Raw genomic sequence first — 72089 nt, 5'->3', positions numbered from 1 at the left:
GGACCAGCTGGTGAACCAGGATGGGTTCTTTTCATGATGATGGCGGATGCACAAGAGAGCAAGCAAAAACACCCCTGGGTCCTTATATAACTGTAGGACCAGCCCAAGTTGGCCCTATCCTGTTTCTAACAAGATGCTGAGTTGTTTTTCAGAGACAACAGAACGAAACCACAAGTCACGACATCAATAATCCCCACAGGGACTTCCCTGGTGGTTCAGCTACTATGACTCCACGCTCCTAATGCAGGGGATTCGAGTTGGATCCCTGGTCAGGGTAACAGATCCCACATGTCACAACTAAAGATTCCGCATGCCACAACAAAGATCGAAGATCTCAAGTGCCTCAACAAAGACCTGGTGCAGCCAGATAAGTAAATAAATTTTAAAAATATCCCCAGAACCAAAATTTCTCCCCCTTCTGGAACCAAAGAACTGGGACATGGGCTAAACCTGAATACCAGAGCCCAATCGGAAGCGCTGTCCAGGAAGGTCTGGTGCTGAAATCCCTTTACCACATCTTACCATAAATGACTGCATTCCAAAGCCCTCCAAGAACAACTTGCCCCACTGTACACTGACCCTCTTCCCTTTACTCATAAAAGCTTGACCAAACCACAGATCATGTAGACAGGTTTGAGCTGTGCCTCCTGTCTCCTTGCCAGTCGACCTCACACTAAAGCCTTTTCTTTCTCTAAAGCTGGTGCCATAGTATTGGCTTCTGTGCACGTCGGGCAGTGAGCCCTTGTTCAGCAACCCTGACAGCACAATATGAAGTGGTCCACGTCTGCCTGTACTGCCTTGGGCTAAAACAAGTCATCCAACTGAGCCTCAACCCAGAGGGCAGGGACCTGCATCTGCCTTTAGGGGAGCAACTGCACAACTGCTTGGCAAAGAACATGACAACAGGAAGGGGAAAGGAATTAGGGCCAGAAACTCCTCATACACACACTGTGTGTGGGAATGTTCTAGGGTAGACTTGGTCTAGGGAGAAAGGGACTTTACCTGGGGAACAATTTCAAATGTGAGATCACCTTTGACTGGAATTTACCAATAAGGAAGCAGTTGACACCTTATTAATGATAGAAGATAAAGGAAAAAAGCCAACATTCACTGGACACTTACTCTCCACTAGGTATCATTTTAGATGCTTTAACATGAATAAATCCATTTTAATCATAAAAACCTTTGAAGTGGGTTCAATGATTATCTCCATTTTGCAGATGAACCAGCAGAGGCACAAGGAGAGAAGGAAACTTGTTCAAGGTCACAGAGCTAGTCAGCAACCGAGCCAGACTGGGACCCAGGCAGTCAGGCGCTGGAACACACCCTCCCAAGCTCATGTACTGCTGCCTTCACCATAGACAACACGGCCTGAGTGTGCATGTCCCCAGTCTGTCCTGCACCCACCCATAGTCTCAGTGGATGCTCAAGCATGGAAGAGGCCTTAGATGTGGGGAGGTCAGGTGGAAGCTTAGGCATGGGACCCAGCTTGATTAGAGAAGCTGTTGGCTTTGGGGGTGGCAAGCAGGAGCCAAGGCCAGGGCAGTTAAGCTTGGACCAAGGTAGCAAGGGGAGGAGGAGTAAAATGGAATTCAGGCCTCTCAGGGATTCAGGAAGGGATAACGTGGGCAGGAGGAAGGCCAAATGGGCTCCGGTACCTAAAAGAGACTGAAGAAAGACTTGATTTTGAGACTTTATACAAAACTCATCTCTGCATCTCTTGCCCTCCTGAATGGTCGGCCCTGGGGCTCCCTGTCAAAGCCATACTAAGAGTGAGGGCAGAGGGGCAGGATGGAGCTGGGGGAGAAGATCCCAGAGATGTCCTGGGGATCATATCTCAGGCAGCCCAGGACTTGAGCAGTGATGGAGAGAGAGACAGGGGAACGCGGATTCCCCTCAGGCACATATCTGGTTTATGTTCAACTTGTCACTCACTTCAGTCACTCCTCTTATTTTCTGTTATGATAAACACCAATAACAGCTTACTCAGGGAGCATTTTCAGAGACAAGCATTTTCAGACACACGATTACATTTGACACTCACAACCATCTCACATGGGAAGCAGCACATTTTAAAAATAAGGATACGGGGGCTCAGAGAGGATAAATGTCATATACAGGATCACAGCTAATTAGAGGAAGGAGAATCAGCACCATCACCTGTTAGCCCTGCACCATCCTCACATCTTTCCTTGTAAGGAGGGCGAGTGAAAATGAAGTCAGGTTTGATCACTTGAGGGAAGGCTGTACTTTGCCTGTATCAATCATTCACACTTCAGTATGATGTATTTCCAGTCTGGTCCTGAGAGTAAAAGAACAACAGGACAGGCTCACTGGAAAGTTGCAACAAAGGCTCCACCAAGGGGTAGCTGGGAAGGAGTGCAGTGAACATCAAAAGACAATGGCGCCCAGTCTCAGTGGCTCCCTCCTGGGGGGCTCAGTTGTTGGAACCAAGCTAACAGGCTCAGGACAAGGCAGAAGGGGTCTGATGAAGACAGTTGACTAAGAGTAATAATTACTGAGACACTCTGAGTGCAGGGTGCTGTGCCGAGCTCCTGGGAGGCTAGAGTAAAGAAGGTAGGGGTGCTTCCCTTCCAGAATGGAGAGAGGCAGTAAATAAGCACATGAATAAGAACAGGAAGCGTTCAAAAGCAGAGACATTACTTTGCCAACTAAGGTCTGTCTAGTCAAGGCTATGGTTTTTCCTGTGGTCATGTATGGATGTGAGAGTTGGACTGTGAAGAAGGCTGAGCACCGAAGAATTGATGCTTTTGAACTGTGGTGTTGGAGAAGACTCTTGAGAGTCCCTTGGACTGCAAGGAGATCCAACCAGTCCATTCTGAAGGAGATCAGCCCTGGGATTTCTTTGGAAGGAACGATGCTAAAGCTGAAACTCCAGGATTTTGGCCACCTCATGCGAAGAGTTGACTCATTGGAAAAGACTTTGATGCTGGGAAGGATTGGGGGCAGGAGGAGAAGGGGACAACCGAGGATGAGATGGCTGGATGGCATCACAGACTCGATGGGCATGAGTCTGAGTGAACTCCGGGAGTTGGTGATGGACAGGGAGGCCTGGCGTGCTGCGATTCATGGGGCCACAAAGAGTCGGACATGACTGAGCAACTGAACTGAACTGAATTGAAGAACATGAAGCAGGACCGTGTATAAAGATGGTGCGTCATGACGGGATGGAGGGCTTTGAGAGTGGCCAGGCAGGATTACTGTTTTCGATCTGGTGTCAAGAAGGCTTCTCCAAGAAGGCGACACTGGGGTAAAACTTAAACAAAGGGAAGGTACCATGCTGGCCAAGATCTGGTTGATTTCAAGGACAAGGTCAGGACCCAGTGTAAAAATAAAAGTTTAAATGACAACAGCAATAATGATAGTGGAATAGTAGCTAACTAATGCCACTAACAGTGGCATTGCTAACCCTCATGGAGCATGGATTATGTGATAGACAGGGCTCTAAGTAATCTCCATGTGTTACATCAGGTCCTACTTACCACAGTGCTGTGTGGTAGGTATGATCACAGCCCCCACTTGACAGATAAGAAAAATGAGGCAGGAAGAGGTTAAGTGAGTTAACCAAAAAGAGCTAAAAACCAGGAGAGAAACTTGCTGAGTGGTCAGATCTCTACCGTCCCAGCACTGAGTCCCAAGAGTTACGATGGCGCCAGGGGCGGTTGGTGGCTTTTTCTAGGCTCTGCGCAGGACCCCAACTTCCATCACCAAGCTCAAGGCTGAACGACTAATGAGCTGCAGCACCGAAGCGATCACGTCATCAGACGAGCGGCGCAGCACTCAGTCCCTGCCCACCGCCCGCCCCCCCCCCCCTCAGATCCCCCACTCGGAAAGCGCCTGCAGCAGAGGACTGAGTGGGAGGCCAGCTGCACACCGCCCACTGTTCCGCTCGTTCCCACTATAAATAGCACAGTTAAGAAAAAGAAACCCACACACAGGGACACTTTTATCGCTACACCCACTTGGGTCTGCTCGCTCCGTACAAGGGATGTGATGATCTGAATTCAAAAGTCAGGCATGGAGAACTGCAGTGTGTCGGGAAATCAAGCAGCTGGGGTCAAGAGATCCAGGTGGAAGGGCTCACCTCACCAAAACCAGGTGCTGGATCTCTTAAAAGACTTCATGCTCCTCTGCCTGCAAGACCTGATTTCAGGCAAAAAAAAAAAAAAAGTCCTTCTCCAAGTCAGAGGCCACCTCCTGTCCTCTCAGTCTCTCTTTCTTGTTCTGATAATGAATAGAGCATGTGTCACATTATAGTATCACAGGAGGTGGATAGATTTGGGGACAGGAAGAGGAAGAAAGGTGGGGGATAGATCCAGGATGAAGGAAAGAAAAAGAAAATTGCCAAGCTTGCTCCCAAAGAACTCACGGCCGATGGTACAAATGGGCACATAAACGTGGTTGTCAGCACAACCCACTTCGGCACACAATTTAGCAAAGATCTGACCAAAATGTGGTAGCAGCGTGAGTCAGCAACGACATCTACAGAGAAGTCCTTTGATCTGAGGAGGATATTTCCAGTAGAAACAAGCAGGGAAGGGATTGCAGGCAGAGGAAAGAAATGTGCACAAGCAAGATACATAAACGAGCCCATCAGGGCTTCCCTGGTGGCTCAGTGGTAAAGAACCCACCTGCCAGTGCAGGCGGCACAGGTTCGATCCCTGTCCTGGGTTGGGAAGATTCCACACAGAGCACCTAAGCCCAGGAGCCACAGCTGCTGAGCCTGTGCTTTAGAGCCTGGGAACTGCAGCTACTGACGCCCATGCCCCTGGAGCCTGTGCTACGAGAGAGTAGGCCCTGCTCGCCTCGACCAGAGAAAAGGCAGAGCAGCGATGGAGACCCGGGACAGCCACAAACAAATAAAATTACATAGAAAAGAGCCCATCACACGCCTGGAGATAAGAGTGGGATGCCCATTAAGGCTGTAGATATCACCACACTGTATTCTTCCAAAATCGACATCTTAGAGCAACTTACAGCATCCTACACCCATCCAGACACCAGGCCCAGCCATTTCCGCTTAGAAAATGTTTAACTTTGTTGCTGATTTTGGTCCCCAGTGCCACTATGAGCACTGAGGGTCACCCATCCATGGCCTCTTTGGCAGGCCCTTCTTAGGACAACAGCCCAGTCTCCTTGCTTCCTGATTCTCCTTACCCCCAACTTGTCCATTCTCAACAACCCCATTTCTAATCCAGGTTTGGAGCAGTTTTAGAGTCTACCTAGATAACAGTGATAATACACACAAGCAGGATGATGTCACTTACTTCAGCTAGAGCCCAGAGAGCCCACTAAAGATGAGCTAGAAAGGAAGTTGGCCTACAAAGACCAGAGAACCAAGGAGCAGTATCATATCGAGGTTAATGATCCATCCAACAATACAGTAGACTCAGACTCTGAGCTTCACCCCTCTGGGTACCTGGCATAAGACACTACACAAAGAAGACAGAGCGCTCGCAGTCCCCACCCTTTTGGAGAATGGAGAAGATGGCCAATGATACAAGGGCTACACAAATACATGCAAAAGCCCACATTGTGATAAATAGGATAAAGGATATTTTAAAGGAGTTCTGTGTGCCTACGTGGTGGTGACGGCAGTCAGGGAAGACTCCCAAGTGTAGGACATTCGAGCTGAGATTTGAAGAGTCGGTTGACTAGGTAAGGGACGGAGAGAAGGAGCAGTTCCTACTAGCTAAGAAAGTTGTTATTGTTGCTTAATCGCTAAGGTATGTCTGACTCTTGTAACCCCAGGGACTATAGCCTAACAGGTTCCTCTGTCCACGGGATTTCCCAGACACGAATACTGGAATGGGTGGCCATTTCCTCCTCCTAGCTAAGAAAGTTAGCACAGGAGTAATATTATCTGGATTTCAATCATATCCCCATCAATGGTTAATTTGGGGCAAATTATTTCACACTTGCATATCTTGTTTCCCTTGTCTGTGAAATGAAGATAGTAATTGTGTTTACCTTAGAGATTCATTATAAAGATTTAATAAGACAAGGCATTTATAGCAGGTACTACAGAACAGAGTAAGGATATAGTAACTGGTGAAAGTGAAATCGCTCAGTCGTGTCCGACTCTTTACAACCCCACGGACTGACTGCAGCCTACCAGGCTCCTCCGTCCATGGGATTTTTCAGGCAAGAGTACTGGAGTGGGTTTCCATTTCCTTCTCCAGGGGATCTTCCCAACCCAGGGATTGAACCCAGGTCTCCCGCACTGTAGGCAGACGCTTTACTGTCTGAGCCACCAGGGAAGTCCCTTAGTAACTGGTGAGGCTACCACTAACAGTCACTGCAGTTGTAGCGATGATAATTTAAATGATGCTGTTAGATTGATGGTGATGGTGACGGTGTTGACAATGGTCATTATGAGAATGATGATGGTGATGGCGCTGGTGAGGATAATGATGAATTCTGGACATACTGCAATAGGAACAGCATATGCAAATACCCTCAGACTGAAGGAGGCATGAGGATAGGCGGTGCTAAGGAGAGGAGACAGTTACATCTCCCAAGGCAGACACAGGCAGACTCTGCAAATGCCAATTTTAGACTCTAGACCCAAAGCTTCCACAAAATGTAATCAAAGACCTTTAAAAGTGCTCAGATTCAGTTGAAGTTTCTTGAGCTCCCTGCCTTGAAAGGTCTTGCCTTGATGCCAACAGTACCACCAGGGAAGCCAGAGTTATGTGAGTCCCTACTATTTGCTGGACAATTACTCATGTGTTACTCTATTTGGTCCTCATGACATTTACTAGGTGGCTGGCACCATGCTGAGCACTGAGAATATGTTGAGAAGCAGGATACAGATATGATGTTCATTTTACACAAAGGCATAGAAACAAGGCATAGAAATTTTAATTAATTATCCAGGTCACACAGCTAATAAATGATAAATGCTGTGTTTCAACCCAGGCTCAAATGTCTCCTAGTTTAAACCCTTTCTTCTCTTTGCCTTTTGGGGCTTAGTCAGAGGACATGTTGACTCATAGAGGCAGAGTTGCAGCACCCAGGTCCCAGTTGACAAAGCCACTCTCTCATGCTTCGTCACTGCTGGGGGCAACTCCCCTGATGCCAGCACAGTTCACAGTAAGTCCCACGATCCACAATTTGTTAAGTCACTATTTATAAGGGATGACAAGAGGGAAAGGGTGAGCCCATGTTCACTGAGCCCCTAGAAGACGGTAGGTGCTTTATATTCATTATTTCATGGAGGCCAATCCTATTCCTTACTCAAATATTACTGCCTCCTACCTGTAAGACAAAGGAACTAAGACTCAGAGTGGTTGCAAAACTTATCCAAGGTCATGAAATGGAGGGCGTTATTTTAAATTCAGTTCAGTTCAGTCACTCAGCCATGTCTGACACTTTGTGACCCCATGGACTGCAGAATGCCAGGCTCCAACTCCCGGAGCTTACTCAAGCTCATGTCCATCGAGTTGGTAATGCCATCCAATCCTCTCATCCTCTGTCAGCCCCTTCTCCTCCTGCCCTCAATCTTTCCCTGCATCAGGGCCTTTTCCAATGAGTCAGTTCTTCACATCAGGTGGCCGAAGCACTGGAGCTTCAGCTTCAGTATCAGTCCTTCCAATGAATATTCAGGACTGATTTCCTTTAGGATGGACTGATTGGATCTCCTTGCAGTCCAAGGGACTCTCAAGAGTCTTCTCCAACATCACAGTTCAAGAACATGAATTCTTCCGCACTCAGCTTTCTTTATGGTCCAACTCTCACATCCATACATGACTACTGGAAAAACCATAGCTTTGACTAGATGGACCTTTGTCAGCAAAGTAATATCTCTGCTTTTTAATATGCTACTAGGTTGGTCACAGCTTTTCTTCCAAGGAGCAAATGTCTTTTAATTTCATGGCTGCAGTCACCATCTTCAGTAATTTTAGAGCCCAAGAAAATAAAATTTTAAATTCAGGACTCACTGATTCCAAAGTCCCATCTCTTTAGCCACTTTCCTCCCAATTGTTCTTTTGTGGTACAACACACACACACAGAGCCAAACACAGCCACGGACACAAATAGATTTTACCCCACTTCTGAATGCATCAGAATGTGTATAAATGCACAGTGCTTTTAAAGAAGCCCTACTTCTGCAAGGAGAGGAGGAAGAATGAAGGAGGTTGCTGCCTGCTTCCCTTATGTGTTTAAGCCGCAGCACAGTGTGCGTGTATTTCCAAGCACCTGGTCACCTCCTCTGTGTTCGGGGAAGGATAATGGATGATCCAGCTAAGGTTTCAAGGTTGAAGCTTTAGACACTGGAAAACAGGATTTCAGTGGCTATTTATCTCACCTATACTGTCCTTGGCTTCTCCGGGAACTGAAATTAACACAGACGCCCAGGCAGGAGCTGAGCAGGGATGCTGGATATACATTTGGGTTTGTGACTGATGCATTCGTGTATGTTACTTTCCAGAGACGATAGTTAAAAGTGAGTTACAGTGCAGACTCTGTTCCTTCTTAGCTACGCCCTGAGCAGTTCATCTGATCTTCTTATGCTTTGTCTTACCATCTGGGAAATGGGAATAACAGCATCATCACCAATCTTGTCTTAGTCAACTATTGCTGTGATGATGCAGGGTATCAAAAAATCTCCAAATCTCAGAGGTTTACCTTGACAAGTATTTATTTCTCACTCACAGCCCTGTGGGTCACCTGGGGCAGCTCTGCTTTAGATGACGGCTGAGTTCAGGTCTTTTTTATTTTAGGACAGAAGGAAGCAGGTATCTGGGGCATGATTTTCCCATGATCAGTTACAAAAGTGCAAGAGAACTAGCCAAATCACATGAGCACACTTCATATTTTTGGTTGGTTGTGGAGTATGTCACATTCACTCACATCCCAACAGCCAAAATCAATCACGAGGCCAGGGCTAAAGTTAGTCTGGGGCATGGAAAGAGAGGGGAGGTGCTCCATCCATTTTTATACACCATCAGTATATAAAAATTTATTCCTAAACTTAGCAGCCCAAGTGAAGTGAAAGTCACTCAGTCATGTCCGACTCTTTGCAACCCCATGGAATTCTCCAGGCCAGAATACTGGAGTGGGTAGCCTTTCCCTTCTCCAGGGGATCTTCCCAATCCAGGGATCGAACCCAGGTCTTATGCACTGCAGGTGGGTTCTTTACCAGCTGAGCCACAAGGGAAGACCTAGCAGCCCAAACCAGCCGTTTTGTATCACTTGTGACTTTATTGGTCAAGAGTGGGGGGGAGGGCTTAGCTGGACTCTCTCCAGAAGTTGTAGTCAGGTGGCAGCTGAGGCTGGACTCATCTGAAGGCTCAGCTGGGCTGGACATCCAGGAGGGCTCCCTCACATGGCTGGCACTTAATGCTGGTCAGTCAGCTGGGCTGGACCAAAGTGCCCATGTGCAGCGCCCCCCAGCACGGATGTCTCAGGGTGGTTGGATTCCTCCCCTGATACCTGGCTTCCCCCGGCAACATGTTCCAACAGACAAGGCAGAAGTTGCCTGGCTTAATGTGACTTAGCCTCTAAAGTCATGCAGCATCAATTCTATTGCACTGTACTGGTTACAAATCAGTCACAAAGAACAGCCCAGGTTCAAGGACAGCAGGCATAGCCCACATCCCTCAGTGGGAAGAGTATCAAAGAATTTGTGGGCATGGTTTTAAACCAACACCAGAGGCACAAGAGGAAGAAAAATGAAAAGTAACACTATCCACATGCCCCACCACCACCACCACCACAAAAGTTGTGAGAACAAGTGTAAAGTGTTTAGCACGGTGTGTGGCACAGATCAAGCACTTAGTAAATAAATGGTAACCACACAAATCACACAGTCCCTGGGCAGACATTCAGGATGATAGCCTACCTTGCCTGTTAGCATGGTTGACCTAACTGGACTACCCTGATGAGGCCAAAAGGCTAAAAGATGGCGATGGGGCTACTGTTTGCAGGCATCTACAATGTGCCAGGTACTGTGCTAGGCAGTTTTCATCTAGGATCTTATTTAATCTCCACGAGAAGCTTGTGAGGTTGTGTCATTGCTGTTACCCATTTAGTCTGAGAACGCTCACATCCTCCCATCATCTTTTTAAAATGTTATAAATGTGCCATTGTGGGTATATTTGGAAGAGCAGTCAAGCATCCCTTGTCTCTACCTCCTCCCCTCCCAGTTTAATGGTGCACACAACCAGAAAGCCCATGTGGTTTGCTCATTCCTCTATCTGCAGCACTAATCCTGCTGGATGTCACTGAGAGGCCCTTGGAGATAAGAACGGTGTCTGATCAATTTCTGGACCCTGTGCCCAGGGCAGGACCACCCCCAGAAGAACATAGACAGCTCCCATTTTTCCTCCAAGTCCACTCACCATCCTTCCTCTTCCTGTATGGACCACATTCAACAGGCTCCCTCGACCTTTGGTCAGGCTTGACCAGTGGGGAGTCCTGACAGGGATCAGAGAAAGGAAGAACCATAAAGTCAGGGTGTTGATTCCCCCAGCTCCCTCTCTTCAAGGTTGTCTGGGTCTGGCTCTGTCTCTCAGCCAAGGGACCCGACTTCTGATCCCCAGCTTTCTCTCCATGACTCTCTCCAATGACCTCCAGTTATCTGATCCTTTCTCCTGCCCCCTCCCTTTGTACCTGGGGAAAGGAACACTATTACTGGCCCCAGATACTACCCTGAAAAAAAAGAAAGTGAAAGTGTTAGTTGCTCAGTTGTGTCCAACAGCTTGTGGCCCCATGGACTGTAGCCCACCAGACTCCTCTATCCATGGTATTCTCTAGGCAAGAATACTGCAGTGGGTTGCCATTCCCTTCTCTAGGGGATCTTCCCAATCCAGGGATTGAACCTGTATCTGCTGCATGAGGATTCTTTACCATCTGAGCCACCAGGGAAGCCCAATATTTCCCTACCCCTTATGATTTCCCTGCCCTTTGCCCACACATCTATAAACAGCCCTTTTACTAATCCTGCTTGGAGTTAACCTAGCCAAAGTATACTGTTTGCTTCCCACTGAGCCTGGCTGATACAGACATGCTTGAGGGACAGTTACCAGGCACACATTTCGGCTGTCAGGGCTGTGACTGCTAACTCTCCTGGATGCACAGGCCAGGCCAGAGGACCCAGGATGCCATAGAATTCTGCCTGTTCTGGGATGATGAAACAGCAGGATCACCTTCCACCTGGAGCTGTCAAGCCTCTAGCCAGGGCTTCATTTAGGGACAGAGCTGTCTCTCACCTGACATCTCAGTGACAGAGAGGATTTCAGTTAGAGCCATCAGGGGCCTTGAGTTCCTGATACATCTCAGGGATGAAGGTGAGGTAGGCAGGTCCTGCCGGGCCCTGAGGCTTACCAGCCTGACTCCCACCTTCTCCTCCTTCTACAAGGCTGGACAAGTTCAGTGAGCCCTCTCCAGGCCCGCACCAGCGGAATGCTTCCAATGCCTCACTGGAGGAAAACTCCCAGAGATCCTTTGGCAGGGAGTATTACCAGCATCGCATCTATCAGCACTTAGAATCATCTCCAAACTCCCAGAGTCTCCCATTTTACATCCCAAAACACCTGGACCCTCCTCCCTAGCTTGTATCATACTTGTAATTAATCAGTTACTCATATTGGGTTGGTACAAAAGTAATTGCAGTTTCTGACCATGAATTTGTAATCATTATAATGAAGCTCAAACACATCTTTATTAATCAAAATAGGAACCGTTACAATCAACACATTTTTGCCAACGAAAATAAGTCTGTTTTTTCCTGTAGTGTAAAAATCCTTGCTTCAGGATTCAACAGACTCTTAGAAAGCATTTTCTGCCTCCTGCTGGTTGTGGAAGCATTTTCCCTGCCAAAAGTTGTCAAGATGCTTAAAGAAGTGGTAGTCAGTTGGCGAGAGGTCAGGTGAATATGGTGATGGGACAAAACTTCACAGCCTAATTCGTTCAACTTTTGAAGCACTGGTTGTCTAATATGTGTTGAGCTGTTGTTGTGGAGAAGAATTGTGCCCTTTCTGTTGACCAGTACCGTCTGCAGGTGTTGCAGTTTTGGGTGCATCTTATCAATGTGCTGAACAGTATGAAAAGGCAAAAAGATAGGACACTGAAAGAGGAACTCCCCGTGTCGGTAGGTGCCCAACATGCTACTGGAGATCAGTGGAGTACTCCAGAAAGAATGAAGAGATGGAGCCAAAGCAAAAACAACACCCAGTGTTGGTGTGACTAGTGATGGAAGCAAAGTCTGATGCTGTAAAGAGCAACATGGCATAGGAACCTGGAATGTTAGGTCCATGAATCAAGGCAAATTGGAAGCGGTCAAACAGGAGATGGCAAGAGTGAACATCGACATTCTAGGAATCAGCGAACTAAAATGGACTGGAATGGGTGAATTTAACTTAGATCACCATTATATCTACTACTGTGGGCAGGAATCCCTTAGAAGAAATGGACTAGCCATCATGGTCAACAAAAGAGTCTGAAATGCAGTACTTGGATGCAGTCTCAAAAACTACAGAATGATCTCTACTCATTTCCAAGGCAAACCATTCAATATCACGGTAATCCAAGTCTATGCCCCAACCGATAATAATGAAGAAGCTGAAACTGAATGGTTCTATGATGAACTACAAGACTTTCTAGAACTGACACCCAAAAAAGATGTCCTTTTCATTATAGGGGACTGGAATGCAAAAGTAGGAAGTCAAGAAACACCTGGAGTAACAGGCAAATTTGGCCTTGGAGTACAGAATGAAGCGGGGCAAAGGCTAATAGAGTATTGCCAAGAGCACACACTGGTCATAGCACACACCCTCTTCCAACAACACAAGAGAAGACTCTACACATGGACATCACCACATGGTCAACACTGAAATCAGACTGATTATATTCTTTGCAGCCAAAGATGGAAAAGTTCTATACAGTCAGCAAAAACAAGATTGGGAGTTGACTGTGGCTCAGATCATGAGCTTCTTATTGCAAAATTCAGACTTAAATTGAAGAAAGTAGGGATAACGACTACACCATTCAGGTATAACCTAAATCAAATCCCTTATGATTATACAGTGGAAGTGAGAAATAGATTTAAGGGACTAGATCTGATAGACAGAGTGCCTGATGAACTATGGACAGAGGTTCATGAAATTGTACAGGAGACAGGGATCAAGACCATCCCCAAGAAAAAGAAATGCAAAAAAGCAAAACGGCTGTCTGGGAAGGCCTTACAAATAGCTGTGAAAAGAAGAGAAGTGAAAAGCAAAGGAGAAAAGGAAAGATATACCCATTTGAATGCAGAGTTCCAAAGAATAGCAAAGAGAGATAAGATAGCCTTCCTCAGTGGTCAATGCAAAGAAATAGAGGAAAATAAGAGAATGAAAAAGACTAGAGATCTCTTCAAGAAGATTAGAGATACCAAGGGAACATTTCATGCAAAGATGGGCTCAATAAAGGAGAGAAATGGTAGGGACCTAACGGAAGCAGAAGATATAAAGAAAAGGTGGCAAGAATACACAGAAGAACTGTACAAAAAATGATTTTCATGACCCAGGTAATCATGATGGTGTGATCACTCACCTAGAGCCAGACATCCTGGAATGTGAGGTCAAGTGGGCCTTAGGAAGCATCATTATGAACAAAGCTAGTGGAGGTGATGGAATTGCAGTTGAGCTATTTCAAATCCCAAAAGATGATGCTGTGAAAGTGCTGCACTCAGTATGCCAGCAAATTTGGAAAACTCAGCAGTGGCCACAGGACTTGAAAAGGTCAGTTTTCATTCCAATGCCAAAGAAAAGCAATGCCAAGGAATGCTCAAACTACTGCAAAATTGCACTCATCTCACATGCTAGCAAAGTAATGTTCAAAATTCTCCAAGCCAGGCTTCAACAATATGTGAACCATGAACTTTCAAATGTTCAAGCTGGATTTAGAAAAGGCAGAGGAACCAGAGATCAAATTGCCAATTGTAATGTATCAGACCAGCAGCAGAATACCAAATAGTGACCAGGACCTTCTGGGTGCAAGCTTGGCTTTGGGAAGTGCTTTGGAGCTTCTTCTCAGTCCAACCACTGAGCTGGTCATCGGTGGTTGTCACACAAGATCCACTTTTTGTCATGTATCACAGTCTGATGGAGAAATGATTTATCATTGTTGCGTGGGATAAGAGAAGATGACAATTGAAAACGATGGTTTTTTTTTTTTTCAGTCAGCTCATGAGGCGCACACTTATTGAGCTTTACCTTTCCTATTTGCTTCAAATGCACAATGATTGTAGTTTAGTCAACGTTGAATTCTTCAGCAACTTCTTGTGTAATTGTAAGAGGATCAGGGAGGATGGTTGCTCTCAGTTTGTCACTGCCAACTTCCCATGGCTGGCCACTGCACTCCTTATCCTCAAAGCTCTCATTTCCTTTGAAAAACTTCTTGAGCCATCACTGCACTGTCCATTTGTTAGTAGTTCCTGGGCCAAATGTGGTGTTGATGTTGTGAGTTGTCTCCGCTGCTTTATGATCCATTTTCAACTTGAATAAGAAAATCACTTGGACTTGCTCTTTTTCTAACATCATTTCCCTAGTCTGAAATAAATATAAAATAAACAGCAAGTAGTAAGTCATTAGCAAAAAGAACATAAAGCTAGAAATGTGCATTAAAATGATGTACAACATAAACACATTTAAGAATGTATTCCAATACCAAACAGCAAATTTCAACAATGCAAAACTGCAATTACTTTTGCACCAACCTAATATAATCATCTACATTCTATTCTCTGTCACAAAAGTCCTGTTAAAAATAAAGTGAGATTACGAAGTCACATCACATCACTCTTCAGTTCAATCCCTGGGCCGGTTTTCCTTTCCACTAAGTAAACACTGGTCTCCACAGTGGCCCACGAGGCCCTGTTGGATCAGGCTACCGTGATCCTTCCCTCTTCCTCTGCTGCAGCCACCGTGGCCTCCCTTCGGTACCTCCAATACACCAAAAATACCCCTGCCTCAGGGTCTTCGTATGTGCTACGGTTCCTTTGCCTAGAATAGGGCTGTCCAGATAGCTTAATGAGATTTACCCGGTGGCTCAGACGGTAAAGTGTCTGTCTACAACGTGGGAGACCTGGGCTCAGTCCCTGGGTTGGGAAGATGGTTTCCTCCAACTCCAGCTCCTTTTCAACTCCCTTAAAAGATTTGGGACTTCCCCGGTCGTCTAGTGGCTAAGACTCCATGCTTCCAATGCAGGGAGCCCAGGTTCAGTCCCTGGTCAGAGAACTGGATCCCACATGCTGCAATAAAGATAGAAGATCCCAAGTGCCACAACTAAGGCCCAGTGCGGCCAAGTAAATTTAATCAATGTATTTATCAAATATTTATTTAATTAATAAATATTTTTTTAAAAAGATTCACTATGGCCAGGGCATAGACGAAAATGCAGGATACGTGAGCATTCTTCTTTTTTTTTTTTTTCGAAGTAAATATATAGTGATTTCATATCAGGAAACAGCAGGCTGAAGCTAAGACCACCGTGAGAACTAGTTTTCTGCTGCCAGGTTACTTCAGGTGTGCTGCCCATTTTCTGGTTCTTTCCTGGTTCATGTGACCAGTGTTCTAGAACTGAGGAATTCAAGGTTAGAATCAGTCCAGTGTATGAGGGTCCTTTTTAATGCAACCACACACTGCATTTTGTGCTTGGTTGCTTTCTAAGAATAATTGATTGGGGTAAAATGCACGTAATAATTTTGTTCTTTCTGTATTTATTTTTGGTGGAACCACTTGGCATGTGTGATCTTGGTTCCTTGGCCAGGGATGGATTCTCATCCCCTGCAGGAAGTGAGGAATCTTAACCACTGGACCACCAGGAAAGTCCCAACCACTTTAAAATGGACAATCCAGTGGCATTTAGAATATTCACTACATTGTGCAACTATTACCCTCTACCTCATTGCAGAGCATTTCCCTCACTCCAGAATAAAAGCTCTTACTCATTAAATGGTTTCCCCTCATTCTCCTCTCTCCCCATTCTTATATTTAGGTCATTGACCCATTGGAATTAATTTTTTTCTATGGTGTGCGTTCGTGGTCCAGCTTCGTTTTTTTGCATGTGAACAACCGCTATCTCAGCACCATTTGTTAAAGATGGTGATTTTCTTCATTGATGGACCTCAGTACCCTTGTCAAAATAAACTGACCATGGATGTATGGGTTTACTGCTGAACCCTCAGCTGTATTCCATTGATTCTTTTGTCTGTCCTTATACCAGTACTGGGCTTCCCTGGCGGCTCAGTGGTAAAACACCTGCTTGCCACTGCAGGAGACTCAGTTTCAATCCCTGGGTCAGAAAGGTCTCCTGGAGGAGAAAACGGCAACCCACTCCAGTCTTCTTGCCTGGGAGATGCCATGGACAGAGGAGCCTGGGGGCCTACAGTCCATGGGGTTATGAAAGAGTTTGACATGACTTAGCAACTAAATGACAACATAAAAATACCAGCACCACACTGTTTTGATTACTTTATCTTTGTAATAAGTTTTGAAATCAGAAAGTCTGAGTCTTCCAGCTCTTTTGGCTTTTGCGGGTGCCTTGCAATTCCATATGAATGTGAGAGTTAGCTTCTTGCAAAAAAAAAGGCCATTAGAATTGTGATAGAGTTTGCAACAAATCTATAGATTGTGTGATGTTTTCCAATCCATGAACACAGAAAGAATGTCCTTCCACTTATTTAGATCTTCTTTTGTTTCTTTCAGCAATATTTTGTATTCAATGCAGAAGTGTTTCACCTCCCTTGTTAAATTTATTGCTAGGATTTTATTCTTTTGGATGCTACTGTAAATGGAATTGTTTTCCTAATTTCCTTTTGCGATTTATATAAGCATTCTTTTTTTAAAAAATTATTATTATTTATTTATTTGGCTGCACCAGGTCTTTGTTGTGGCACATGGGACCTTTGATCTCCATTGTGGCATGCGCTCTTACTTGCAGAATGTGAGATCTAGTTCCCTGACCAGGGGTCAAACCCAGACCCCTGCATTGGGAGCACAGAGTCTTAGCCACTGGACCACCAGGAAGTCCCTACATGAGCATTCTTAAACAGTGTAGGTAGAAGACAATCTGACGTAACCTTTTTGAAGTCTAGTTTGCTGATGTATCTAAAAATACATGTATGACCCTTATGACCCAAACTTTCTAAATTCAGGAATTTATTCTAAAAAGATAACAAGAAATGAAGATATTTATACAAAAATGTTCATTCACTTTGACTGTTTTGATTATTGAATTTGGAAACAACCTAAATGTCTATCAGCAACAGACTGGTTAAATAATGATATATCCATACAACAGAATACTTTATAGCCGTTTCTAAAATGATGATGCAGAATTGTTTTATTAAAACAGAAGGATGTTCACAGAATGTTATTGAGTTATTTTTGGTTTATAAAACAGCATGTGCATCTCACAGAGACAAAATTATGTATTTATATCAATACATATGCCTCCAAAGATCTGATAAGATATCTGGCCAAATGTTAATGGTGTTTATCTTTGGGTGGTTACATTTGAGAATTTCTTAAAAAGACATTTTCAAAACTTGAAAGGAAAGCCATGTTGTGATTTTGAATGAGAGGACTCAATATGGTAAAGATTTATTTATTTTCAAGTCTATAAATTCCATGCACTCTAAATCAGAATAATGATGGTGTCTTTAAAGGTATTTGAGAAATAACTACTGTTTATACAGAAGAACAGATACAGAGTGATAGTCAGGAAGATTATCCAGAGGAAAAAAATAAGAGAAGCTTAGACCTACCATATTCTAAATATAGTGTTGAACTACAATGTGGTACTGACCCCAGAATACGTTCATTTTGTTAGCAACATGGGGCAGGCTGTGGATCAGCATCTGTAAAGTGAATGAACAACACTAGCTATGACTATCAATGGCAAAAACATAATATTTAGTATATCGTATTGCTGCTGCTGCTGCTAAGTCGCTTCAGTTGTGTCCAACTGAAGTGGGTGTAAAAAGATACTAAGCATTGTTGATGGATATATGAGTAGGTAAAACCTTTTTGGTCAGGCAAACTAGTTACACATTTGCACACCACTGTCAGTTACAGTACATCTGAATGCAATACTTTGTCCAGCAACAAGAGATCAGTTAATCACAGTACAGCCATACAATGAAATACTATGATGCCATTAAAAATGATCATGTGGTGACCTAGATGAATGGGATGGCTGCAGGGGTGGGAGGGAGATCCGAGAGGGAGGGGCTATTTGTATACATATGGCTGACTCGCTTCACTCTACAGCAGGAACTAACAACATTGTAAAGCAACTATACCCCCAAGAACAAATAGTAAGAGTAATAATAATAAACTTCATATAGATGGATTAACCAAAAAATGATTATGTAGATGTACATTTCTTGATATGGAAAGATGCTAACAATATACTATTAAGTGATTTCTTTAAAAAAAAAAAAAAACATGCAATATTGTACCTTTCTACTTAACAAGCATTTACAAACGGCTCCCTGATGGCCTGCCACTGATGGGAACTGGAGATGCAAGCTAGTTAGTCCAGGTCCCTATCTTCGTAAGGCTTACTATCTAGCAGTGGGGGAAAGATACTCAAGAGCCCTGGGTATCCTGGCAGGAAAATGCAGGCTGTTGAGGGATGCCTGACACGGGATGTAGAGGCATCCTGAGAAAGGACAGATGTGGCAGAGGTGTCCAGGCACAGTGCGGGGACATGGGGATAGGAGGGAGAATCAGTGAGGCTGGGCAGTGTTCTCAGAAGAGGTGGGGGAAGAAAGGATGCATAGGCAGGTCAGAAAGGCACACTGGGCAGAGAAGATTCAGGGTTCTGCCTCCTTGGACAGGACACATCCTCAGCCCCAAGACAGGGTCCATCTGCTAGAAAGATCTCAGGCGCCGGGGGAGCTGCCTTGTGACTCCAGTCTCCTCCCCTGCCAGGCTGCTTAATGGAACCCCAGTGTTCCTAGAGAGAAGGTCCTCTGCTGGCAGCCTGGCTCCCCCAGGGGACAGAGCAGCCCAGAGAGTCTCCGGAACGAATTAAGGCGCCCTGCAGGGGCCCCCCACCCCTCCCGCACCGCACGGACAGTGCAACTGTGAGCCAGAGGAGGGCTCTCCATGGAGACTGAGCCCAAGTCACAGACCTAAACAGGGAGTTCAGGAGCCCCAGATCTAGAAGAGAGACCTGGACGCCCACCCTCCAAGCCCTTTGGAGAGCCAAGTTCTCGCTCTTAGGCTTACAAATGGAGCCCGGAGGGTGCCTGACAGGTCCAGAGCAAGAAGGCAGCCCGGGGACAGCCCCAGTCCCGTTGGGTGCCTGGCAACCGGAAGCCCCGGGAAACAAAGAGATTCTGTCCAGGTCTGAGCAAAGCTGAATTTTATGCGCATATTTATTGTCCTCCTGGCAATTTCCAAATGCACTGTCAGTAGGAAACAGTTTTCCGGACACTAAGACTAATCAAAAGCCTGTTCAAAAGCGCATTATGCAGGTACATAACATAACCATATACATTAGTTTCTTATGGTTTCCTATTCAAATCAACAAAAATTTATTGAGCACGGGCTCCATGCAAGACACATACCAGGTGCCATGGGGGCACGCGGCAGATGAAACGCCACCCCTATTTGGCCCCAGTCCTCAGCTGCTCGTGTTCTGGGTGGGGGTGGGGAGTGACTCACACACTGCATGACTTTAATAGAAGAACCGCTGTGCTAAGTGCTGTAAGAGAGGTACAGACAGCAAGATAAGAAAATAGTAGGAAGTGATTACTTCTGGCCTGGGGAATCAGGGATGTATGACTATAGATAAAATTTTTCCTGAGTACTACCTCTACTCTCTCGTTTCACCCTCCAAGTGACCATATGGGATAAGCATTATTATTGTCCCCATTTTACAGATGAGAAAACTGAGGCTCAGAGCAGCTCTGTAGATTGCCCAGCATCACACAGGCAGTTGAGGTGGTTTGACTCCATCACTTGGGCCCTACAGATGATACAAGTCGTATGTGTATCATCAAAAATGAGATGCTTTTCCAAAATATACAAGCCCATGCTGCTAAGTCACGTCAGTCGTGTCCAACTCTGTGTGACCCCATAGACGGCAGCCCACCAGGCTACCCCGTCCCTGGGATTCTCCAGGCAAGAACATTGGAGTGGGTTGCCATTTCCTTCTCCAGTGCAAGAAAGTGAAAAGTGAAAGTGAAGTTGCTCAGTCGTGTCCGACGCTTCGCGACCCCATGGACTGTAGCCTACCAGGCTCCTCCATCCATGGGATTTCCCAGGCAAGAGTACTGGAGTGGGTTGCCATTGCCTTCTCCATACAAGCCCATGCTCCATGGCAAATCTATTCAATCAGTTTCTTGGGGCAAGTCCTAGCAAGGTGTGTTTTGAGAAAGCTCTCTGGGTGAATTTGCTATACATTTTGATTTATGCATATTATGATAGCTTGAGTAGGATTTCAGCAGCTGGGGTTAGGGGAGGGAAAAGTATTCCAGGTAGATGAAACTGGGCAATTAAAAGTGCAAGGGAAAGGTAGGGCTTCTCTGGGAAAGAGTTAGTGGCCCCAGTCAGAAGATCAAAGGAACAGAGAGGCGGGTGGACCAATGTGCTTGGGACACCTACCATACCACCAATGCCCTTTCTGACTGCTCCAACCCCATTCAGGGCTCAGCCATGGCCTGTCAGCCTTCAGGGAGGAGGAGTCAGATCCCCTGGCATCAGCAGACAAAAGAATCCAGTCTCTGTTCAGACAGACAGGAAGGCCTGTCAGACATTATTGAGTACCTACTAATTGCCAAGTGCTACACTGAACTCTTTCCATACATTATCTCATTGATTCTTCCTGACAGTTCTGAAAGTGGTTATCATTACCTGCATTGTTTAAAAGATTCATGAGGTCCAGAGAGTAATTTGCCCAAGGTCACATTGTCCATAAGTGACCTAGCCAGGATTTGACCTCACATCTGTCTGACTTCAATGCTTGTGCTCTTAACTCTGGGCTTCCCAGGTGGTGTTAGTGGTAAAGAACTTGCCTGCCAATGCAGGAGACACAAGAGACTCAGCTTTGATCTCTGGGTTGTGAAGATCCCCTGGAGGAGGTAATGGCTACCCACTCCAGCACTCTTGCCTGGAGAATCCCATGGACAGAGGAACCTGGCAGGCTAGCGTCCATAGGGTCACAAAGAGTCAGACACGACTGAAGCGACTTAGCATGCATGCACGCATGCTCTTAACTCTGGGATTCAGTGCTTCTGATAGGTTGTCAAAAGGGACCTCAGATGAAAGGAAGGTGAGGCTGGGTCATATGATAAGCAAGAGAACAATGGAAACTGTTCCAGGGGAAAGACGTAAGGTGGCTGTGTAGCCTAGGGGTTTAGTCGCTGAGTCATGTGATGCCATGACTATAACCCGCCACCCATCCTCTGTTCATGGGATTCTCCAGGCAAGAATACTGGAGTGGGCTGTCATTTCCTTCTCCGGGGGATCTTTCTGACCCAGGGATTGAACTCAGGTCTCCTGCATTGCAGGCAGGTCCTTTACTGACTGACCCACCAGTCAGTAGAGCAGAGCCTGAGACAGGATTTGGGTACAAGAAGTTTATTTGGGAGGTGATCTCAGGAAGAGAAGAAATGGAAACTGATAAAGGGAGTAGATTACTACTGTGGGCAACAGGAGCTCAGTCCCACTGGGGACCCTCCAGGTCCTTGCAAAGGCTTCGAGTCCCACCAGTCAGACTGGCCCTACTGCATGGTGAACTTGTCTCAGCTTGGCATCCTCAAACATCAAGGAATGTCTCCCTTGGACTGAAAGCAGACCCTTCCAGGACATTCTCATGTAAACCTGGCCCCAGAGAGAAAACTCCTATACGGGATTTTAATGTCAGTGTCCTAACCTCAGTTAGTGTGAGTCTTCACGAGGGATGGCCCTGCTCCTCACACTGGAGCAATCTGTATGATCCAAGTGCAGACTCCGAGTCAAGTTTATTCTGAGTGGCCTCACCAGACACCATCACCAGCCTTCCCCAGGTAACACCCCAAATTTGAACAGTTCTAACAGTGCTGGCTCCCCCCTTCCCATTTAGCTTTCTACAGGAAGCTATGTGAGGAGGCTTCATTCAAGGACAAGGTGGGGGCCTCCCTGGTGGTCCAGTGCCTGAGACTACACTCCCAGTGCAGGGGGTCCAGGCTTGACCCCTGGTCAGGGAACTGGATCCCGTATGTGCAACTAAAGATCCCACATGCCGCAATGAAGATCAAAGATCCTGAGTGCCTCAGTTAAGACCCGGCACAGGCAAATAAATAATTCAAAAAAAAAAAAGGTTAAGGGGGCTTGGAATCCAGGCTCTTGTTCTCATTAACAATCATAAGCCTCAGGACTTCCCTTATGGTCCAGTTGTTGAAATTCTGCCTTGCAATGCAGGGGACATGGGTTCAACCCCTGGTCGAGGAACTAAGATACCACATGCTGCAGGGCAACGAGGCCCATGTCACAGCTAAAGAGTCCACGAGCTGCAACTAGAACTTGAGGCAACCAAACAAATAAGTAAAGATAAAATAAATATTTCCAAAAAATCATAAGCCACAGCCATTCATTCTTTCCCAAACATTCTCCTCCCAACTGTACGTGTGTTTGTGTGTGTGTCCATCTGAATGTTTATACATGTGTGTATCTGTATGTGAGTGAATTTGTGTAAATGAATGTTTATGTAAACATGGGTATGGAAACAGCAAACATGAGCTCCATACTCTCGCACCAGGCACTGCCACTTACTGGCTCTGTGATCTTGGGCAAGTCAACGATGACCTACCCAAGGCTCAGCTTCCTCAGTTGTAAAATGATTTTTACAGCTGACTTCACAGGATTATTTGAGGGTTAAAACGAGGTAATGCTCATAAGGCAGTTTAGCATAAGCCTGAGTGAGTATTTAGTCAAGGCTAGCACTTGACATTTGAAGCTACTATTTCAGGTAATTCTTGTGTGTGTGTGAGCACCGAGACCCCTTTAGGATTCTGCTGCTATTGATCTGTTTATGACTTCTGCTCTATATCATGATGTGATCACCAATGGGAATAGCCAAGGCAAAGTTGAGCAAAAGACCACAAGCTAGCACGATGCAATCAGAAGGGAGGTTTGCCAGATGCCAGCAGAAAGATAACATGAGAGGACCCGAAAGCCTGACGGTGGACAGTGGATGACCAAGCCAGAGAGAAGAGTGTCCCTGGACTCAGTACACAGGACAACATGAATCAGAGTGGGATCCCCAGAGAGACCGGAAAGCCTCGGGCCAGCAGGGTTCATGGGCACAAAATCCAAGCCTGTATCTCAGGCAAACACAGATGGATGCTTTTCACCAGATGGCACTTTGAAAGCAACAGGCCTCCCACCTACCCCAGTCCAAACAAAGCTAGGAAGAGAGACTTCAGAAAGATCTCTCTCCCTCTTACCACATTGTGGGGCTCCGGATTCGGCTGTTTATCTCCAGTCTCAGAGCTGAAGATGATTATTCTGATAAACTAGAATGAATCTCACAGCAGAATGGGAACGCGCAATAGCCCTGCTGATTTATCACCCTTTTCAACCCAGTTGGGTTCCTAGAGAATAAATCTTGCTTGCCTCTGGCTAGGTACCCGCAATCACGCCATGGACCATGACTTTCATATCCCATTAACTCTGAATTACTCAGTCTGGGGCTGAGCTGAGAGGTAATTTAAAATGGCAGAAGGGGAAAAATGTTCTGATTTAGATCTGATAGAGACTGGATTAAGTCCTCCCATTTTTCAGGGCTTAAATGTGAGCTTTGTGGAGGGAGTACCTTTGAGTTGGATTGGATTCCTGGGAAGGACCTGGGCCACAGATTAAATAAAATGACTCAAGCCAAACACATGTTCCAAAGGTCCAGAGGCTGCAAACCAGAGTTTCTCGGGGGAATCAGTCCATTAAAAAATCACCATTCCCCAGAGTGGAAATTATTACAGCCCTTTAGGGTAGCAGTTGGGCAGTTCCTATCAAAATGAAAAAGGTTTATACCCTCTGACCCAGACATTTCTCTACAGAAACATTTCGATGTGTTCAAGGGGATGTGTATAAGGATGTTTGCTGTGGCCTTATTTGTATCACTGAAAATCAGAGACAAACAAAATGGTCCATCAATAGTGAAATGCCTCAAGAAGAGCTGACACGCAATTCTATAAGAGAATAAGCATCCATTAAAGAGAATGAGGTGGAAGGAAGTCCATGCTATACTATAGAGTATTAATAGAAAAACAAAGTGCAGAATAGTTTTTCTATAGAGTATGCTCTTGGTTTGTTTTTGTGTGTGTGTGTGTGTTTTTTTTTAGTGGAGATTAAATTAAAACCAGTGTTCGCTCTCTTCAACCCATCCTCCGTGTCTTAGTATGTAAGGCATTCCTCTATCAGTAATCACACAGTCTCTGCAGTTCGAGCCACTTTCTGTATTCCCCACATAAATTTCACTTCCAGCCCGGCTTGATAGTTTTGCCTCTCTGATCGGGCCTTCTTGCGAGGACCACTTCTGGAGCCCAGCTAACATTCCTGGACAAAGACCGCTGGGTCAGGGTAGAAGAAGAGAAAGCTTTTCTCCGCAGGAATCTGCCTGGTTCTCACCTTTAGATGGACCTAGAGAGCTATGCTCTCTTGGCTTGGAATCACCTACAATTGCAGGCGTGAGCTCTCCGGCTTCCCAGCACCTGTGGACCTAAGATGCATGTGTGGGAGGCCTGCTGAGTGTGTAGGCAGCAACAGGCATGGAACGTACTCTTTAAGAGCAGAAAGCCCTTATCCTGAAATTCAAGGCTTCTGGTCAGCTAATCCTACATTAGTCAGGACAGAGTAAGACTTGCCACCGTATCAGATAAACCCCCCAAATCTCAGTGTCTTAATATAAAGATTTATTTGTCCCTCACAAAAAGTCTGGTCCTAGCTAGGTGGCCCTCTTCCAGATAGTGACTCAGGGATCCAGGCTGCCACATCCTGGCTTTGCCATCTTGGCTGGTGGTCTCCACTGCTGCTGAAACAGGAGAAGGGAGAACGGGGGAGGAATATGTGTCCTCACCAGCCTCAGCCCAGAAGTCACTCCCACTAGTCCATGGGTCAGGACTGTCACATGGCACCTACCTAAGCCCAAGGGAGCCTGGAAACCAGAGCCTTCTGCATCCCAGGAAAAAGAAGCCATGTTCCATCACTTTCTCTCCCCTCCAGGTGCTTCCATCCCTTTCCCACTGCGTCTCTCGCACACACTCTCTCATTCACCTGAGATGCCCTGCCCCCTCCACTCTGAGATGCTCACCAGGGACAGGAGACCAGAGTCCAGGCTCCAGAGAGATGGGATACAACACACAGGCCTAATTCCCTGCCTCTGTGCTTTTGCTAGTGCTACTCATTCATTCAACAAACATTTATTGTCTGTTGAGAACACCCTCACAGTCCTGAGGAAACTGTGATGAGGACAGGTTTTCAGTTCAGGGGCCCATTCCTACCACCCCTGCCTTCCAAGCCCTACTGGGCCCTGCTCAGCTGCTAGCCTGCCTCTCCTCACCTCTAGCAGGTGGGGAGGGCTCACTGAGCTAACACAAGGGAAAAGTCATAACCCATGCCTGGCACCAAGGCAAAGACTCAACAAATGTGAGCTGCCAGTCATGGCAGCCACCTTATTTCAACAGGATCACATAGAGAGGCCCTTCATTCCAGAATCTACTCTTACCTTTTTGCCACACCTGTCCCCAAAGGCTGTCCTCAAAGTCCTCTTTCTCACTTACTTGAAGGAGAGGACCTTGTCTGTGTCTGTAAATACGGCACAAGAAAACCAAAAGATTTAACAGGCTGAAACACTTCCTGAAGTTCTTGAAATTTTTCTCTTTGGGGCCTTGAGAGAAAACTTGTCTCTTCTAAAATAGGAAGACCTGAGGGACTTTGAGAGAGTTCAGGGACTTTATATACCAGATCCGTTGACACAGCAAACCAGCAATGAAGAATGAGGATCGTAAGACCTTCTAGAGTCACTTCCTGCCCGTGTCTACTCAGGTGTCAGCCCCCAGAGAGACCTTTTCAGACCACCCTGCATAAAAACATCATCGCCATCATTCTGTAGTTCTTAACCCTGCCTTCTTTTTCCTCGAGCCATTTATCACAGCAATAAACAATAAGCTTGTTCAAGACTTCAGAGCCCATATCAGCCAGGGCACTGACTCAAATTTTGTATTAGGTCCCTGGAGGACAGATAAGGTGTGGCGTTATCCTTTGCACCATCCCCAGCATCTAGTTCAGAGACTGAAAAAGCATACACATTCCCTAAATATGCACGCTGAGTGAACGAATTTTACTAAACAGGGTGCCAGGGAGATCGTTAAGAAAGATGCTTCTGCACCTCAACTTTTTAAATCGTGCTTTACATCAGGATTTCCGTATGTGCTTGTTTATAAATAAAATTAGATTCATCCAAAATTGAGTTATTCTTCATGGTTGGTTAGTTATTATAGGAATTTAAAACTGCTTATTTGAATAATAGCCAGGTCATTTGGAATCAGTATCTTCTAAAAGTTGGACCCATTACAGATAAATACCCATGCTGGGCTCCAGGCACAAAAAGCAGAAATATGGTTCATTTCTTGAAACATTTTGATGAAAGGATTCCATCCCCCATCCCCTAAATATAGCCTTTCTCTAAAAAAATATTCAGTACATAGCATGAGATTGCATTTGTGTCCCAACATGGATTTCTGTTAACATGCCTCATGCTGCTTTTAAAAATCAGATAAATTGGTTAAATCCTTTTAAAAAAATTAGGCAAGCAAAGATGCCTAATCATTAGTTCTAGAAACCCATCACATACATAATAGAAGCATAGTAATTATTTTTAAGGCCATTCTTTTTTTTTTTTTTAAATAATGCTTGTCATTTCTGGGTATTAACTCAAACATCCAGAGCTTGGAAACTCTTTGGGAGATGCTCTTAATATCAAAGATAATATTACTCATCACAAAATTTGCTGGTGGTTTTTAATCTTCCATTCCATTCTATTGTCAGTTATATATAGAATGACTGTATAATTTACCATCCAAAGAAGACACTTTGAGAGTGAAAAAGGTTCTATTAATATGAAAAATGATGCCAGCACAACCAAATGGGCATGCAGTCAACCTAGCTTTATATACGATGAGCTTCCCTTATGAGCAAGGTACTGAATCAGACTCTGTAGTGTAACTGGGCTCAAGTCCTGTGACTGAAGTATAGCGAGAAAAGCTGGGGCTGGATCAGGAATCAGTAGGCTTTTTCTTAAAGGGCCAGATAATACTTAAGCTCTGCATACCAAGAGGCCAAAATGAAGCTATATTTTGGTAGTTATAGAATCATTTAAAATGTGATCATTTAAAAATGTAAAAACTGGGACTTCCCTCGTGGTCCAGTGGCTAAGACTCTGTGCTCCCAATGCCGGGGTCTGGGTTCAATCCAGAGTCAGAAAACTAGATCCCACATCAAGAAACTAAGAGTCCACAAGCCATAATGAAGACTGATGATCCTGTGTGCCACAACTAATACCCAGCACAGCCAAATAAATAAATAAAAATATTTCCAAAATCTTAAAAATATATAAATAAAAAATGTAAAAACTATTCCTAGCGGTCAATTGGATTTGGCCTGTGAGTCCATGTTGGCACTTCTCTGAGCTGGAGCATCACTAATATTAAACCCTGGGCTAAGAAGCTTGAATGTAATTCTGTGGCCAGTAGTTTCCAGGAGCAGTTTTATTTTAGGAATAGAAACAGATCTGCAAATCAAAGTGTACACAGAACTCCAATATATATGCAAAACAAAGAAAAATGAGAACTTTCTATAGTGGAAACAAGGATGAGATGCAGCCAACAACCTCACTCACCCCCAGACAGACCCCGAGGCGGCTGCTGATCATGATTTGAAAACCACAGCCACAGTCAGTGGGGTGGAGACCATTAACGATGTCCAGGGAGAAGGGTGAAGTGGTCACAGATGGGTTTTACAACAATCACTGGGAGGCCAAATGCCCAGGGTAGACAGAAAGGAAACCAGAGACCTGGGATAGCATGGGCTAGGGATGTTTTTGAAGCAGACATCAGGGATGCGGTTCTTGAGGGAGATTCAGGCATCCCTTCAAAAGGCTTTTGTAGGTTCTGTGCTTGAACATTCTGATCCTGTTGTCAAGAGGGATATTTAACTTTTATAACATGTAACATGACCCTCACCAACTGCTGGTGTGTTTGTAAACTAGCAGAGCCATTTTGGAAAACAACATGGAAAAAGTTAAGCATAGAGTTACCACGTGACCTAGCAATTCCATTCCTAGGTGCTTGTGTGTGCCTATATAAATATATATCTCCAAGATAACTGAAAACACAGGCACACACAAAAAATTACACATGAATGTTTAAGGAAGGATTATTTATAATAGCCCTAAAGTGGACACAACCCAAACGTCTAACAACGAATGAATAAACTGTGGTATATCCATATAGTGGATTATTATTTAGCAACAAAGAGGAATAAACTTCTGATACATGCTATAATGGGCTTCCCAGGAGGTGCTAGTGGTAAAGAATCCACCTGCCAATGCGATAGATACAAGAGACTCAGGACTGATCCCTGGATCGGGAAGATCCCCTGGAGTAGAAAATGGCAACCCACTCCAGTATTCGTGCCTGGGAAATCCCATGGGCAGAGGAGCCTGGTGGCTGTAGTCCATGGGACTGCAAAGAATCAGACATGACTGATGACTGAGCACACGCTATAATACGGGTGAAGCTCGAAAATCTCACACGAAATAAAAGAATCTAAAAGACCACATTTTGTAATATGCCATTCATATGAAATGTTCAGAGGAGATTAGTGGTTGCCTAGGGCTGGGGGTGGGCACGGGGAGAGTGGTGAAGGGAATGAAGAGTGACTGATAAAGTCTGCAGGTTTCTTTTCAGGTGAAAACATTTCAAAATTGATTGTGGTAATGGTTCCATAATTTTAAAATCATACTGAGAAACACTGAGTTGTACACTTTCAATACATGAATTGCACATTTTCAATAAGTTAATTGTGTGCTATGTGACTTAGTTCTCAATAAGGCTGTTATTAAAAATATAGTCATGTATGGATGTGAGAGTTGAACCATAAAGAAGGCTGAGCACCAAAGAATTGATGCTTTGAAACTGTGGTGCTAGAAAAGACTCTTGAGAGTCCCTTGGACTGCAAGGAGATCAAGCCAGCCAATCCTAAAGGAAATCAATCCTGAATATTCATTGGAAGGACTGATGCTGAAGCGGAAGCTCCAGTATTTTGGCCATCTGACGTGAAGAGCCAACTCATTGGGAAAGACCCTGATGCTGGGAAAGACTGAAGGCAAGAGGTGTATGGCATCAGCAACTCAATGTATATGAGTTTGAGCAAACTCCTGGAGATAGTGAAGGACAGGAAAGCCTGGCATGCTTCAATCCATGGGTTGCAAAGAATCAGACACAACTGAGAGACTGAACAACAACCAAAATAAAACACAAAATTCTAATATTAATAAACAAATTGACAATCACTGCCCTCCTGGAGTTTTCATTCTAGTGAGGAGGGAGGACAATGAATTGGCAACGTTATAATCAGAATATATGGTATTTTGTTGTGCAGGGTGATCAGTGCAAGAAACAAAGCAGAGTAAGGAGAGAAGACACCTGGGGTGATGGGGAGAGCCACAGTTTTAAATACGGTAGTCAAGGCAGATATCACTGAGAAGGTGGCGTGGTGACACTAGGGCGAAGGCTTGAAGGAGCTGGCCCCAAGGACATCTGGGAAAGAGCGTCCCAGGTTGAGAGCATGCCCAGTGCAGAGGCCTCGAGGCAGGGGTGTGGGGGTGTCACAGCTTCAGTCAAATCGGGGCAGCAGGAGAGAGGAGGGCACAAGGGCAGAGGGAGGGTGATGAGGTCAGAGAGGAAACTGGGGTCGCTGAAGGCTTCTCATACAGCCAAGTAAGTGTGGAGCCTTGGGGCTGCTCAGATCAGATGTGAAGCTTCAAAAAAAAAAAAAAAAAAAAGAGGAGTAACCGGATGGGATAAATTAGAGCTAGCTTCTCCTCCTCTTAATGGCTCACCCAGCTGGAGACCACCGTCCCCTGAGCAGTGGAACCAGGTAGCCCAAGCCCGTCCAGGCAAGGGAGGGGTGTATATAGTGGGGATCTGCACAGCTCCAACCCCGAAAAGCAAAAATGAGAAGTCGGAAAGCAGCAGGCTGACGGGAAACTGCAATTTCACCATCTAATAACCCAGCATGTTTGTGATTTTCAGGTTCCAATTTTTGTATCGTCACGGTCAATTACAGGTCACAAATGATTTCCAAAGTGGGCTGCCCAGGGAAGCGGTTGTGTAAATCCATTTTCCACAGCCTCCCCTCTCCCAGACTGTTCAGAACATTCAGAGCCAAAAAGAATGGAAAGGGACCCCCACCCCCAACCAAGCTGAGGATTGGGGTGGAGTGAAGCAAAACCAGCTTGGGACTCCAGATGGTGTTTCCATCCCCGTTTTGCTATGTATCCTCTGTGTGACCTTGGCCCAGCCACCTCACCTCTCTGAGCGCTGTCCGTATTTACTCCACAGGGATACTGTGAGGCACCCCATTAAAAGGGACAGTGGGAAATACCAGACGCCAAAGCCCACCATGTGCCTGTCCTGAGCAAGGACTTTGATCCCTTTTAACAGCTCTTTTGAGATATAAGTTATATACTATAAAATGCGTTCATTCTAAGCATACAATTTAAAGATTTCTGGTGACTTTAGAGTTGTGCAACCATCACCATGGTCCAATTTTTAAATATTCCCTGGTGGCGCAGAGGTTAAAGCGTCTGCCTGCAATGTGGGAGACCTGGGTTCGAACCCTGGGTCAGGAAGATCCCCTGGAGAAGGAAATGGCAACCCACTCCAGTATTCTTGCCTGGAGAATCCCATGGACGGAGGAGCTTGGTGGGCTACAGTCCACGGGTCGCAAAGAGTCGGACACAACTGAGCGACTTCACTCACTCCGCTCACTCACTCACCCCAAAAAATATACTTCAGAGCTATCTTTTGAGGTTCAAGTTTCATACATAATGCCATTAATGCCATAGAAAAGCAAAAGGGAAAAATAGCGACTTATTAGGTTGAATAACATGAAATTGCCATTTGTATAGGTTAAAGTGTTCAAATATTGGCAAGTTCACATAGTTTAACCTTTTTAAGAAAAGAACATTTACAAACACAGTACTATAAAATTACAGTTTGCATATTAACTCATATCCTGCATGTGATTGCCTATGAATTGTCTATGTTACGAATGTCCACATTAAATTAAAAACAAAAGTATGTATGTTGGACTTTGTGGGTGACTGAAGGGATGTGGGATTTTTCAAGGGAGAAATTTTTACTCAACTCCCTTTTCACCTTAGGTACTGTCTTTAGAAACAAAACTTCACAGAAGTGATTGCTCACTTCTGAGCCAGCTCAATCTAGGATCTTCACAGTTGAGAAAAATGAACTTAGAAAGCTTAGCTCACCTCGTCTTGCACTGCTAACAACACCATACTGTTTTAAGAAATGTGAGTAAAACTTACTTAGTGATTTTTTTCTATGCACAATAATTATGAAAATCATATGCATCCACCTATTTGAGAAAATAGGAAGATTCTGAACTCCCCGTATGTTGCTTCTAATTCAAATCATTGTCATTGCTAATTAACTCCTCCAGGCCTCAGTTTTTTCATCTGTAAAATGCACATAATAATGCTAGTCTCACAGATTTGTGAGCCTCCATGTGAAAACTCACAGCAAACTGCTCCTATGGCATAAAGTAACATAATGATGCCTTCCAGGGAGCATTTCTGGCCTTGTCTAGGAAACTGGCTGATTAAATCAGCTCGCCTGTATTGAAAAATCAACATGGTTATTAGCAAGAACTATTTACTGAAAAACTGAAGCACTTCTATGGACTGTCTACAATGATATTTAAGGAGACCTATGTCATAGTATTCTCAACAACCGGGACACAGCATAGTCCTGCACGGAGTAAGCCCCCCACATACATCCGTTGAATGAGCCCTGATTACATAAGTGGACATATAAGGGAAATTATCAGCATTTTCACAGATGGGAAACTGAGGCCCAAGAGAAGTGGAAAACAGCTTTGCTGACATCAAACATTTTCAACCAACCTCTGCCCTATTTATGTGACTTACAAAGAAGGTAGGGGACTTTCCCAGTAGCCCAGTGGCTAAGACCTCAGCTTACGGTACAGAGGGCGCAAGATGGCTCTCTGGTCAGGGAACTAAGATCCCAGGTGACTTGTGGCCAACGAAGCCAAAACATAAAGCAGAAACAATATCATGACAAATTCAATAGAAGACTTTAAAAACGGTCCACATCAAAAAGAGAGAGAAGGAGGGAGAATAGAAGAAGGATAGCTAGGGAGTGAATAAAGGAAAAGAAGAAGGAACAAGCTACCGGAATGCCAGTGATTCATTTCTATTTGAATTAAGTGGCCAAAATATATATATATTTATATGCCATTTAAGTGGATACACATGTGTGCTGTCTGTTGTCAATAAGTAAGCATTATACACTTTTCTGTTTCTTCATCTGCCATGGCAACCAGAAAGCTTACAATCAGACTTATTGCTCGAGGAACAGGCAGCTCCAGTGTCTAGATGCACTGCCTCCTTCCCGAGAAGCTGCTTTCGGATTTACAGGTCTCTCTGTCCCGTGGAAATGCCCAGTCCCTGCCCTAAACCCGAAACAGCCTGGAGGAGTCTTCACACATGGCAGTAATGGTCTGTTCTCTTCTATTTCACTAGCACTGTACTGATCACGGGAGTCGGGTCTACTGTAATTAGGCATCATAAGGATAACGATTTCATTCAAGCTCCTTTAATGGGCTCGTTCGCTTACAAGGAAAGGTGTTATACAACATAGTCAGACACTTTATCACCTTGTGATAATTGGAGCGGCTGAATTACAGTAACGGAGCAACCGAAGGTAATTTCCTATTTGGCCAAAGCCGGCTGGCCTCCCCCTGGCCTCCAATTATCATATTTCTTCTTAGAATCAGGTCTCCTTTCTCCACTCAGAAGCTGCTGCGAGCTCCAAGCTATTACAGGGGGCTCTAAGCTTGCAGGGTGCTGTGAAGTTCTAATTTTCTCATTACCCAACCTTAGGTGTCAGCTATTTACTGGTGAGCCAGCCTGTTCTTTAGTTCAGGTGATAAATAGGCAGGAACAGCTTAGCGAGCACAGAGGCAAATAAACATTGGAAAATGATCAGGCCCTAAGAATCTTCTACCAGATAGTTATAGGTCATAGAAAAGCCAGAGCAAACCATGGCATGAAATGTGGAGAAGTTAAACCAAATGCTATTCTCTTTCACTCAGAATTGCAACGGCAGCCATAGGAAATTTCTTCTGCTGTACAGAGAGTCTCAGATATTTTTTTCGATGGTGCCATCAAACTCAACAAAATAAGTTGATATCAGGGACTTCCCTAGTGGTCCAGAGGTTAAGAACCCACCTTGCAATGCAGGGGTTGCTGTTGTTTACTTGCTAAGTCGTGTCCAACTCTTACAATGCAGGGGACACAGGTTCAATCCCTGCTTGGAGAATCAGGATTTCACATGCCACAGAGCAACTAACCTACAAGCCACAGCTAAGACTCAATACAGCCAAATAAATACTTTAAAAAATAAGCTGGTATCATAGCAAGGGTTCTGTTTATTGAGCAGGTATGCTACAGTGTGGGAAGGTTTTCAGATCTATTGAGAAGGGTTTATACTGTGCACATTCACTCATATAATGAGATTATAATCATCAGTGTGCTATAAACACATGCTTAGCTACCAGCTTCTACTCATTCACTTGAATGACTTGTGCGCCTACTTTGAACCAAGCACCATGGCAAACATCAAAGGTGCAACTGTGAGTGAAATAGACACAATCATTGCATTGAAGTTGTTTCCTTTAAGGGACTAAATGTGTCTCTGTGTGTGTGTATATGTGTGTGTGTTATTCACTCAGTTGTGCCCCACTCTCTGCAACCCCATAGGCTATAACCCGCCAGACTCTCTGTCCATGGGATTCTCCAGGCTAGAATACTGGCGTGAGTTGCCATTTCCTTCTCCAGGGGATCTTCCTGACCCAGGGATTGAATCCATGTCTCCTGCATTAAAGACAGATTTTTTTTTTTTTTACCATCTGAGCTATAGCTCAGTTCAGTCGCTCAGTCGTGTCCGACTCTTTGTGACCCCATGAATCGCAGCACACCAGCCCTCCCTGTCCATCACCAACTCCCGGAGTTCACTCAGACTCACGGCCATCAAATCAGTGATGCCATCCAGCCATCTCATCCTCTGTCGTCCCCTCCTCCTCCTGCCCTCAATCCTTCCCAGCATCAGAGTCTTTTCCAATAAGTCAACTCTTCGCACGAGGTGGCCAAAGTACTGGAGTTTCAGCTTTAGCATCATTCCTTCCAAAGAAATCCCAGGGCTGATCTCTTTCAGAATGGACTGGTTGGATCTCCTTGCAGTCCAAGGGACTCTCAAGAGTCTTCTCCAACACCACAGTTCAAAAGCATCAATTTTTTGGTGCTCAGCTTTCTCAAGAGGCAGGTCAGGTGGTCTGGTATTCCCATCTCTTTCAGAATTTTCCACAGTTTATTATGATCCACACAGTCTGGTCCTATCACTTCATGGGAAATAGATGGGAAACAGTGTCAGACTTTATTCTGGGGGGCTCCAAAATCACTGCAGATGGTGACTGCAGCCATGAAATTAAAAGACGCTTACCCCTTGGAAGAAAAGTTATGACCAACCTAGATAGCATATTCAAAAGCAGAGGTATTACTTTGCCAACAAAGATCCATCTAGTCAAGGCTATGGTTTTTCCAGTGGTCATGTATGGATGAGAGAGTTGGACTGTGAAGAAAGCTGAGCACCAAAATATTGATGCTTTTGAACTGTGGTATTGAAGAAGACTCTTGAGAGTCCCTTGGCCTGCAAGGAGATCCAACCAGTCCATCCTAAAGGAGATCAGTCCTGGGTGTTCATTGGAGGGACTGATGCTGAGGCTGAAACTCCAATACTTTGGCCACCTCATGCGAAGAGTTGACTCATTGGAAAAGACCCTGATCCTGGGAGGGATCGAGGGCAGGAGGGGACAACAGAGGATGAGATGGTTGGATGGCATCACTGACTCGAAGCACATGAGTTTGGGTGAACTCCGGGAGTTGGTGATGGACAGGGAGGCCTGGTGCATTGCGATTCATGGGGTCACAAAGAGTCGGACACGACTGAGCGACTGAACTGAGCTGAAGGTCATGAAGGTGCAGCTTTCATGAATGGGATTGAGCTCTTGTAAAGACACCAGAGCTCTCTCACACCTTAAGTCATATGAAGACACAACAAGAAAACAGCTGTCTATGACCAGGTAGTGGACTTAGAGTCACAGGCCCATATGGTCAAAGCTATGGCTTTTCCAGTAGTCGTGTATGGATGTGAGAGTTGGACCATAAAAAAAAGCTGAGTGCCAAAGAACTGATGCGTTCAAATTGTGCTGGAGAAGGCTCTTGAGAGTCCCTTGGACTGCAAGGAGATCAAACCAGTCAATCCTAGAGGAAATCAACTCTGAATATTCATTGGAAGGACTGATGCTGAAGCTGAAGCTCCAATACTTTGGCCACCTGATGGGAAGAGCCAACTCACTGGAAAAGACCCTGATGCTGAGAAAGATTGAAGGCAAAAGGAGACGAGGGCAGCAGAGGATGAGTTGGTTACATAGCAGTACCGACTCAATGAACATGAATTTGAGCAAATTCTGGGGGATAGTGGAGAACAGGGAGGCCTGGTGTGCTATAGTCCATGGCATCGCAAAGAGTCGGACATGACTTAGCAACTGAACAACAACAATGATGTGAAAAGCAGGAGAAACCTCCTACTCCTTGCTGAATTATTTTCAAAGAACAGATTGGCCAGAGCATAAAGGTTCAGCAAAGAATAAGTTAGACTTGCAACTTAAAATGCTAAGACGTGCATGCTAAATCGCTTCAGTCATGTCTGACTTCTTGTGACCCTGTGGAATGTAGCCCACCAGGCTCCTCTGTCTACGGGATTCTCCAGGCAAGGATACTGGAGTGGGTTGCCATTTCCTTCTCCAGGGGATCTTCCAAACCCAGGGATCAAACCCATCTCTTAGGTCTCCTGAATTGGCAGGCGGGTTCTTCACCACTAGCACCACCTGGGAACCCAAAGCGCTAAGACAGGGGACCTATTTCTCTGTTAGAAAGGAGAAAAGAAGGGCAGAGGGCAGAGAGAAATTGAACCTTCATTGATTGACTCTCATCTGTCAGGCATGGTGCCTAATATTTTATACACAGATGATCTCATTTGATAATCAAAACTCTCTGAAATTCATTTAATTTAAGCTTCTCTGCTCAATCACTCTCATGTCATCAAACTTTTCTGTTTTCAGTGCAGCGGCAGAGATACTCAAGAAAGTCCCCAAGGGACTTCCCTGATGGTCCAGTGGCTAAGGCTCTGAGGTCCCAATGCAGGGGGCCTGGTTTTGATCCCTGATCAGGGAACTAGACCCTGCATGCCACAACGAGGACCAAAGATTCCAAGTGCTGCAACTAAGACTCAGCACAGTCAAATTATTAAATATTTATTAAAAAAAGAAATTGCCCAAGCTGAGTTCAAGATATCACGCACTGCCTTCCCATCCTCACCTTTTTCTAAGACATTCTAGCCCTGCCTACATCCCTGTTACTATGTAGATAACCCCACCCACACACCTCTCCAGCCACAGTTGGACTCTTGGTCCAGGGGATCCAGTCCTACAGAGAGGATGAGGTGATCAGCTTCACTCAGTTAAGAGATGATAAAAGTTCAAAACCTAAGTCTGGACCATACAAGTAAAAGCCTAAGGTGTGGGGAGGAGAAGAGAATTAAGCAACAGAAAGCCCATGTGCAATACAGGATGGATAAACATCAAGGTCCTGCTGCATAGCACAGGGGACTATATTCAGTAGCCCATGATAAACCGTAATGGAAAAGAATATGAAAAGAATATTTATGTATAATTGTCACTTATTAAACACAACATCAAATACAAATTTAAAATTAAACACAAATCAACTGTACTTCAATAAAATTTTTTTAAAAGATTAAAAAAAAAAAAAACCCATCTGCAGAGAGATGCAGGAGAAGGAGCGCGGGACACAGAGCTACACAGACAAAAGGCAGCGGAGCTTCGTCAGAGACGCAGGGAGTACACTCAATTCTTTAAATTGTTAATGTGGTGAATATTGTACATATTTTACCACTATTTAAAATAAACAAGGAATTTTTTTAATTTTTAAAGAGTAGGAATATTCATCTATTCATTCAAAGACGGATCCCAAGTGCCTAAAACAGTGTCCAGAATTAACAGGCAATACTTATAACAAAGCATTATGTATAATTCTATGCTAATAGACTTGAAATCTTGACAAATTTATTTTGGTAATTTATATTTTCCTAAATATTTGTGAAGTTAGCAAATATTAGCAAACTATTAAATCGTGTAAGAGATTTTAAAAAAAGAAGGAAAGAGCACCTATATTCATGATTAGAGATATCAGAAACTCAATTCAAACTCAACCTTGGTACAAAGGGATTTACTAGGATAATAATGGTGCAACCAATTAACCTTAGGAATAAGAGACACTCCCTAGAGCTGTCAGCAATAGGCAGAACTGGACAGTATCTTCACAATCATTCTCCCTGTTTTTCTCAAAGTGTTGGGTTCATTCTGTCCCTTATATGCCAAGGATCCAGTTCAGCTGTAATTCCTGACAGCTCATTCCAAGGTTCCCCCAGTCAAAAGAGGACTCCTCCTTCCAAATCCCAAAGCCTGGGGAAAACTCAATCGGCTCTTTCTGGGGAAGCAGACTCCCACAGAACTTCCACAGCCAATGCAAGCCCACCAATGTACACTGGAGTCTTTCTGCAAAGGGGAAAGCTATTATACCATTAGAATGCATTATCTCCATGTAAGGAGCAAAGTCCAAGCAGTTTTACAGGCTAGTTCTTTTAAATTTTCAAATAGCAGGTAAATGTGCATAATAAATAAACTCTTCAAGGGTGCAGAAAAATAAAGTAAAAGATTATCTTCCAGATTTTTATGTTAACAGAGCTGCATACCAAAAAATAGAAGAAAAAATGAAAACTTTTGGTAAATGTTGCATATTACTATAGCTACAAAACAACTAATGAATATTATCAAATATATTTTAAATTTAAAAATACAGAAAAATGTGAGAGCTATTTCTATTCAGGAACACAACATAGTGCTTATTATTATTTAACATTACCCTCAAAGTATTAGTAATGCAAGGAAGAAAAGAAAAGGAGAGAGAGATTGGGAAAGAGAGAAGGGGCGAAGGAACAGAAAATAATACTGAAAATTACACGCAAATTTATAATTATTGAAACTGATACAATACTATTTAGAAAGCCCAAGAGAATCAACTTTAAATTATCAGAACCAAGAAAACAGTCCATTAAATTTGGTGGCTAAAAATAAATACAAAAAACTAGTAGCTCCTATATATATATGCAACCTTTAAGAAAAAAGAAAGGAAGTAATCTTATTCACAATTGCAACAAAAATATGAAATACACAAGAAAAATTTTAATTAGGAACAAGTAAGACTTTCCATGGAGAAAACATCAAAACACCATATACCAAAATAAATAAAATGGATTAAAGATTCAAATGTTAAGACCTGAAACCATAAAACTCAGACAAAAGCATAAGCAGTACACTCTCTGACATTGGTCTTAGAAATATTTTTTTGGATCTGTCTCCTCAGGCAAGAGCAACAAAGCAAAAATAAACAAATGGGACCTAACCAATCTAAAAAGATTTTGCACAGCAAAGGAAACCATTAACAAAACAAACAGGCAACCTACTGAATGAGAGCATATATTTCAAATGGTATGTCCAATAACGGATTAATGTCTAAAATACTTTAAGAACTCATAAAATTCAATATCAAAAAATCCAATTAAAAAGTGGGCAGAGGAATGAATAGGCATTTTCCCAAAGATGTACAGGTGACCAACGGGCACATGAAAATATGCCAACATCACTAATTACCAGGCAAATGCAAATCCAAACCACAATGAGATACTACCTCATATCTGTCAGAAAGGCTCTTATCAAGACGACAACAAATAGGCCTTGACAAAGATATGGAGAAAAGGGGGATCTTGTGCATGGTCGGCATCAACGTAATCGGTGCAGCCACTATGGAAAACGGGATGAAGACCCCTCAAAAAATTAAGACCAGAACTACCATATGGCCCAGCAATATTCATGTGATGAAAACAAAAACACTAATTCAAAAAGCTGTATGTAGCCCAATGTTCAACGGAATCTTATTCAGCCATAAAGAAGAATGAAATCTCTCCATTTTCAACAACGTGGTTGAACCTGGAGTCCTAGGGGAACTCTATGCTGGGGGAAATGTCAGACATAGAAAGACAAATGCTATATGTTTTCATTTACATGTGAAATCTAAAAAACAAGTAAACAAATATAACAAAACAGAAACAGACTCACAAATACAAAGAGCAAACTAGTGGTTGCCAGTGGGGGTTGGAGAAAAATGAGTCAAACAGGCAAAGGGGACCAAGAGGTAAAAAATGACTAGTTATAAAATAAATAAGTCACAGGGGTGTAATGTACATCACAGGGAATATAATCAATATAATTGTAGTAGCTTTCTATAATGCATAATATATAAAAATATCAAATCACTGTTGTACACCCAAAACTAATATAATGTTGTCAGTCAACTATATTTCAATTAATTAATTAAAAACAATCTATTTCCCAAGAAAAGGAGAAAGTATTTAAATTTATTCCTGCTCATGATGTTTCCAAACCCACACATAATCAGTACAAGTAAGGTGCTATTTATTTTGTAAAAAATAAATAGACGTACTCCAACTGAAAACAAAAAGTTCATATACTTTTACCTGAAGTTATCCAAAGAAAATAATAAAGGATAATAAAGGTGGTGTATGAAGATTTATGAAAACATTATAGATGATGACAATGATGTGATGATAGTGAAGATAATAAGAGCTTGGGATGAGATGAGGTGCAACTTTTGTTTCAAATACAAGGCGTTTCTTTGACTTCTTACATCCACATAATCTGTGACCCCAAATGACCAGACGGAAAATGCCCAATTAACAGAGGCTCCCAAAATGTCCAAAACTAACATGATTTCAAGTTCTGTTTGCATAATAAAAGCAATAGTTCACAAATTCATCCTCCTTCGAAAGTGAAAGTCACTCAGTGGTGTCCAACTCTTTGTGACCCCAATGGCTATACAGTCCGTGGAATACTCTAGGCCAGAATACTGGAGTGGGTAGCCTTTCCCTTCTCCAGGGGATCTTCCCAACCCAGGGATTGAACCCAGCTCTCCCACACTGCAGGTGGATTCTTTACCAGCTGAGCCACAAGGGAAGCCATCCTCCTTTAATATCTTGGAAATCTTAAAAAGAAAAAAAAGGAGGGGGAGTGGAAATCTCTCCTAAAAGTTAGCATCACGGAGAATCTGAATCTGTTCCTTGGAGAGGATAAGAATGATCTAGTGACCTCTTTCTCATGTACAGCCTTCTACCAAACCCTGTGTCTCGCCCTTTTACAGCTGGGAAATACATAAATAAATATACAAATAAACAATCCATCAACAACCAACCATCAGTGGGACCATCTTGACAAGCTGGAGCCAAGTCCTCAGCTTTTAGTTTTGGTTTGATGTAAGCTGTAGCATTCACCTGTTTACCCAGCATTTACCTGGGTTGTTTTTCATTGAGAAAAATTTTGAGATTAATAGCCTTGAGTGGGGCTTCCCAGGTGGTACTAGTGGTAAAGAGCCCGCCTGCCAATGCAGGGGACATAAGAGACGCTGGTTCCATCCCTGGGCTGGGAAGATCCCCTGGAGGAGGACATGGCAACCCACTCCAGTATTCTTGCCTGGAGAGTCCCATGGACAGGGGAGCCTGGTGGGCTACAGTCCCTAAGGTTGCAAAGAGTCAAACACGACTGAAGCAACTCACACACGCACACACAACAGCCCTGAGTACATGGGCTGATACACAGCAAAGAAAACCTGCTTATTCAAAGTGGCAAATGAAGCTTCTGAAACAGAATGAAAGTTTACCAGCCATAAAATAAAACATGATTGGTTTAGCCAGACCAATGCACAGTGGAAATCTGTGTGTTGAATATCAGATCATGAGAAGGCTTTGTTCTTCTTCTAGGGAAGGTAAGAATTAGAACTTATCTTCTGAGAATGCTTTATGGGAGAAAACCTGTCCTGGAAAAAAAAAATCTACCTTCTCCTGGGGTCCTTTCACCATGGCTCCTATCCAGGAGCTTGGACTGACATTTCTGGGGTGGTCTTTGTGAAACCAAGTCCAGCGCTCTGTAGGGGCTGCCCCGGGGTGTTTATCACAATTTACTCTGCAGCAAAAACTGTATGAGACCGTAGGAGCAACCAAAACTGTGTGAGGCTGTAAAATTAACCCTCTCTGGCCACTTCCAAAGACGGGGAGAAAAAAGTTTCAAGCAGCCCTTGATGGTGCCGTACTGGAGCCACTTTGGATTTTTCCCAAGAATACCTGGAGGGGAATGGCCAGTTAGAAGGAAGAGAGATTTGGTCAGGGAGAGCAAGATTCATCTTTGAATACCTGCCAATCCTGCCCAATAGGCAGAGACACCCTCCATAGTATCACCAGGTCACAACAGCACCAGCCAAGTCAGACATGTCCTGCACCAAACACCTTCTACTCTCCCCTGATCCCAGGCCGGAAGGAGCCAGAGGTGGCTACCGGTGAGGGGGTGGGAAGGAGGAAAGGAAGAAGCCAACCATGGACCATGTTCTTGTCTGTTTCATTCAGGTTTCTAGCCTGAAATGGAATAAGGTGGGAGAAAAAAGAAGTTTACACTTCTCTTTCCACTTCCCGGAACTAGGGAGGATGCTGTATGTGACTGAGTATCAGCTCAGCAGATTCTCTCACCTGGGATTCTGAACCTTGAAGGAGTGATGCAAAGATGCAGATACAGTGGAGAAAATATTCACAGTAACAGGGGTCTCATCAAGAGCCCAAAGCAGCAGGTACCAGCAACCATGTCTGAACTGAAACATAACCATGCTTCCTGCTACCCAGTTGCCTGACTGGTTCTCAGTCTCCCCAAGTCTTTCTATCCCACAAATAATTCCTTTTCTGCTTAAATTAGCTTTCTATTGCCAATGAAACCACCTCCCTTACTGACCCAGCTGGACTCTTTTTACTACTTACTGATTCCTCCCTTCCAGGTCCCACTCTCTTCCCGAAGGAGAGCAACTTGAGACTGTTAAGTCAAGCTTCCATTAGGAAGCAGTAAACACTCAAATTGGGATCATTTCAGGAGGGTTTAATAAATGGACCATTTACACAGATGGTGCTGGGTGAGGCAGGAGTGATGAGCAGATTTGCAGGAAAGCTACAAAGGATAGTGTTGTAGCTGGCACGAGTCTGGGTGTTACCCTTTCTAGGCTTGAAATGATAAGGGAAGTGAACAGATGCCAGAACTTGAAGAAGGGCCACCTTGAGAGTGCAGCCAGACTGTGGCTATTCCTCAGAATAAATAAATACTCTGACTACACTCTCCTGCTTCCCTTTTTCCAATCTCTTGCCAAGAGGTCCTGATTGACCAGGTTGACCTGATTGACACCAAAAGGCACCGGAACCTGCTGATATGACCCTTAAGCGTTGGCCTTCTGGAGAAAGAACAGGAAGGCAAGAGGATGAAGAGGAGCTCTGAGGGGTGGGGAGGCACTTGGAAGACAAATGGCACAGACACCAAACATAAGAAGTGTGCAGTTGATGCTTTTTACCTAATCTTACATATTTACCCAAGTAACTTTCTAACTTGGGTTTCATCATCACAGTCCTCTCCCAGGCAGCTCCAGAACAAGAACACACTCACAAGGCCTTGGGGCACTCTTCTTCCGCTTGCTTCATCTGACCCAGGACTGCTTTATAAACCGCCTGTTTCATGACTTCTGTCTTCTCCAACCATCATGCATCTATTACTCCCATGACAGCATGAAGACTCTTGCACTGAGAAGCCAAGACTTTTTCATTCAAGGTCAAATCCAGATGCTAACTGTTTCTTCCCAAAAGCCAGGGGCCATGAAACCACAGTGGAACTCTGAGGCAGTCAAGAGTCATAAGCCTCAGATTACAGGCCACTCAGAGCCAAGAAACCCATATGAACTGTATGCCATTGCTGTAAGCTATTGTCCATAGGTCATTTTCTGAGACTATTAGAGGAACACAAGGTCACTTTAAAATATAACTCAGTGAAAGCTCTGGGGTTTCCCTGGTGTCTCAGTGGTAAAGAATCTGCCTGCCAATACAGGAGACACAGGTTTGACCTCTGGTCCAAGAGGATCCTGCATACCACAGAGCAACTGAGCTGTGCAAAAGAACTATTAAGCCTACGCTCCAGAGCCTGGGAACTGCAACTATTGAACCCATGTGCTGCACCTGCTGAAGCCTGTGAGCCCAGAGCCTGTGCTCCGCAACAAGAGAAGCCCAAGCAAGAGAAGCCTGCAGCAACGGGACGCCCAAGCACCACAATAAACAGCCCCTGCTCGCTGAAACTAGAGAAAGGCTGCCACAGCAATGAAGACCCGGAACAGCCCAAAATAAATAAATAACTAAGGAAAAGTCTGTACTGAATATGAACACTGTAAGCAACTGCAGATGGAGAGACTTGGAATTCTTTGAAACAACCGATGGACAAAAGATGTTGATATCAGAAACAAATCTTATCATAGAGACCATCATACGCTGCAGAAAGAGACCAGTGAAGAACACTAATCCAGCCATTTATTCACTTTTTCAATTTTCCATATTATTTATTCAAAGATTCATTTATTCAATTTCCCACAATTATTTATCAAGCAATTTCTGTGTTCTAGACACTGAGCTAGGATTATACAACAAGACCAGAAGAACTTTGACAGAGTGGTTGCAGTTAACTATATCTAACTGGGCGTTCACCATGTCCCAAGGGAAGAGGGGTTGGAAAACAATAACCATGATAGCAAGGAGATCAAACAGTCCATCCTAAAGGAACTCAACCCTGAATATTCATTGGAAGGACTGATGCTGAAACTGAAGCTCCAATATTTTGGCCACCTGATGGGGAGAGCTGACTCACTGGAAAAGACCCTGATGCTGGGAAAGATGGAGGGCAAAAGAAGGAGAAGGGGCCGGCAGAGCATGAGATGGTTAGATAGCATCAATGGATCCAAGGACATGAATTTGAACAAACTCTGGGAGACACTGGAGGATAGAGGAACTTAGCATGCTGTAGTCCATGGGGTCACAAAGAGCTGGACACAACTTAGTGACTGAACAACCACAACAACACAGTGCCAGGTGTTATACTAATAATTTTCTGTTAACACCTATGTGCAGATAGATGTTCAGTTCAGTTCAGTCACAGAGTCGGACACCACTGAGCAGCCCATCTGCAGCCGTAACAGGTACCATCCTCATCCCCACTGTACAGATAAGTCACACAAATTCAGTAATTTTCAACAAGTCATACAGGAAGAAATGAGGCAGAAAAATAATACCAGACCAGGATCACAGGGTAAAGAATGTCATCGGATATATAACACTCTACGTAATAAGAGATATGATAGCTCAGTTGGTAAAGAAACCACCTGCAGTGCAGGACACCACAGATTGAATCCTGGGTTGGGAAGATCCCCTGGAGAAGGGATAGGCTATCCACTCCAGTATTCTTGGGCTTCCCTGGTGGCTCAACTGGTAAAGAATCCTCCTGCAATGCAGGAGACCTGGGTTCGATCCCTGGGTTGGGAAGATCCCCTGGAGAAGGGAAAAGCTACCCACTCCAGTATTGTGGCCTGGAGAATTCCATAGACTGTATAGTCCATGGGGTCGCAAAGAGTCCGACACGACTGAGCGACTTTCACTTTCACACTTTCACTTTCATGGGGTCTTATTGGGACGTGATTGAGAAGAGAATACATGCTATTCAGGGACACTTTTTCAAGGGGTTCAATTAAAATATCAGTCTAATCAACTCCCCTGTCTGCTATTATTTTCTCTGGTCCTCTGCCATGAGACAGTGAACTGACAGTGTTTTGTCAGAGAATATTGATGGTGTAGGGGAGCAAAATTTGCCACTCTAAAATATCTCCCTGGCGGGTGGATTATTTTGATCTGAAAACAATCAAGACCCAAAAGACTCAGGAAGAAATTTCACCTTCCCCCTAACTGCTTTTGAACTGTGGTGTTGGAGAAGACTCTTGAGAGTCCCTTGGACTGCAAGGAGCTCCAACCAGTCCATTCTGAAGGAGTTCAGCCCTGGAAGGAATGATGCTAAAGCTGAAACTCCAGTACTTTGGCTACCTCATGCTAAGAGTTGACTCATTGGAAAAGACTGTGATGCTGGGAGGGATTGGGGGCAGGAGGAGAAGGGGACGACTGAGGATGAGATGGCTGGATGGCATCACTGACTTGATGGACGTGAGTCTGAGTGAACTCCAGGAGTTGATGATGGATAGGGAGGCCTGGCGTGCTGCGATTCATGGGGTCGCAAAGAGTTGGACACAACTGAGCGACTGAACTGAACTGAACTGAACTGCCTAAAAGAATGTAGTTAGAGGACCTGTTCAGGCATGGAGCCATCACCAGCGATAACTGTAGTAAGAACCAGGTGTATAGACAGGGAAGAACCTGGCCAAGTCTGTTTGTCAAAATTCTTCTCTGCATTCCATTGTCTCTGCAGGACCCAGCAAACATTTGTTTACCAAACATTTGCTTTTCCATCTTCATATGAATTCCTCCCCTTTGAAGTCCCAAACCACTACCCTCAAGCATCCTCTTTTTGTCTTTAGCTGAAGATGGCATTTAAGGCAAGTGTTTTGGCCATTTTGGTGAGTTACTCAGTCTTTCTGGGTCTCTCCCATGTTATCAGACTTTGCTTGATTTTCTCCTGTTACTCTGTCTCATGTCAATTTAATTCTTCAACCAGCCAGAAGAACCTAGATAGCTAGAGAAAAAATTTCTTCCTCTCAACAACGCTTAGATATATAAAGCTATTAATGCATCCTTTCCAATCGCCTGATCTCTCAGGAACACCAAGTTCTGCCAAAGTACAGATTCAGGGACGGTGCAGGAAGAAGAGAGTATTTGAGGTATTTATAGTTTGTTGAGATAAAATGACTGATTATCTAATTTTTTTTAACCTAAAGTAATAAAAGACAATCAAGGGAGTGCCATAAGGGCTCTGAATCCCAACTGCCTGGGTCTGCATTGTAGCTCCTAGCCATGCAACTTTGAGACAGGTCCCTGTCCAGAGGTGTACAGTGCTCTATAACATACCCATTCACTTCTGCTCTTAATAGTTGAGTTTTTGGCATTGGTTCTAAGCCAGCTTATACCAGTTGTACTTGTTGCTATAATTACAGACTTCATTATATACATCAATGTATCTATGAAAACTGAGTTTGAATACTTTGTATAAGAAAAATCATTTTAAAAAAATTCTATAGAATTAGGAGTTTGAGAAAAATCCAATTCTAAAAGGATTCTGCCCCAAGATTTCTTCACTCCCTAAGCTTTCCCATTCCAAAGAAAGCCAAGTCAGATATCACAAAAGATACGGAAACTTATAGTCAGAAAGAAGAAAGACTGGCACTCAAGGAAAAGACAATGACTCCCACATCAATAGACTGATGAAGGTACATATATTTACATGCTTAAGTCGAAATTAAAGGTTTATAGTATGTGTATTTCGTATGGTTTTCTGCCTTAGTTGACTTTTTCAATTATCTGGTTAGAGAACCCTTCTGTGCTATGCTTAGTCATTCAGTCATGTCTGACTCTGTGCAATCCTGTGGACTGTAGCCTGCCAGGTTCCTCTGTCCACAGGGATTCTCCAGGCAAAAATACTGGAGTGGGTTGCCATGCCCTTCTCCAGAGAAATCATTCTAAGTAAGGGGATTTCTTGTGTATTTACCTCAAAGGGATATGGTGAGAATTAAATGAGAAAATCCAGGAGGCAATTCGGGGACACAGAAAGCCCTCTTTAGAGCATATGAACAGTGAGGCCCAAAGATGGACACAATAGAAGATTAAAATGGTAGAGACCTAGTAGATGCTGAAGAGATCAAGAAGAGATGGGAAGAATACACAGAAGAACTTTGTAAAAAAGACTTAATGAACAGGATTACTATGATGGTGTGGTCAGTCATCTAGAGCCAAGCATTCTGGAGTGCAAAGTCAAGTGGGCCTTAAGAAGAGCTGCTGTTAATAAAGCTAGTGGATGGGATGAAATTCCAGCAGAACTATTCAAATCCCTAAAGGATGATGCCATCAACGTTTTGCATTCATTATGGCAGCAAATCTGGAAGACTCAGCAGCAGCCACAGGACTGGAAAAGGTTGACACTCATCCCAGTCCTCAAGAAGGGTAGCACTAGAGAATGTGCAAACCATCAGACAACCGCACTCATCTCCCACGTTAGTAAAGTCATGCTAAAATCTTGCATGCTAGGCTTCAGCATTATTCAAACCAAGACCTTCCAGATGTCCAAGCCGGATTTAGAAAAGGAAGAGGAACTAGAGATCAAGTTGCCAACATTCGCTGGATTATAGAAAAAGCAAGGGAATTTCAGAAAAACATGTATCTCTCTTTCATCGACTACGCTAAAAGCCTTTGACTGTGTGGATCATGACAAACTGTGGAAAGCTCTTAGAGAGAAGGGAATACCAGACCATCTTACCTGTCTCCAGAGAAACCTATATGCGGGTCAGGAAGCAACAATTAGAACCCTGTATGGAACAACTGATTGGTTCAAGATCAAGAAAGGAGTATGAGAAGGCTATCTGCTGTCACCCTATTTATTTAACCTATACACTGAGCACATCATAAGAAATGCTGGGCTGGATGAGTTACAAGCTGGAGTCAAGATAGGCAGGAGAAACATCAACAGTCTTAGATATGCAGATGTACCTTGGTCCATTCTAATGGCAGAAAGCCAAGAGAAATTAAAGAGCCTCAGATGAGGATGAAGGAGGAAAGTGAAAGAGTTGGCTTAAGACTAAGTATTAAAAAAAATTACGATCACGGCATCTGGCCCCTTTACTGCATGGCAAATAGAAAGGGGAAAGTGGGAGGAGTGACAGGTTTCCTCTTCCTGGGCTCCAAAAATCACTGTGGATGGTGACTGCAGCCATGAGATCAGAAGACGATTGCTTCTTGGCAAGAAAGCGATGACAAACCTAGACAGGGTGTTGAAAAGCAGAGACATTACTCTGCTGACAAAGGTCTGTAAGTCAAGGCTATGGTCTTCCCAGTGGTCACACGTGATTGTGAGAACTTGACCATAAAGAAGGCAGAAAGGTAAAGAATTGATGCTTTTGAACTGTGGTGCTGGAGAAGACTCCTAAAAGTCCCTTGAACAGCAAGGAGATCAAACCAGGCAATCTTAAGGGCAATCAACCCTGAATATCCACTGAAAGGACTGATGCTGAAGCTGAAGCTCCAGTATTTGTGTCATCTGATGTGAACAGACAACTCATTGGAAAAGCCCCTAATGCTGGGAAAGATCAAGGGCAGAAGGAGAAGAGGGGGTCAGTGGATAAGGTGGTTGGACAGCATCACCAATGCAATGAACAGGAACTTGGACAAACTCTGGGAGATGGTGAGGGACAGGGAGGCCTGCTGTGCTGTGATACATGGGGTCGCAAAGAGTCAGACATGACTGGGCAACTGAACAACAAGAGTGAGGCAAGTGATAGCAGCTCCAAAGGAATGACCACAGTAAGCACACAAATGTTGGTTATTAAAATGAGTAGGGATATGAATGTCGATCAATGAGCTTAGAATACACCCAAAACTTTCCTGGTGGCCCAGTGGCTAAGACTTCAGGCTCCCAGTGCAGGGGACCAGGTTTGATCCTGGTCAGGGAACTAGACCCCACAAGCTGCAACTAAGAGTTGGCATGCTGCAACTAAGACCCTGTACAGCCAAACAAATAAATTTTTTTCTAATTTACTTATTTTTAATTGGAGGATAATTGCTTTACAATATTGTGTTGATTTCTGCCAAAGATCAACATGAGAAAACACTCTTACACCACACACAAAACTAAACTCAAAATGATTTAAAGACTTAAAAATAAGACATGACACCATAAAAGTTCTAGAATAAAACATAGGCAAAACATTCTCTGACCAATTGTGTCAATGTTTTCTTAGGTCAGTCTCCCATGGCAATAGAAATAAAAGCAAAAAATAAACAAATGGGACCTAAAAAAAACTTAGAAGCTGTTGCACAGCAAAGGAAACCATAAACCAAACAAAAAGATAACCTTACAAATGGGAGAAAATATTTGCAAATGATGCAACCAACAAGGGCTTAAATTCCAAAACGTGCAAACAGCTCAAGCAATCCAACAACAAAAAGACAACCCAAAATCAGTAAGAATAATGGGTTTCCCAGGTAGTAGAATGGTAAAGAATCCACCCCGAGGATTTCTCATGCAAGACATCTGGGTTGGACTGTTAAAATTTGCACTTTTAAAAATTTATTTTATTGAAGTACAGTTGATTTACAATGTGTTAATTTGTTGTACAGCAAAGTGATTCAGTTATATACACATGTATATAATACAATATAAAATGCATATATATATATGCACAAACATATACTTTCTTTTTCATCAGAATTTGCATTTTCAAAAAAATACTCAGGTGATGCTAACACTATTGAACCAGAGACCACACTTTGAGAATTAATGTCTTAGATGATTTCTAAGTGCTCTCACGAGCTGATACAGACTGAAAATGGAACTCAACCAGTTCAAGCCAACGAAAGCCCTGAAACAGGAGACCAGGCAAGCTCTTGACTTTCCTAAGTACCAGGGGCCGTATGTGGAATCAGAAAGGCAAGGTGACAAATCTCACTCATGACTGTCCCTGTGCCCCTCACTTCACCCCTGAACTATAATTTCCCCTTCAGTCAAATGCAGGTTCTCTTTCCCGCTTTCTTTTCACATGTTCCCCCTTCCTTTCTTATCATCATGAAGCCCACCCGAAAATCTTCTGATGGGGGTGGACCAGAACTTCAGCTCTCCTCCTAGTGCCGTGACAAGCTCCAAGATGCAAACATCACTTAACGTGACAAGCAAACCATAACTGCTGTGCGAAAACACAGTTCGTCAGGTAAGGAGATAATGTGCACAGAACACGCTGAGCAAATAACAGCTCTTTGTGAATCAGCATTAGCATAATTACTGAACATCGGTAATTGCAGAAATTATGTTCACTAGGATCGTTTATAATTCTAAGAGGCTTCTTCCCTGAAACTCTCCCAGCAGGGAGGTGAAGATGGCTCACCCGTTGGCAACAGACACTCAAAGAAAAAAGCACTTGTTATGTCCCCAAAGCATCTCAAGAATCAACTTTGTATGGACTGCCATAACCAGCCAATTCTGCTTGAAACTTCTTGCCTCCACACCTTGCTTTCTGCTGTGTTTTCCCTTCCAGAATCTCATCGCCTCTTAGTTTGATGTGTCTAAAGTTGTTTGGTCAGCAGGACATAGCTATAAAGTAAAATGGAGAAGGAAGTGTTCAGATTATAGCCTAAAAAAGTGCCACAGAAGTTGGATCACCTGTCCAGGTGGGATCTTTTTCAGATCAAATTCAACCTGGAACCTGCCACATCCTATCCCCATAGGCACCTGCCCTTCCCTTGAATATACACAGGAACTGATCAGAACCAACTAGGCCCAAGATGGTGGAAGATTCAATTTCCATAGACTTTGAGCCTTATTATATGCTCATTGTGATATGAGTGAGTAGGTGAGTGAAAGTCACTCAGTCATGTCTGACTCTTTGTGACCCCATGGACTATAAAGTCCATGGAATTCTCCAGGCCAGAATACTGGAGTGGGCATCCTTTCCCTTCTCCAGGGGATCTTCCCAACCCAGGGATTAAACCCAGGTCTCCCACATTGCAGGCAGATTCTTTATGAGCTGAGCCACAAGGGAAGCCCAAGAATGCAGGAGTGGGTAGGCTATCCGTTTCTCCAGGGGATCTTCCCAACCCAGGAATTGAACTGGAGTCTCTCGCATTGCAGGCAGATTCCTTACTGAGTTATCAGAGAAGCCCTCATTGTAATATATTAACATGTTAAGTGACACACCCACCAGCGCCATTACAATTGACGGTTGCCATGACAACAACCGGAACAGCCCATACAAGGACTGAAAAGGAGAGTTGCTTCAGGTCCAAACCACACTCCTGTTCTCAGATAACTCATGAATATTCCTCCTTCTTTTTCCAATTTCCCCCGCCTTTTACCTCAACCCTCCTATGTATTTGGTGTCTCCACCCGAATTGGGTTGAGAATTGATTTGTGAACTAGGCTCCCGCTTCTCTATTCTTTGGCCGTTGAATAAACCTTGTGCTCACCCAGGCTCAGCATCAGTTTCATTACTGGCTGCATGAATCAGATCGGAAAAAGAAGCTTCCTGGCTGAGACAAGAGATCTCGATCCAGGCCTAGGACCCCAGCCCAGTCCAACTGACCAATCTGGCAACAATACAAGGCCTCCTGTGGCTGCAAAGGGGGAATGAGGCAAGCTGGTCTTGAAGGGCATCTTGCAGAGTGTAATAGTGGAGCAGGGGACCTTCTGAAAGTTCCTGGATGTGTGTCGAAGATGGAGCCGTACCAGCTGAGTGGAGAGACAGTCTATAAAGAGTGATTTTTGAGCCCATTAGCACAGACACCAGAAGTCACTTCTATTAGTCCCCCTAGGCCTCGGCATTAGGACATAGACACTGAAACTCAGAAAGCATGAGGCACCTGGAAGAGGCTTCCAAGCCTCTCAAAGGAAAGGAGGAGGCTGTAGTCAAGGCAAGCCAGTGTGTCTTGGCAGTCTGTGACTAAGTTCCCCCAGTTCACATTTGGAAGCAAATAGCTGCACATCATTCCCTGAGGCAGGAAACCTGGGTATCATCCTTCTGGCTTCTCCTTCCCCTGCATCACCTCCCACCAGTGCTTAAGCAGTATAAGCACATTTCTGCTTGTTTTGTATGCTGCTATATCCCTAGAGCCAAGAACACTTGAATTAATGAACTGAATGACTAAATCAGCAAGTCCTGACAGCTCTTCCTCCACAAAGACCTCGCGTCTGTCCACTTTCCTCCGTCGCCAGCGCTAACACCTTGGCCCTGGTTGTCATTTCTCACCTTGCAACTGGATGAGCCCCTGCCTGGTGGCATCCCCGCCCCAGCTCTTGTCCTACATCAGCCACGTTCCCTGCAGAAGCCAGGTAGTTACTGCCCACCCCACTCCCCCATCTGATGATACAGCTTAACTTAATCATCTAGATTCTTTCCAATGTGTAGAAAATCATGCCAGAATTCCCCGTGACTACATCAAGGCCTCTACCAAGCTTCTACTTGTGTTGGCGATAATTTAGGCCAGTGTGTGCCAGTTAGTCTTCGTTGGACTTGACCCTGCAAAACCCAGTTGAGTCCCACCCATCCTGGAAGACCCTTTATGACAATCTCTGCCCCAAATATCTCTGCCGACACTGAACCTTTCTCTGCCCTTCACATGTAGCGTTTACGACTCAATATCACGAAATGACCTTTTCAGGGCTATCAGAAAATCACAAACCCATGCGCTGTGAATTGCTAGTCTCAACTAGAAACATATAACAAGCTTGCTTGTCAATCTCTGGGATGTTTATCCCCATTTTCCAGGCTAAAGTGACTTCTAGGGAAACTGCTCAGAATCATGGAGCTAATGAGTGGCTGAAACTCAAACCCAGGACTTCAGACTCTAGGCTATGTCATCTTTCCGTGGATCGTCTTTCCCCTTTGCCTTGTGTATAATCTTATCTCCACGAACAGGCTGTATTTAAACTCCTCAGTGCCTAGCAAAGTGGCATAGAAATAATAAAAAGTGACTAATATTCATCATAAGCTTACAATATTCTCCACATTTTATAAGTGGTTTACACGGGTTATCATTTAATTCTCACCACCATGTGTGTGACATATATCCAATTATCCTCTAGTGTAAGGTGAGATTTCTGAGGTTCAGGGAACGTAAATAATTTTCCCAATGTCACACAGCTATTAAAGCAGTCTGGTTGCTGACTCTACCCGTTTAGCCACTATGCTATGCCACCTCCCTTTCTAATCGGCCCCCAGAGAATATCTAAGGGCTGATTTGTGGCTTGACACCCCGGACTGTCAGCCGAGAAAAGAGTCCTGGTGAAATCAAACATTTACACCATCCAGAAAATATCTGTCTTGGAGTGACAGTTGGCCGTTGATAAGGTTTGACATTTTCAAATCAATTTCTATCGATTTCTTTCTCCTGAAAAAAGGACACGAGTTTGATGGATAAAGCCAGCAGCACTCTGTGTGCCTGGGAATGGAAAGGAAAGTGAGCCATGAGTTGCTCTGTGGAGGATGCTGGGGAAGGCAGGAGCAGCTGCTTGCTATCTGCAAGAAAACCCTCTCTTGACAGAGTCCAGCTCAGAGGTGTCCCAACACAGCGTTGAATAAATAACACAAACTCCATCACGTGATGTTTTCTGCTGCCGACCTGGCGGGGGCGGGGGGTGGAGGGGCAGAAGCAATGGTATCTGCTGGGGCACAGCCATGAGGCGATGAATACTTATGTGGTCAACACATAAAATTCCATTTTAACAAATACTATTTTGAGGGATTTAACAAGTTAATCTTAGCCTTTTCCACATCCCTGGTTAATGCCTGCAAGCGATGACTGGGTGGTATTTTCTGTATGTTCTGACAAGTGAGGAAACCTCTGAAACAGATGTGTGCATCCGCCTTTGTGTCCTTTGCTACACATACGGCTTTGTGCTTTGGTGCTGTCAACACGTGTGCCCAGCATCGTGCTGTCGCTATTTAGTGCCGAATCCTCTGGGCCACACTGGGTGTCATGTGTCTGGTCTGGGTGACCGCCAGGACCTGAGACGGGGGTGGGCACCCGGACATGGTAGAGCCCAGAAGTGTGTGGGGGGACATGTAATGAAGAGCTTGGCGCCAGACCTGCTGCGGACAGAGAAATTGACACCCCCTGGCCAGTTGGCTGGAGCAGGAGGCAAGCTCTTTCCTTCTTCAGCCATAGTATTCTCACCTTTCCCGCCGAGCTGACCCTGGGGACAGCTGCTCCCATTAGCTTCTTCCTTGACTTGGGCTCTTGACACAGGTCCCACATTTCAGCTACCAAAGTGTTTTAACCTGTCTGATCACAATTTGTCCTCCCAATAAGTAACTGTAATTTTGTCTCCGTTTTGTAACCGTGGAAATGAAGTTCAGAGAGGTTCAGGGGTTTAACCACAAATCCATGGAGAAGCAGTTCCAGCGGGGACTGCATGTGATCTTGTAGGCAATCAGGGGCCATGGAAGGTATGAGAGTGAGGGAGCACTCTGATGGGGTGGGGATGTGCATAAGGAGATCAGTATGGCAGAGTGCTAGATGGAAGGATGGAGGGGTTCTAGACTGGACCTGAGCACACCAGGTCAAAAGGCACTTGCAGCTGTCTAGTTTGGGAGGTCGAGTAACAGAGACGAGATCACTGGGACACTAGCAACAACTTGGTGTCTGCTGAGCCCTTCAGGCAGGATTCAGCAGGAAGGTCCAGTTCACCCTGTTATACATCAGTCCCCTTTCTGGGCTCAGTTTGTCCACGTCCCTGAGTTATTCCTGTTCCTCTTTATGTAGTGAGTCTGCCGGGTTTCTCCTGCCACGCATTCTATCACTCCAGCAAAGCATTAGCAAAAGCCATCCACCCATCTGCTGACTCCACAGAAACCGTGAGCACCAGATCCAGGGACAGAGGAGCAGGAAGAGGGAGGGAGGGGACACTCTCCTGATTACAATATCTTATCCTCAAGCGTCTGCCACCATCCATCAAATTTGCTAACATGGCAAGAACTCAGGAACTGCACTGTGGAGAGAGAAGCGGAGGCTCGTGTCTCCCTAATGACCTCCTGAAGCTCCCCCAGAGGTCTGGCATTTGAGGGGAGGTAGGCTGGCAGGGGCTGGAGGAGGCAGATTTAGGGTCTGGGTTTCTGGGGGTGCCGGGGGGCGGGGAAGATGAGTAGAAAGGGAGACAGGAAGCCCATACACCCAGGAAGGAGTCCAGCATCACTTTATTTTAATAAACACTCAAAGATATAATATATTAAGGAGACGATTTAGAACCAATCACACACAGGCAGGCGGCTCGCCTCACTCCAAGCAGGGGTAAGCCTTTGTCCTGTATGCCCTTCTTGGTCCTAGAAATCTGCTTCTCTCTCCTGCCCTCCCCCCCTCCAACCTTCCCTCCCTCCTTCGTTTTCTCCTCCCTCCTCCCCCACAGCACCCCTGATCTCTCATTCCTCATTTGTTTTCTGTGATGCCAGGAATCCCATATGATTTGTCTCAGTATCGTCAGCACCTCACACAGGATATACCAACTGCGCAAATGCTAAGAAATTCTTGTCCATGATGCCAACAAAGGCACGCACCCCAAATTTCTTTCCCAGAGACTGCACTTTCAGCCAGCTGACATCAGCGACTATGGGAAGGGAGATACCAGCATCCCCTTGCTGTGACCACCCATTATATAGATGTACACATGCATGGACTAGACATATACATATACACACTATGCATACCACATCCCATACACATATGCCAAACACTCTTTACGCATACCACACATGTATACACACTATGTATACCCCACACCTGTATACACATGCATATGCATGCCTTGTGCTCACACAATCCACACATGTGCACACACACCATGTGCTTATATATCCTGTGTACACATGACACATCCATGCTACATATATGTGTACACATCATATACACACACAGATTTACATGTCTTGTACACCACACACATGCAGACTCACACATGCACACACAGAGCATTTAGTGGGACTATAATTCCTTTTTTTAAGGTTTATTAAAAAAACTATTTATTTGGCTGCATTGGGTCTTAGTTACAGCACATAGGATTCTATGGGATCTTTCATTGCGGTCCATGGACTCCAGTTGCAGCATGCGGGCTCTCTAGTTGTTACACGCAGGCTCCAGAGCATGCAGACTCAGTATTTGGCACACAAGCTTAGTCACCCTGCAGCATGTGGGATCTTAGTTCCCTGACCAATGATTGAACCAGCATCCCTTGCATTGCAAGGCAGATTCTTAACCACTGGACCACCAGGGAAGTCTCTGGAGAGGGCAGTTCTGATCCAGCCCAACCAGAGGTGATTGTTTCCTTGGAAGGCCTCCAGAAGCATAATTTCTGTGGCTGTTTTTAAAATAAAATCCAAGAGTTTATCCTTCTTAGTTAAGGTATAATTGGCAAATAAAACTGTACTATATTTAAAGTATACAGTGTGAAGACTTGATATACATATACATTATATATATTGTGAAATGATACCACAGTCAAGTTAATTAACACATCTATCATCTCACATAGGTGCTCTTTTTTTGGCGAGATACTTGAGATCTACTCTTTTAGCAAATTGCAAGTACACAGTGCAATATTATTAACAATAGCTATGATGCTATACTGTAGATCTTCAGAGTTTACTCATCTTATAATCAAAAGTTTATACACAAGCCAACATCTCCTCATTTCCTCTGTTCCCCAGCCCTGGAAACCACCATTTCACTTTCTGTTTCTATGACTTTAACTTTTCTTTTAGATTCTACATGTATGTGATACCATGTATTAAACAGTATTTGTCTTTCTCTGTCTAGCTTACTTCACTTAACGTGATACCTCCTGGTTCATCCATATGGTTGCAAATGGAAGGATTCCCTTATTTTTTGTGGCTGAATAATATTCTGTTGTATATAGAGACCACATTTTCTTTATCCATTCATTCACCAACTAACATGTTAGTGTGGTTCTGTACCTTGGCTATTGAGAATAATGCTGCAGTGGACATGGGGGTGCAGATATCTCTTCAAGATAGTGATTTCATTTCCTCTGGATATACACCCAGACATGGAATTGTGGGATCATATGGTAGTTCTTTTTTCAATTTGTTGAGGAACCTCCATCCTATTTTCCATAGTGGCTGCGCCAGTTTACACTCCCACCAACAGTGCACAAGGGTTCCCTTTTCTTCACATCCTCACCAACTCCTGTTATCTCTTATCCTTTTGATAAGAGGCATCTTAACAAGTGTGAAATGATCTCTCATCATGGTTTTCATTTGCATTTCCCTAATGATTAGTGATACTGAACATCTTTTCATATACCTGTTGGCCATTTGTATATCTTCTTTGGAAAAATGTATGTTTAGGTCCTTTGCCCAAAATTTGGTTATTTGGTTTCTCACTGTTGAGTTGTAAAAATTCATCATGTATTTCAAACATTAATCTCTTTTCAAATATATGGTTTACAAATATTTACTTCCATTCTGTAGGTTGTCTTTTCATTTTGTTGATTTTTTTTTTTTTGGCTATTCAGGAACATTTTTAGTTTGATGTAGTCTCACTTGCTTATTTTTTATTTTGTTGCTTTTGCTTTTGGTGTCAGATCAGAAAGATCACTGCCACAGCAATGTCAGAGAGCGTTTCCTACAAGCTTCTTCTAGAAGATTCACAGTCTCAGGTCTCATGTTCACGTCTTTTGGGGGGGAAGGGGCATGCCATGCAGCATATGGGATCCTTCCTGATCAGGGATCAAACCCATGCCTTCTACATTGGGAGTACAAAGTCTTAATCACCGGGGAAGTCCCATGTTCAAGTCTTTAATGCATTTTGAGTTGTTTTTTTTTTTTTTTATGATGTAAGGTAAGAGTCCAATTTCATTCTTTGCATATGCACCTAGTTTTCCCAGCACTGTTTACTGAAGAGACTATTCTTTTCACCATTGTGTGCTCTTAGAACTTTTGTCAAAAATTACTTGCCCCTATGTATGTTGGTATATTTCTAGGTTCTCTGTTTTGTTGTTTTGATCTATGTGTCTGTTTTTATTCTAATATCATACTGAAAAATTCAATACTTGTATAACTGTGGAGTTTTTTAGCTCTCAGATAAAAGGAAGGCCATATTAGGTCCCAGGAAGCAGTGGGTCTGGGCCTGGCCCACTCTGACATCTTAAATGTGGTGGTGGGCCATAGCTATAAATGGAAGGTATTCTGGGGAAGGGCACTGGGCTGGCCATTACAAGAGGGCGTGATCCTCTTCTCACCAGGGCTGGGGCTGAACTGCCCAATGACCCACCAAGAAGCCCATAGGAAGGACAGTTTCCACGGTGCTTTAGCCAGAATGATGTGCTCTGGGAGCACAGGGGTAGACCAAGCCCATGGACATGGGCAAGCCAAGGTCTCAATGACAAGCAGCAGAGATATAAAACCCAGGATCTGGGACCAGAGGCAGGATCCAGGTTCTCATCCCAGAAATAGATCAGAACCCCAGCATTTCCAGAAGAAACAAAAGCAGGGAAGATGGGGTGGACAGAAACTGGGGTTCACTCTCCTGTACCAGCAAGGTTATAGACAGAAGACAGACTTAAAGGATTAGGGTGGAGAACAGAGAAAGGAGTTGTTCAAAGTAGAGGCAAGACTTCCCTGGTAGTCCAGTGGTTAAGAATCCACCTGCCAACGCATGGGACACAGGTTCGATCCCCGGTCCGGAAAGATTCCACATGTCGAGAGGCAACTAAGGCCGTGTGCCACAACTGCTGGAGCCCAGGAGCCCCAGGACCTGTGCTCCACAACAAGAAGCCTGTGCATTGCAGCTAGAGTGTAGCTCCTGCTTACCACTACTAGAGAAAGCCTGCACACAGCAACAAAGACCCAGCAAAAAAATAAAATAAATAATAATAATTTTTTTAAGTAGAGGCAGAAAGCAGTTTTTACAGTGGCCATTCGTGTATAAAACAAATATGTATTGAGCTGCTATATGCCAGGTGATAATGATATAGTGGCAATAAACAAGTTCTTGCTGTTATAGATTGATCAAAATTTTATACTTAAAAACTGAAAGAGGGCTATAAAAGAGAGTTTATTTCTGCCAAGTGGCCTCTCCAGCAAGAGTTAATTTCTGAACCTGAAGTCCTCTGACTTTAACTTTCAGCTACACCATATCCACACCCCCACACTTCCTTCTCAAATGCACCCCTTCTCAGACTCACTCTTTTTCCCACCAGCATGCCAATCTTGTTTTAATTCAGCTGTTAGAATAAGCCGGGTTTTCAGTTTGCTATTCCCTAATCCGTTTTCATTACAGCAGTTGAAACCAATGCTTGCAATATGGTCGAGTTCCGAGTTCTACAATCTGTTGTCCTCAGAGTGTGAGTAATCACCATCACACTCAGCTTATGGGAGCTGGGAGAGCCCACACCAAGCAGACAACATCCTCTCAAAAAGAAAAAAACACCCTCCTTGTCCCTGCTCAGGGCAGATCTGTCTCCACAAGCCCCTGTGGAGCATTACTACAGGAAAACAGACTCAGCCTCTGCTCCCTTCCCCCGCCCAGGGACTCACAGTCCAGCGGGAAAGGCTGACCCTGCTGGGTTATCCAAACAGTATTGAAGGATGCCATCTAAAGTGGCTGGAGGTAGGGGGCAAGCCAGAGCAGCTTCCTGGGGAAGGGGCTGCCCTAACTGAACTGAGGGCACCGGGAGCCAGATGACACACCGATCAGGGCTGCTGGACCCCGGCCAAGTGCGGCAGGAGATGAGGTCAGAAGGGACTTTAGGGCCGGCTTCTAGAGGACCTTGTCAGCCAGGTTAAAGATCCTGAGTTGATTCAGGAGATGATGGGAAGTCACGGAGGGAAGTTTTGCAGGGAAGGAGGCCGTTACAGGACTGTTACAATGGTTCCAGGAGAACTAAGGGAAGAGATTATTTAACGTAGGACACACTGAATCAGGGGACATGATGACATCTTATTACCTTTATAAAAAGCACCTAGCAGCGCCAGCCAATGTACCACGTGACTCATAACACAGAGCTTTCTCTATGCCCATATCAATGTAACACTTAGGAAATTCAGTAAAGAGAGAATCATCAAAGATTGAATCTCAAGCATCACAGCAAAGAACACACCTTTCACAAAGACCCTTCAGTCTCTTGTTAAACCCCATTACAATGATTATTGGCATGCAATCCACTCATACATACACATTTTGCCAACCCAGCTAGAGTTTGTGCAAAAAGAGGTGGAGGAAAGAACCTAAGGACTAGAGTGACTGACCTGCATTCTGCTCTGTCCCTGTTACTGACAAGCCACGGAGATTTGCGGAAGTTGCTCAACCTTAAACTTCAATTTGGTGTGACACCTCATGTTGGTTTGGTTGAAACTTTCCAAGGTCTGGCACTGAAGGTCCTGTGTCACAGAAAATCCCTCGACCTGGGCAAACAACCAGGATACTTGGCCATCCTGCTGCAGTTTCCTTTTTTGTATATAAGTACAAACACCTGCCTGCAGAGATGCCGTGAGGACTGGAGGAGACTTTGTAGCCTTCTACCTTATCAGAAACACAGTAAATGGTCCCAAAACACCAGTTCCCTGCTGTGTTTTCTGTTACTCAGGTAAAAACATCGTGTCCCATTTGGTTGGAGAAGACAATTCTGCTTACCAAGCACTTGCACAGAGGTGATTTCATTTTCTATTCTTACAACCAACCTGCCTGTAAGGTTGGGTAGAAATTTTGTGCCCGCTTGGTGGAGAAATGGAAAGTCAGAGAAGTTACGTGGCTCAGTGGGAAGCATCCTTTTCCACAGCTTCTCAAGCTTCTCCCCACACCTCAAGGAAGGAAATTGTCGTCTATGGCTCTTCACTCCCTCAGGAGATACAGCAGCTGATGGCATTGATCAGGCTGTGACTTTTACGGGGCCGTGTCTTACTGACGGGTGATGTACCATATGCCCTCCCCCTGCCAAGCTGTTCACTCTCAGTTTGATGAAAACAAACTCAGTCACTTTGCTGAGTGACTAGGAAACAGGAAACCCCATTAAGTCTAGTGACCAGGCCAACCTTTTCCAACTCCACTCCTCCCAGAGGTCTTTGACTGGGGAATCCAGGCACTTGCGCCGTCATCTTTAAAGCTGGGGCTTTGTTTCTCATCAAGCTATTGATCCTTTGCCAGAAGACCCAAGGGCAGGGTGGAGAGGGAGGAGGTGGTTGCATTCATTTTTTTTTTTTAAGGCATATCACAGTAATTATTATTGCATCAATGGATCCTGAAACCAGTGAGCAAAACTACATTGCATAACACAGTATTTCCATAGTTTCAGAGACACTCACTTCCAAATACTTGTTAATTACAAAGGGAAGAACAGTAGCTAAAGGGAGAAATATGGAGACATCACTTTAATCAGGCACCCAAAGTTAACACGTCCAGTTATAAGACATATCAACATAATGTACTCCCTGCAATGATGCGCTGGGAAACTGAGTGAAGACTATGGTGTTCTCAACCAAAATGCATGACCTCAGTTTACCATGAGAAACACCATTTTTTATAAAAATAAAAATTTATTTTTATTGAGTATTTGTTATTTTACATCTGTGCTAAGTCACTTCAGTCATTGCAACCCTATGAACTGTAGCCCACCAGGCTCTTCTGTCCATGAGATTCTCCAGGCAAGAATACTGGAGTGGGTTGCCATGCCCTCCTCCAGGGGATCTTCCCGACCCAGGGATCAAACCAATGTCTCTTATGTCTCCTGCATTGGCAGGTGGGTTCTTACCACTAGTGCCACCTGGGAAGCCCATTTTACATGCAAAGCATATTAAAAGTGACTCTATATCACACTGACTACCCCAGTGGGAGCCTATGTAATGGGAATTGTGGAAGCTGTCTACACAATATTAATGTGATCAATAAATTTTCCAGGGACTTCCCTGGTGGTCCAGTGGCAAAGACTCTGTGCTCCCAAAGCAGAGGGACTGGGATTGATGTCTGGTAGGGGAACTAGATCTCCCATGCTGCGACTGAGAATTCACACGCTGTGACTAAAGATCCTACATGCTGCAACAAAGACTGAAGATTCGGCATGCCAAAACTAAGGCTCGTCACACACAAGTAAATAAATACACGTTTTTTAAATCAATAAGTTATCCAGAAAATAAATACACATTTTTTAAAATAAATAAATAAGTTATCCAGATGTTTCTCTGCAAATGTTTTAGATTACCTGAATTAGCTGATTTTTTTCAACAAAAGAGTATATTTTAGCTTTCATGTGGTCTTTATGGTAATAGCACACATCTGACACTTAAATTTAGAAGAAAAGCATAATGATAAAAACCCTGAATAGCATAGCCAAAGCTTTCATCAAGAGACTTTCAAGAACAAGTTCACTCTTAAAAAAAAAAAAAAAGAGGTAATATAATAATGCATCTATTAGGTATGCAGAGGAGGAAGCAAAACAACACAACACAGGCTTGTATTAAATGTTCGTCAAGCCACTGTCCAACAACTAGACCGCAAAGTATTAGTTGCTCAGTTGTGTCCGACTCTTATGACCCCATGGACTATAGCCCACTAGGCTCCTCTGTCCGTAGAATTCTTTGAGCAAGAATATTGGAGGGGGTAGCCATTCTCTTCTCCAGGGGACCTTCCCACCCCAGGGATCAAACCCAGGTCTCCTGCATTGTAGGCAGATTCTTTACCATCTGAGCCACCAGGGAAGCCCACAGCCATTAACAACAGACCCAAGGACTCAGCTACTAAACAGGACATGAACCCATGGCAGTTGCTCCTCTGTACTCCATGTAGCAGCACTCTGGAAACCACGCTTCCTACAAACTCTATCAATTCCTGTTAACACTCTCCCCACAGACAAGCAGCTTTGAAAAAAAAAAGGATTGTTTTAGGCAAAACGATCAGCCTTTTGCTGTCGTTCATCAAGGGTTTAGTACCTCTGTATAGATTTCCTTGCCACTACCTCTGAACACTAATTCTTGAAGCAGAAAAACAAGGCTTTGTCTGCGACATTTCCTGTCCAAGTGGCGGGTAACAACCATCCCTGGGATGCTGATTTCCCCAGCGATGTTGCAATCCACAGGACGCCTTCAGTTTGTCCTTCGTCTGCTCCAAAGAGCGATTTCTACGGCTGCAGGAGATCACTTCAAATGTGAGCTGCAGCTCCACTGCCTTCCTTGGTCAGCTGTGCCTCCACATGCCTGCCTTTGGAAGTCCAAGGACCACCCTCTTTTCCTCACACTGACTTGCAGCAACAGGCTTTAAGAAGGTGTTGTCTTGTGTTTATACCATGTTCGTTACATCCAGGTTTCTCTTAAATGTTAATTCCCAGGGATCAGAAAGGACCTTAACAATCTTCTCTTGTAAGTACGCTCCGATGGTTTATGTCCTCTACAACATCCCCACCATGTGGCCGTTCTGGCCTTGTTTGAACACCTCTGAGGACAGAAAACTCACCCCTTCCATAGGAAAGTCACAGCCCCACAGGAAAGCTCTGAGACTTTGCATGATACAAATGAACTTACAAAACAGAAAGAGACTCACAGGCTTAGAAAATGAACTCATGGTTGCCGGGGAGAAGGGACAGTTAAGGACTTTGGGAAGGTCATGTACACACTGCTATATTTAAAATGGGTAACCAAGAAATACCTAATGTATGACACATGGTACTCTGCTCAGTGTTACGTGGCAGCCTGGATGGGAGCGGGTTTGAGGGGAGAATGGATACATGTATTTGTATGGCTGAGTCCTTTCACTGTTCACCTGAAACTATCACAACATTGTTAATTGGCTATACCCCAATATAAACTGTTTAGGTGTTAAAAATAATAATAGTAAAATTAAAAAAAAAAAAAATCTGCCTTCTTGACCTGAAACATCAGTCTTTCAACTAGACTTTCAGCACCTCCCAGTCCCTAGAAATGATAGGGATCTCTTTAGCCACAGCTGAATGTCACATTATCTGGCACATAGTAAATGTTAAATTAATTAACAGATTAAGTCTGCAGTCATCGAGGATCAAAGCAAGGCCATGCATTACGCTGGAATAAATGTGGCACACTCAGATAGGAGCAAGTCCTGTTGATACGGAATCTGGCAAGAAAGCAGCTTACTTGATTGTGCATACTCCAAGTTATAGACTCTTGACTCTGTATAAAGAATGTGGGGACTTCTCTGGCAGTCCAGTGGCTAAGACTCCTTGCGTCTGCTGCAGAGGTCTGAGTTCAGTCCCTGGTCAGGGAACTAAGATCCCACATGCTATGTTATGCCATTAAAAAAAAAAAAAAAAAAGAATGGCTCACCTTCTCCAGGTGATACTGGAGGGGCCATTTGACTTTGTAAGGACAATGGCTGGATTTGTTGAGTATATAGACGGATGATGATATAAGGGCTACCCAGGGTTAGCCCTGCTAAGAAGCAGTGCTCTCTTGTGGTCAACATAGACTCTGGGGCCTCAATAACTGAATGAAATTGAGTAACTCACTGTGTTTCAGTTTCCTTATATGTCAAGTGGGATGAGAATATTATTTCTACCTCCTAGTGTTCTGTGAGGATTGAGTTAATCGGAGAAAGGTGCTTGGAATAAACATCAGCTGTTATTCACAGCATGTACTGCTCCAAAGACACCTGTGAAGAATAGAGAGTGGCTTTTCCTTCCAGATTCCTGCTCCTCATCACTGAAGACCTGGATCAGACCTGGAAGACTTGTGCAGGTGAAAAAGCCACCTTCATGATGGGACCCTCTGGAGTCGCTTTTGGGATTTAACCCAAACAGTTTGGTCTGATTTCCTATTATGGGGCAGGCATTGTGCTGTACATATCTGTGACCATTTTCTTATCTTATTTATTCAGGAGGTAAGCCTGGCTATGCCCATTTTACAGACCAAGAAGTTGAGGCTCAGAGAAGTGAAGTAATGTCCAAAGGATACAACACAGCTAATCAGAGGCAGAGCCAGGATCCAGACTTAGGAGCTACCTTCTCCAGAGCCTGTATTCTCTCCATTATTCTGTGCTTTGAAAAAAAAAAAAAAATAGGGCAAGTCCTTTAAACTGTGAAGGTATGCGTCTCATTTGGAAGAGATGCTCCTTTCTCGTGCTACTAAAGAGGCTCTCAGGGAGTGCAGCTCCCAGTGTATACCTTCTTCTCTCTCTTCAGTTAGAAATCATGGAAGTGACGCTGAAACCAATGTCTCATGAGGCAGAGTAAATCAAGCGGTTTACTCAGTGACCCTTGGCAGCCTGCCAGGATGCCCTGTCCTGGTTCCAGGACACAGCCACATATTGGCCTTCTGGAATGGAGCTTGGGGTCTCACATTCACCAACCTGAGTTCCTCTCCTACTCAGCAGCCATATTTAGAGCCCTACATTTTGGTTTATTTGAAACAGAAGCCAGAGTCTCTGGGCTCCTCATGGAAAAGGTTGGACTCTCCTTGCTGTGACCAGTTCTCTCCTTAATCACCCCAGAACCCACCTCTGGGCTCACCATTTCCCTGGACTGCAACCACTCTCAATATAAGTCAGGGCTCCCTCTACCTTAATAAATGGGTTCAAATCCAAATTCATTGCTCACCACTCCACCACCACCACCACCCATTCTTGCATCATCGACAAGACCAGAAATACAACACAGATAGGAGAAGACAGTGTCAGGAAAACCAGCTGAGAGCCTTGTGAACTGTCCAGGTGGAAGATTGCAGTGAGCCAGGAAGGGGGCAGCGGAGCTGGAGAAGAAGAAACAGTCACGCTATTATGGCTGTGAGAACGGAACGCCACAACCAACAGCAGGGAGGTCACAGTCCCTGTTGGGACGTTGTTGCAAGCAGCTTCTAAGATGCACAGAAGAATCCTAGGTGCCTAGTGTACATACATTTGGAATTCATGTGATCTCCCAACTTGAATGCAGTTTGGACCTATTGACTCATTTCTAAAAAATACACTGTACACCCAAAACTAACACAACATTGTAAATCAATGGTACTCCAATAAAAAAATTTAAATAAATATTAATAAACAGCAAAAGTGATAGAATGTGAGGTTTAGAAGTGATAGAAGATTAGGTTATAAAGATTTCTTCCTCTTCCATCTTCCTTGCCTTCACTCACTGCTCTGACGGGAGCAGGTGCCACAGTATTTGCTGCTCTAATGGAGAGATCTACATGGCAAGGACAGTCTCCAGCTAACATCCAGCAAGTAACTGAATGCCACCAACCGTGGGAGTGAAACTGCAAGTGAATTTTCCTCCAGTGAAGAATAACAGCTGACTCTGACGAAGTGTTGTGGAAGACCCTGAGCTGGAGGACCCAGCTCAGCTGCTCTTGGACATCTCTCCCATGGAAAATGAGCTAATAGGTGTTCAATGTTTTGAGCCGCTAAGTTTCAGAGTGAACTGTTACACAGCCATAGATAACCATTACAGACAGAAATGAACAAGGTATGATTTTTCAACACACAAGGAGATGGTAGTGATCAATTACACACCCAGAGCAAAGGAGAGCAGAGTTCATGTCTTATCATGAGAAATTATGTCAATGTTGTTGCCATTTACTGAGTCTGGAAACCCCAATAATAAGTTTTGAAGACAAGGAACCAGGTCAAGCTTTGGCCGTGTTAAGTTTGAAATGCCTAGGAGACATGCAAACAGATGAGTCCAGAAAGTAGTTAGATTTATGACATTGCAGCTCAGAAGAAAAATTTTGGCAGGAGATCACAATTTGGGAGTCATCAACCTCTTCCCTCTGAAGTCATTTGGAATAACTTTATTTCCTCACCCCATAACAGTTGCTGAAATATTTTAAAGGAGTTCTTATGTCTCCATGGGTCTGGCTTAAGCATGTCCACTTTCCTCTACTTTTTCTCAGATAATTTGGTTCTAAGCACCCAGCCTGCCTATGATCTTCTTAGACATGAATTTTTTCCACCTTCTCTGCTTACAGTTGAATGACTGTAAGATAGGCAATTTTTAATTTCTTGTAAATTACCTCACATTTTGGTAAAACAGGGTAATTTTGAGATATAAATAGTCCATGGAAAGAATACAACTATGTGCTAAGCACAAGATAAATACTCAATAATTATGTATCTTGCATACCTATATCATCTAGAATAGTGTTGTCCATATTGTGTAAGTAACATGTCATTTTTTTTCTAGTAGCTGCATTTTAAAAAGTAAATGAGACAGAATAAACTGACTTTAATAATATATTTTATGTGACCCAATATATCTAAACCATTACCATTTCAACATATCATCAATATAAAAAATTGTTAATAAGATACCTTTATATCCATTTTTCATTCTAAGCCTTTGTAACCCAGTGTGCAGTCAATGTTTAAAGAAATCTCAATTCAGATACTAAGTTTTCATCACAATGACTTGATCTGTGTTTTGAGTTCATAAAATATATAGTTTAAAAAATACACACACCTGAATTGTTCCAAACATAGTTAAAAGTTTTCTGATAACTGAATTAAGTATCCTTTTTGAAATTTAAATTAATTGGAATTAAAACTCATTTTCTTATTTTGCACACTTAAATAGCAATTTGTCATTAGTGGTTATCATATTGAACAGCGTAGATCTAGAAGTTACTTTAAGAGTTCATGAGCTTTTTTATCACTCCTGTTAGTCTGTGTCTTCAGAGAAGTAGATGCTAAAATGGTATCAAACATGCAAGATATTTACTGGGGAAACATCCATAAAGGAAATTGGGTAAGGTGATGGAGGAGCCTGGGAGAGCTGGCCTGACCATCCATGAAGGACAGAGGGAAGGAAAGAAGCCTGGATAAGTAGGAGGTGTGTGCTTAGTCACGTCAGCTCTTGCAACGCCATAGACTGTAGCCTGCCAGGCTCCTCTGTCCATGGGATTCTCCAGGCAAGAATACTGGAGTGGGTTGCCATTTCCTTCTCCAGGGGTAAGTAGAGACTTAAACTATGAAAAGTGAAAGTGTTAGTCACTCAGTCGTGTCCAACTCTTTGTGACCCCAAGAACTGTAGCTTGCCAGGTTCCTTTGTCCATGAAATTCTCTAGGCAAAAGAACTGAAGATCCCCCTTCTCCAGGGGTCTTCCCGACTCAGAGATCGAACCCAGATCTCCTGCATTGTGGGTAGATTCTTTACCATCTGAGCCACCAGGGAAACTATAAGTACAGTTCAAAAGATTTTTGGCAAATCTGATGGGGAACTGTGTTAGTTTTCCGTGCTGCTGTTAACACCACAAACTTAACACCTTAAAACAGCACAATTTTATTATGTTAGAGTTCTTTAGGTTCTAAGGCTGACATAGGTCTCACAGGGGTATAGTCAAGGTGTCAACAGTGCTGTGTTCCACTCTGCAGAGGAGAGTCTGGAGAATCTGTTTCTTTTCCTTTTCCAAATACTAGACACCACCTGCAGTCCTTGGCTTGGCGTCTCTCTTCATCTTCAAAGTCAGCAGCAAAAGCTCATCCCATTTCTCTGATAACTTCTTCCATCTTTGCATCTCTCTTTGACCACACCTGGGAAAATTCTCTACTTCTAAGGAACCATGGAACTCAACTGGACTCATCTGAATAATTCCTCACTATGCTCCCATTTCAAGATTAGCTGATTAGCAACCATAATGTCAACCATACTCTTAATTCCCTTTTCCCATGTGGAGTGACATATTCACAGGCTCCAGAGATTAGGATGTGGAAATCTTTGGGAGGTCATTACTCCACCTGCCACTGGAGTCTTTAGCCAAATGTGCGCATTAGAGGAGTCCCACTTCTTTCAGGAACGGGCCTGCTTTGGGCCTGTTTAAACCCCTGTGGGGCCTAGTCATCAACCGGCAGCAGCCCACAGGGATGACAGCGTTGGCATGTACACAGTGATGGACACGGATGCAGCAGGTGGAGCCTCTGGTTAGTTGCACTCCCTGAAGCTGGAGGTCTAAAAGGAACATTCTCACGGCCACCACACTCCTCTACTTTTTTAAATTATCAAAATAATAATAATAGTAAAAGCCCCTTCCTTTTGTGGCTCCCTCAGAAAGCTTACAAAAATTAAAAAGAAAATTCTTAGAAAACTGGTAGAAGGGAGTAAGAAAATCCGATTAAAAATAGCTGGCAGAGAAGTCTTGGAAACCCTGCCTGAAATGACTGAGATGATGCCTCATTAAATCTGAGCAGCTGGTACAAGGCAATCTTTAACACAGGTGACCTCCTGCCCCGCCCAAATACAGGAGAAAAATTTTCAAAGATCAATAAACCACATCAAGGGCTGGCCATTGGACTTGGAAAAATGGAGGTCATTGGTGACCCTCACAAGAGTTGCATTGTGGTAGAGTGATGGAAATGAAAGTGTGATTAAGAGCAACTCTAAGAGAAGGAAAAGGGAGAGGAAGTGGGGAGCACAAGGACATGCCTCAATCACAGGCGTCCCTATGGCCACAAATGGGTCCATCAATGGCACTCCAGTGGGCAGAGGTCACTGACACCTTCACTGCAGGGGTAGATCCCAGGACATAGGGGTAGCTTCTTATTAGCAGACACAGAGAGGATTTTCAGAGTTAGCAGGATGCCACAGAGGAAAATGGCATGAGTACCAGGCATAACTTCACGCCTGCAGTGGCAGAGAGACCCACAGCAGAGACACAGAACCCATGGACCCACTCTTAGCATGGGTCACAGTATTTCATACAGAACCAAGAGGGTGGGGTTTAAGCCAGGACTGAGCCAGAGACATGTCAGCTCTCAATATATCAACTCCCCATGGCTGTGACCCAAGGAAAGGTTTATATGGGAGAATGTAGACAATTTAATCTAATGAGAAAAAAAATCAGTATCATAATATATGTAGCATGATTGCCTTGTGGACACTAAGGAAATTCAACAAATGTAAAACAATGTCAGTGTTAAAGCAGGTGACTCATGGGTGAGGTCTTACTTTCTCTATTTTGTGACTTGTAGTAAAGTACTTAGACTGCTTTCTAAATACAAAAAAAAAAATTTAAGATATAATTATCCAAGCCTTTCTCCTAGAGTTTCTATGAAGATTATAATAATCACAAACATTTGAATAGCTCACAGAGTGATTTTCATACATGTAACCTCATTTCATCTTTACAACCAACATGCCATTTTGAAAAGCCTTTATTATTGCACTTAGCAAAGTGTGTTGCAATGATTTGCTTCTATATCTTTTTCTAGCTCTAGACTGAGGTACCCCCAAAGGTAAGAATCATGTCTTTTAATCCTTTTCCTTGACAAGTAATACCAGCCATGGCACATGACAGATGAGCCAAAAGTGCGTGAGGATGAGTGGGTAATTGTGGATGGATGGACGGGAAGATGGATGGATAGATAATGGCTGGATGGATGAATAGCGGGACTCCCCTGGCGGCTCAGTCGGTAAAGTGTCTGTCTACAATGCAGGAGACCTGGGTTCAATCCCTGGGTCAGGAAGATTCCCTGGAAAAGGCCACTCCAGTACTCTTGCCTAGAAAATCCCATGGACAGAGGAGCCTGGTGCAGGATGAATGAATGGTTGGCAAGATGGATGAATGGATGGATGGATCAATGGACAAGCATCAGGGGATCAATAGATTACCATTGTAAGCATAAGCACTTAAATATCCCAAGATAGGTAGCCTTTTGTTAGAGACTGAGCCAACCTCCACTCCCTTCCCACAAACTAAATATTTTTAAAACTTCATGGCTAGTTAACCGTCCATATACCTCAAACCTCTGGTGATCTTGCCTCTTCCCTGTTTTCTCCCATTCGTATTATTCCCCTGCTGCTCTACACTTCCTCTCCCCTGCCCCAGTTTCTCATTGCTCTCCTTTTACCCAAATCTTTCCACCCAATAAATCAAGGCCCCCTAAACCACAAAATAATGTCTTTACATTTTCAAACCCTCAAGTTTTGTTCCAAAGTAAACCTAACTCTCACCTGTGGACCCACTATCCCTTCTCTAGGGCGCTCCCCGTTTTTCCCCAGCTCTAGGACATCTCTGGGTTAGGTATTCTATATGTAGTCACAGTAGCATGGACTGGATTTGCAGGTATATTTATTATGCACAATATATTTAAGTCAGGTCTATATCAAGTCAAATGATAAGGAGCTCCATCCTAAGGGAGATCAGCCCTGGGTGTTCTTTGGAAGGACTGATGCTAAAGCTGAAACTCCAGTACTTTGGCCACCTGATGCAAAGAGTTGACTCATTGGAAAAGACTCTGATGCTGGGAGGGATTGGGGGCAGGAGGAAAAGGGGACGACAGAGGATGAGATGGCTGGATGGCATCACCGAGTCAATGGACGTGAGTCTGAGTGAACTCCGGGAGATGGTGATGGACAGTGAGGCCTGGCATGCTGTGATTCATGGGGTTGCAAAGAGTCAGACACGACTGAGCGACTGATCTGAACTGATCTGATCTGATACCAAGTCAAAACAAGTCAGCAGTGGACGGGTTACATGTACACCAAATAATTGATCCTTCAACTTCTATATCACTTTCCAACTTGATAATAATTAGCAGCATCTAAATGCAACCAGGCAAAGAAGGATGGAGATTTTGTCCTTTAATACAGAAATTTTAAATTGTTAAACAAGGTTTCCTCCAGGGAGAAAAGTGGGGGTGGGAGGGCTAGTGTTAGGAAACAGTTTTTCTTCTTGTGTATTTTTATATATTGCTTAGTGCTTACACGAGAAATATGAAGGAACTGAAAAGCTCCCCCTAAAGGAAAAAGAATGAAAATGCAGGCGTTTCATTCAAAGTGTGACTGGAGAGAGCAAAGGAAGAAATGAATTTTCCTGGGAGGTGTGCTCAGAGCTGCAGGGCCTCACCCCCGGGCCCTTATTCCTGAAAAAAGCTAATCCAGGCATGAAGCAAAGAACGGTGACATCTGTGGTCCCTTCACAAAGCTAAACAGCTGGCATAAGAGCTAAGGGAAAATTGTTATTTTTATTAGTGCTGTATCTGCCTACTGTTTACATCCACA

The sequence above is a fragment of the Ovis aries genome, chromosome 13 (genome assembly GCF_016772045.2).
Source record: "Ovis aries strain OAR_USU_Benz2616 breed Rambouillet chromosome 13, ARS-UI_Ramb_v3.0, whole genome shotgun sequence".
Taxonomy (NCBI): domain Eukaryota; kingdom Metazoa; phylum Chordata; class Mammalia; order Artiodactyla; family Bovidae; genus Ovis; species Ovis aries.
The sequence above is the reverse complement of the archived record's forward strand: the minus strand, read 5'-3'. Positions refer to the sequence as shown.